This window comes from Dipteris shenzhenensis, chromosome 18, assembly GCF_047967505.1.
Source record: "Dipteris shenzhenensis isolate YYH24624 ecotype China chromosome 18, Dip_SZ_1.0, whole genome shotgun sequence".
NCBI classification, from domain to species: domain Eukaryota; kingdom Viridiplantae; phylum Streptophyta; class Polypodiopsida; order Gleicheniales; family Dipteridaceae; genus Dipteris; species Dipteris shenzhenensis.
The window spans coordinates 42,597,232-42,669,320 of NC_141613.1; the positions used below are offsets into that span (position 1 = coordinate 42,597,232).

The following is a 72,089-nucleotide window of genomic DNA, read 5'->3' on the forward strand; positions in this document are numbered from 1 at the left end:
TCAATGAACACAAAATCAATAAATCACAAATGACACATGCAACACATGCCATTAGATGGTGCAACTCATGCCGTCACGTAAGTGGTACACACAATGCCACACAGTCAAGTAGTTATAGTAGCCATATATCCATCCATGTAGCACACATGCATCACTACCAACGACGACACATATGCATCAACTATACGACAAAAATATTGAATCTCCCTCAACTAAATACTGAAGGATTATATTAATGGGATAATTCCAAATCTCATTAATTATGTACATGCGTGCCCACGCGCACGTGCACGTGTGCGTGCACGCGTGTGTAGGAAATATCTCGCATACAAGTGTAGCGAACATTTTGTAGCTTCTCTTTTTAGCAAGGAAATGTTTTTATAACAATGACAAGAGAGTAGGTTGAGCACCCCCATTGATTTTTTTTTTTGGGGTAAAGGAGAAAGCCTACTAGATGTTGAGCATCTACATCTTTTTTTGTAAATAGTAAATCTACCTTTTTAGGTGGAACAAAAATTCTTTTAATATCTAGTGTGCTTATGCCTACCAATGTTACTCTACACAACGGGTGCCAGTCTACAGGGTTGTTTTCTTCTGATGAATCTTTTATATGAGGATGAAATGTAACAAGAACATCATGTATATGTCTTTTTTCTAATAAAATATCACTTCTTTTTCCCCAAAAAATAAAATCTTTGAATCATTGATGTTTTAACATAATACAATCTAGTGAAATTGAGTGACTTTTAGGATGTTCTGAGATGTAATGAATATTTTTGCACTCTTGAGAAAGAAAGAAAGCATAAGGATGATTCGGCCATCACAACAATCTCTAAGCAAAAAGAACTTGAGTAGAAGAAAGGTAGCCATCATGAGAACTAAAAACACAAAGCTTCAAAGGTTCCTCCAAGCAAGTGCTTCCAGTATGTAAGTTGCACTACCACATATAAGCTTTTGATTGTAACATATGTTCACTAGATTAGCTTCATATGGCTTAGTGAAAAGTTTGGTCCAATAGAGTTCCAACATTATACTAATACTCACTAATAAAGAGACCAATTAAGAAGGTGGATAGAGATTGTGAATTATTTGCAACAAAATTGCTCCATGTTGATCTTTGGACCTAATAAGATTCCAAAGATTTGTAGCTACTACACTCTATAAGAGAAAGTATAGATGAGATTGGTTAACAACGCACATAGAGATTGTCAATCATTCATAGGCAACAAAATGGCTCCATATTGAACCTTGAGTCCTATGCTCATGTAAAATTTTGAGCATCTTCGAATCTATTCTTTAATAACATTTCTTTTCAAAAAAAGTCCATATTGTCAACAAATTACTTAGAATTCCACTAAGAAGGAAACTAGCACTACTCGTGCTTGAGTGATGCTATGTTTGAGATTTGGAAAATGGTCTTAGAATTCCACTAAGATGGAAACTAGCGCTACCTGTGCTTGAGTGATGCTTTTTTTGAGTTTTGGCAAATGGTGAGAGCAGTAGTCGTGTGTTGTATATGGAAATGCCACAACAATTTAATTTTCAATAAGAATGGAAAGGTTAGAATTTGGTACGCAGATCTTCATAGCTTCATAAGAACAATTATTCAAAGTCTTAAGGGGAAATGATTGCTTTAGGCAAGTTTACCAATTTCCGTTGTAACTATGTTTTTGCCTCATTCGATGAGACAACCTTTTCTCCTCCATGTAATACATATGTATCCTCTCTCACCAAAAAAAATAAATTACTTAGAATTACTAACTTGGGTAATGAAGAGTTTGATGCATAGTTTCTAAGAATCTAGTGATGAGAATTCAAAGAAGAGATGCAAAAGGTACACGCGAGGGGGAATGCTTAAGACAATAGGCCAAACCTATAAAAACTAAAGGGCGTGAGTGACTGGTTAGCTAGGAGCTAGGCTACACCAGACTGAGGTTAACACAATAAACTACCTTGACAAAATCAAAATGCGCATTAGCTCCTCTATGGAGATTACTACATAATCCCTCCTTTGCAAAGCTCCAATTGTGCCAAAAAAACGGAATGTCGTCTTTTGCAAGCTTCGATTGTGCAAAGACAAATGACTTTACACTCCTTTAAGGAAGTAACTCCAAGCTTATATGTATGATAATTAACTCTACCACTTCTCAAGAATAGAAAATGGATGCCCATGTTGAAGTGACTAATGCTTTTGTGACTAACTTCTATTAACATCTAGATTGAAAACAAAGGGAAGAGGTGGGCCTACCTATGGTCTTCTTCCAAGTCTAATTGGTTGTCTTGGCAAGGAAAGAGAAATGCAACACAAACTCAAAGGAGATGACAAAAGGACAAAGGGGAAACCCAATAGAATTGTATTACTGTTAGAAGTCATCAGAAATGTATGCTTTCAAGCAAGCAACTAGAAATGGTAGGTATGTTCCATCATTTCTTTTATCATCCTACAAGGTGTATAAGAGCTAACAAAAGACTGCAAGATAAGGTTAAGAAGCTACAAGAAGAGTTTTAAAGAGCAAAATAAATTTGCTTGCAATGATGCAAGCAATCAAATCATTGAGCTATTGATTGGAATTCCTTGTTTCCATATGCTGGAACCAACAAGAAAAATTCATGCTCCACTTTTAGTGCAGTTTTTCTTGGTTGGGTAGAGGCACACTCCAAATGCACGACAACAATAAAGCCCCAAAAATCAAAGAGCAAGTAAGAGAATGGTCCACAAAATAAGCATGTCTAGAAGATACTGTATTTCTCTACCATGAAACCACCAATCATGGCTAGCCAAGCTACCTGCCAATTCAAATTAAATTCCATCGGTTATGCAAAATAAATCACCTCCATAACAAGATTCTTTACTGCACCATTCTATTTGACGTCGTCTACTACATAGGTGTTTTGAGTAAACATTTAGGATTATCCCTATTTTAATGCATTGTACATCTCCATGAGGAGCATGCTTTAGCAACATTTAGAACATGCTTTCCAGTTTTCTGATGTAACATGCATTTTCTGCATGATTCCAAAGAAGGCCTCATGAAAGCCAATCCTACGCAAAAATACAAAAGGCAGGGGACCAGGAACAAAAAAATGCACACAACCCCCCTTTTAAGACCTACGAAGCTAAAACAACAAAGTCGAGAGGTCATGAAGAACGTACCTGTTGATATATGAAGATAAAACCTAAATTTGCACTCAATAAAACTTGCATGGTATTGCCATCAACTTCTTCATGCAGCTTCTTGTATGAGAAACTCCCTTCAAAGTTGCTGCATTGCTGGAAAGTTCTTGGAGCCTCAAGGTTCCTTACAATTCTTGGAGCAGCATAGCAAACATGAGATTACACATGCCCATTATTTGTACAAGTGGATGCCTTCCCACAAAAGCATTGCTGGAGCCTCCAGCTCAGACAGCCAAGGACAGCATCGCGAGCCTCATCTTCGAAACAGTAACAGATCCGTCATTGATGGTAATTTATTTTACAAACATGGTACTTATCTTTCCTCTTTTAAAGTGGACGGTTAATTCTTTGAGACTTTCACCCATGAAAGGTACACCTGCATGCTTTGATAGAGGTCATTCTATTGGCATTAGCAACACAGAAGAACTCGCCCTCTGGGGCAGCACCCTGGTGATCAAAGCCATAAAATATAAGTACTAGCTTCAAGCTTTCAGAAATAGAATATCGTCTGCACACTGCTGCTCTGGAACTACGATCAATGCATCCACAATTGAGATGCAAAAAAAAAACTCACTGCTGATCTGTCAAATCCGTCAAAGCTGGAAGCCTGCAGGAATTCCAAGTCTCCTGAACTTTTACAGATCATTTTACAGTCAATAACCTGTGACAAGAATTCCAGCTAATCATGATTACGACCAGAGGAAGACATGCATCCCCTAAAAGCACAATCTCATTCTCACCGGGTCATAAAATTTCAACAACTTTGCTGCCCTTACAGCAAGCCAAGGACAATGGCCGTAAAAACTGTAAAAATCACACTTAATAGGCACCCATATTCAGGTATAATAACCAAGACGAGAGGGAAAAGAAAACAGAAAAGACAAGGGAGGGAATCTAACACAAGCAAGGAATCCAGCTAATCATGATTACGACCAGAGGAAGACATGCATCCCCTAAAAGCACAATCTCATTCTCGCCGGGTCATAAAATTTCAACAACTTTGCTGCCCTTACAGCAAGCCAAGGACAATGGCCGTAAAAACTGTAAAAATCACACTTAATAGGCACCCATATTCAGGTATAATAACCAAGACAAGAGAGGGCAAAGAAAACAGAAAAGACAAGGGAGGGAATCTAACACAAGCAAGGAACAAGAAGGACAAGGCTTTGTGAAATCCCGTGCACAAATAGCGACCTCATACCACACCCATCTTTCATCGACAACAATTACTCAGCTTCTCTTCAGAATCTGCTATGTATCGAAGTACAGATCTTTAGTCCTCTCTTTGGTATCCACAAGCACTCCTAATCTTCTCTAGAAACTGGAACGTGACAAATTGTACACTTATAAACAAAGTTTCTACTTAATACAAAGAAGCTACACAAAAGAAATGTTTATGAGAATACATTGCAAAAAAGTGTTTTCCAGAAAGGCTCAGAAAACAAGATCCTGCCCATGAAACCTGGCAAAACCTTTGATAAGCATAGTCATATGTCGTTTTTTCTTTCTTTCTTATTTGTTTATTCAAAGATTGTGCTAATGTAGACAGTTCTTTCCAAACCAGATACAACACAAGCTATTCAATCCCAGCAAATTCTCAGCATTCCATACAAAGCAACCTATTTGTTGGAGACACCTTCCCAAGCACACATCAGTCTCATCCGAAACGGTCATTAAAAAGACATGCTACTGGCTATTCCAATCTCATCCCTCACCGTCGACTCAAGACATGGTACATTTGTCTTGACTTTCACGACAGCTAAAGGCTTACTTTAAATTCCTATGCATAGTCATTAGCCATGGCTAACTACCAAGGATATAAAATCACATCACAAATGGACTTGGCAAGATAACCCATCGTTCCTTCACACGGTTTATGCCGTAGGGGAACCCTCAATCACAAGTCTTAGAAGATGTTCCCACCATCAATATAGACTAACCTACATGATCATCATAGGTTTAGTAAGGAGCATCTTGTGATTGCAGTGTTCCCCAAGATGCATGTCCACATGCGCATCTCTCATAAAGTTGTCAACACACGCGCACATGTGAGTGCATCTCCCTCCCCCTCTCTCTCTCTCTCCCCCCCCCCCCTCTCTCTCTCTCTCTCTCTCTCTCTCTCTCCCCACCAACTTCTCCCTCTCATCACTCACTGTCGACTCAAGACGCGGTACATTTGTCTTGACTTTTACGACAGCTAAAGGCTTACTTTAAATTCCTATGCATAGTCATTAGCCATGGCTAACTACCAAGGATGTAAAATCACATCACAAATGGACTTGGCAAGATAACCCATCGTTCCTTCACACGGTTTGTGCCGCAGGGGAACCCTAAATCACAAGTCTTAGAAGATGTTCCCACCATCAGTATAGACTAACCTACATGATCATCATAGGTTTAGTAAGGAGCATCTTGTGATTACAGTGTTCCCCAAGATGCATGTCCACATGCGCATCTCTCATAAAGTTGTCAACGCACGTGCACATGTGAGTGCATCTCCCTCCCCCCCCCTCTCTCTCTCTCTCTCTCTCTCTCTCTTCACCAACTTCTCCCTCACTATCGACTCAAGGCGCGGTACATTTGTCTTGACTTTTACGACAGCTAAAGGTTTACTTTAAATTCCTATGCATAGTCATTAGCCATGGCTAACTACCAAGGATGTAAATTCACATTACAAATGGACTTGGCAAGATAACCCATCGTTCCTTCACACGGTTTGTGTAAATCACAAGTCTTAGAAGATGTTCCCACCATCAGTATAGACTAGCCTACATGATCATCATAGGTTTAGTAACGAGCATCTTGTGATTACAGTGTTCCCTAAGATGCATGTCCACGTGCGCATCTCTCATAAAGTTGTTAATGCACGCGCACATGTGAGTGCATCATGTTCTGGAGCTTCGACCCAAGATTCTCTGGGAGTGTCATGATGCTCCTAGTACTGGACATCCAGGTATACATCGGACTCTGTCTCTTGTGAAGCATACCTCTTATTGGCCTAAAATGCATGCATTTATTGAAAACTATGTGGTAGGTTGCCGGGTTTGTCAGGCTACTAAGGCAGAACGCCTTAGAAGCACGGGTTTATTACAGCCATTGCAAATTCCAGGTAATAAATGGGAAAGTATTTCCATGGATTTTATTACTAGTTTGCCTCGAACGCGTAAGGGTCATGACTCCATTTGGGTCATAGTCGACCATCTGACAAAAATGGCTCGATTCTTACCTACTAGAACAACTATTTCAGCTGTTCAACTGGCTCACGAGTTTGTGAACCACTTGTTTAAGCTGTATGGTTTGCCCTCTGACATAGTCAGTGACAGGGACTCGAAGTTTACAAGTAACTTTTGGACACTTGTTTTTGAGAAGTTAGAAACTACTCTAAGTATGAGTTCCTCAGATCATGCACAATCCAATGGCAGTACAGAGAAGGTCAACCAATTGGTTGAAGATATGCTTCGGGCATATGTTTCTAAGAGACAGTCTTCATGGGAAGATTATCTACCTATGATAGAATTTGCTTATAACAGTGCAAAGCATTCGAGTACTGGTTACAGTCCTTTTATGCTTATGTACGGGTTTCAACCTAAGTCACCAGTTATGGTTGGGTTAAAGGGAATCCAAAATGATGCGGCAAAGACCTTGCAAGACATGCAGGAAATGTTGCAATTTGCCAAGGAGTCTATTAGAAGTGCCCAAGATCGGGACATATTTTATGCTAATAGACATCGTTCACCTAGAGAGTTCTCCAAAGGAACAATGGTATATTTGCGAATTCCCAAGGAATCCAAGAGCCTAAGTACTAGTTTGATTCCGAAGTTATCCCCCAGATACTGTGGTCCGTTCAAGGTTATTAAAAGAATTTGGACCACTTGCATATAGACTAGAATTGCCTCCTGATGTTAAAGTACATCTAGTATTTCATGTCAATACACTGAAAGAAGTATTGGGTGCGGATGATCAACTTGTTTCTCCTCAAGAAATAATAGAAGTTACAGATTTGACTTTTATTCCACACGAACCTGAGTGTATTCTTGAATTTCGTGAAAGACAGATTCGTAATAGAACTATCACGGCATACAAGATCAAGTGGAAGAATCGTGTTGAGGAGGATGCAACATGGGAGACATTACAGAACCTCCAGAAGACATTCCCGGGTTTTTTAGCGAACTCAGGAGCCAGTTCTTAGAGGAGGGGAAGTATGGCATGTGCACAGATTGGTATCCGACGTGTACTGGGTACACAAGACTAGCTCAGGTAGCCTGGGGAGGCTTAGAGCTAGGCAGGCTTGATTCTCAGGTTGAGTGGCAAGGATACGAACCAGTTAGAGGCCTTCGCTATTTTTGGCACTAGGAGCCCGAGTCTATATAAGGGGCCCAGAGGTTCAGTTCTCAGGGAGCCGATGGGAGCAAGTTTCATTCCCAGATGCTAGGTCTGATCTTGGATTGAGTCGCAAGAGTACAAAGCAAGAGCGTACACATGGGTAGTAACGAGCGGAAAAAGAGGATTCCTCTTGACTAAACAGCTCAAACACTTAGACGTATGTGAGGATAGGGATGAAAAAGCTAGCAAACAAGATGGCCACATACGCACAAGGACTACAGGCTGAGATGCTGAAATGGGGAGGGGACAACAAAGAGGAAATACCCACCATGCTCAAGAAAAGATCTCTGGAGAAGGGTTTCCCTACCAAATGGCAGCTCAACACGATTGTCCCACTTCACAAAGGGAGGGACAGTAAGATGGCACAAAACTACATAATAATTATGGTAAGCAGCCTAATGGCCAGACTGTACAGCACCATCATTGAGCAGGAAATCAGCTGATGGGCAGAGACACAGGGAAGTAGAGCAGTAACCCAGGGAAGGTTCCACCCCAAGCACTCAACAGTGGATAGACCTAGATGAATCCAGGAACATTCCCAAACTCATCCTCTAAAAACACAACATAGTGCAGTTTCAATCTCATGATAGTCACTCATAAGATTGAAAACCATAAACTCCATCACGCTAGCAGGGACTAGCTACTATGACATCCCCACTGATATCATCAGCGCCCAACAGTGGGTGTAGACCATAGTATAAAAGTATGCTCTCACACATACAAAATCCACACACCCACATATACTTGAGCATCCATTTATACAAAGTGGATAACTTAGTCGCAATGAGAACAGCAACAGACAGAGGCAAAATAAGAAAAGGGCAGTCTACTGCTTTTCTGTAGACTCAAGAAAGCTTTTGACACACTACCCCGTAAAAAGCTATAAGAGAGAACAGAAATGCTCCAAGCCCCTCGAGCACTTAGAGAGGTAACATTTCGACTATAGGAGAGGGACGCCAGCCATGGTAGCGCAGCCATAACAGATGGATCATGCTCCAAAGAAAAGGTCATAATAAACACGATATAGTGGATCAAGCAAGAATGACCCCTCTCACCAACTCTCTTTGGTCTCATTCACAAACTAGAATACTGAATAGGAATGCATAGCACAGAGGGAGTTCAGATCACAGGGTATGCCCTACTATTGCTCATTTTCGTAGACAACGTAGTACTCTTTGTAAAAGAGTAAAAGACAAGAGGGACACACACACACACACCCGGACGCATTAGGCATCTTTTGTAGATCCTCTGGCATGACGATCGACACAGCCAAAACCAAACTGATGATAATTGGAACTCGAAATAAACAGATGCCCTTCACACTTGAAGGAGAGCCTTTGGAAGCAGTGAACTCATATAAATACCACGCATTGGATTTAACGACAACAATAAGTGGAATGCACGCATGAAAAGGAGAACAATGGGAAGTCTGAAAGCACTATACAGCTTCCAAAATAAGTGCAGGAAACCACACCTATGGAATTGGGAAATGAGAAAGTCAATGTACACCATGCTTCTGCAAACAGACCCACACGCGCGTGTGCAGGCCAACAAGGGCAGTCTTGTGAGTACCACGCCATCCATGGTACCAACGTTGTTGCATCACACGTGCATGTGTCAGGTCAACAAGGGCCTAGACACAACTCTTGTGAGTACCACCCCATCCGGGTACCAACATTATAGCATCTTAATGTCAGGCTGCCCTGTGTCGCCCTTGAGTACATCTCACAACACAGAGCCAAGGACGCTAATGACAAATCTTGGACATGTTCCAAAGACACCAAGACTCCCAATGGGACTCTAGTCAAAGCCCACACACAGTTCGGACTAGTATAGGAGATTCTCGTGGCACGCAGAGCCTCTTCCCATTCATGTCGTTCGTAGTTTTAATTTCATCATCAATAGTTTCCAAGAGGTGTGAGAGACACCCCCACCTCCCCTGTGAGGAGTGTACTCTCATGTTGAATTCAGTCTTTGGTCTCATAGGCTTTTTATTCCTTCATCAAACATTAACCGAGAGAGAGAGAATCATTATCTTCTAATTTTGATCTTGATTTTTAATATTTAAAATAATATTATCACACACACATACACGCATAGGTAGATAGATACATGCAAATCTGTGTGCAAGTTCGGGTATCACGTGCAGGTGTGTGCAACAAAATTTACACCATGTTATTGGCCAAAGCATCATGTTTGATTTTGAATACTATTTAGACATCACAGCAGTAAGATCAACATGATGAAGTCACCTTATGATGTTTCTTGAAGCAGAGGGCCCAAACCTTTGACAACCCATGATTGGTGAGCAACTTTATCCAATGTCAATCGCAAATTTGGATCTGCTTTTTGTAAGAGTCAAGCGCTTAAGTATACATCCAGTTCAACCTTGCACAATATCTGTGCTAGTATACATAAAAAGTTGACACACGATGCCTCAGAGAATAACTGTCTTAGATAGCCTGGACTTCATGCTAGAACAACGTTGTCGACAATGGTTCCATGAGGAGGTGCAAAGCACACAAATGAAAACAATGGAAATAAAGACACGTGATGACATGTTACTTCATAGTGCTTGTGCAGCAAGTAAAATTTGAGTAGAATTTGCTTATTTTCAAGGAATAAAAGGAAATTGCAATCCACCTTTACAGAGAAGACCTTCAAGAAGGTTTGCCAAATCAGGATTCACCCCCTCTGGAATCTGAAGAGGTTTGTGAACAATCTGCAATAATTTGTCACCACTTCTTAGCTAGCAGAGCATATCCAATTCTCCAAACCATGTCTAAACTGTGGCTTGTTGCAGTAACATAATAAATTTACTTCAATGATATGACATGACATTATAGAAATTCAACTGATGCTAGGAATACTTTCTGGAAACTATATACTTCTTTTTTAAAAATACATGGAACTGGCTCACAGGCCTGTATCCCTACCATAAGATTACCATAGCTACCAAATATTCGTAAGACCCAAACCTCAAGTATGCATGTTGTAGCCTTATCATTGATCATTGTGAACTTACACATATAAGCACTACGCTCCAGAAGGGGGAAAAACATTTGGATAAAGATCCAGACATGTTTTGTCATGATGTATGGACAAGTCAGAAAAATCTATGAAAGAAGCAAAAAGACCAGGTGGGAAACTGACATCCCACAAAATTATCAAGTGGTAGGAGAGCAACCAAGCCTCCAATGTCAGTCATGCAGAAGTGAATTCAAAGATAAGCAAGGCATAGGTAGTCGACCTGCAGCATGAAATGTGACCAAACAAGCAGTTTGCTGCAGTTAAGTGAAGTCAAACATGCAAGCAACTGTCCAAAAGCAGGATCATCCAGCAAGCAACCCTCATCCTACATTCAAGGTCCTCATTTTTCTGTGGAAAAGGAGGTTAGGCTCTGTGTTTTACATCACAGACTCAACAGGCTCCATTTTGACCACATTTACAATATGCTTTGAATGGCTCAAAGGCACAAACATCTCAGAAGATTCAATCCGCAAATCAGAAAAGGATGTTTACTGAATTCCTCATACTGACATGACCAGTATAATTAGGTGAGAGTGTCTTTTCCTTGACAAACCTTTTATATCATTCAATGCATAACGCATAACCTCAGTCCTCATAGTGAACACCTTGTGCTGAATATTCTCGTAATGAGCAGTTGGAAACCAACCAGTTCTGGACTCTACCTCAAACACAGCTGCTTTCTTTGAGGTGGAATAATATAAACACTTCTTGCAGATCTTCAATGTATGTACTGTATTACAACCAAAAATGTTGCTTGCTGCATCTGGAAGTGGAAGATCCCTACCATCCTTGAAAGAGCAACTAAAATTCAGCTTCAAGAGTGTGAATCATCACATTCCATAGTGGATCGCTACACAGTTTCGTATCGTGTAAGAAAGACATGGATTGCATGTGTTAAGGTAACAAAAGACACAAGGTTTCACAATTAATGGAAGCATTGACATCACAACCCCCTTAATAGATAAGGCCTTAAAACTTCTAGGTTAAATAAAGCTACTGCTCTAAACCATCAGTGTATGAATTGACCTTGTCATACATTTAATAGATAAGACCTTAAAATTTCTAGGTTAAATAAAGCTACTGCTCTAAACCATCAGTGTATGAATTCACCTTGTCATACATGTCCTGTAAAGTATCCCCAATGAATGGATAGCAGCCAAATAGCATACAGAAAAGTGTGACGCCCAGGGCCCAAACATCTGCAGCCTTGCCATGGTATGCCAAGCCTGATGCAAATATAGCCAGATTTGATAACCTCTTTTTGGCAATAGCAGTGTATAACATGAAAATGATAGGTCCAGGCAAATTAAATGGTTCACAAGTCCAATTACTTATAACCATAAGAAAAATCACCTAAACAGCATTCAGGAGCTGTGAATACAGGTGTTCCTGGCGACCTTTGTAGCTCATCATTGTTATCCTGTGCACAGTGAGGCAAAAGAAAGTGCGATAAAAGTTAATGTTAGATACTGTTACGGTATTTACCATACAAATCTCAAAAAGCAGAGCACCAAAAGGATACCTTAAAAGTCTGGCTAATGCTGAAGTCTCCAATTTTGATGCGACCTTCACCACTTACAAACAGATTATCTGGCTTGATGTCACCATGTATGACATTCTGCTGGCAAATGACATAGGTCTTACATGATCCTCTAGAAATCTCAACGGTATTCTCGCAAAGAATGAACATATCGACAGAATCTAAGGAACAAAACAACAATCAAATTGCAAAGCAAAGACGCTCAGACAGCTATCTCCAAACTGCAGTTCACCTGGTTGTGCAGGTACATTAGTCCTGTCACGACATCTCTGAAATATCGTCGGGCATTAGCTTCTCCAATACCCCCAGGTGGACCTGACCCTTCAAAGATACTCCTTCCTTCAACATACTCAAGAACTACATACAATGCAAATCATCAAACAAAAATCATTTCAAAGAGGGGAAAATATGCATACGAGGTGAAAAAAAAGAGCAGAGAGCTTAACCAAAGATGCACTCTTCAATATTGTAAATACGAACAAGATGACAGCATCACTATGAACATCCCCATCTCTTTCTGACAGTTCATAGATTGTTCCAAGCCAGATAGCTTTGACCAGCTCAGGAAAGGTATATCTCAATAAATAGCCAACATTCTTGCTAGCAACTCCTGGGACTATTCCTCAAAAGTAACAAATCCATCCTTTACAAGAAAGATGACCAACAGTTCCAGAGATTTGAATACAGCTTTTCGAAACCACCTTTCAAACTGCTCGCAGTACCAAAAATATTGATCTCCTGTAAAGTAGTTTTGTTTACTGCTTAAAAGAGTACGCTTCTAAGCTCTAACTAACACATTGGCAATGGCATTGTTCAGTGATGAGGCCCAATAGGGCCAAGTCTCAATGGTGACCACATAGCCTAACCATATCATGGGAAAAACCATGAAGTTGATTCAAATTTATGGCAACTGCCATGGCTAGTTTAAAAAAGAGTATAAAACACAATATTCATACATCTGGATGAATCCAGAAATACGCCCAAACTCATCCTCTGAAAACACAACCCATTGTGCAGCTTCAATCTCATGATAGTCACAAGGTTGAATACCGTAAACACCATCATGCATAGCAAGGACTAGCAACTATGACATCCCCACCAACGTCATCAGCACCCAACGGTGGGTATAGACCTTAGTACAAACATATGCTAGCAGTTCAATCTCGTGACAGTCACAAGGTTGAACTATTCATCTTACAATTGATTATTGGTGAGTAAAGTATAATATATTTGCACTGCTATCATTTCCAAATATAAAGCAATTGTATAAGGCATTCTGAAATTCAGCACTGATGTCTAAACATCTTGGTACATACCCATGTAAAAATGATCACTATCAGGATCATCAATGACCTCAAACAAGTTGACGATACGAGGATGATCCAGAGATTTCATAATCTCAACCTGCTCAATGTATCAACAACAAGCAGTCCCAAACTAAGGAGTTAGCAAATTGCTATTTTCTTGCCATTATGTTTCACAAGATATACCAAGACTGAATATCAACACTTGCACCATTAAAAAACTGAACCCAAAAGGAATAAAGAAAGCATGAAAAGAGGCAGTGAATATTAGTACTGTCCAGTATAGACCTCCCACAATCTTTGATTGCACATATACCTTTAAAGCCAGCAGCTCTATATAGCGTCCAATGTTAGATATTTTGCAAAACCAAAAATCAATCATATCTCAACATCTACAAAAAGTCCCCTGTTCTCTTGCTATTATTTGCATTTCGACTACTTTTTCACACCTTCTAAGATGCATGAATCTGTCAAGATCTCCTCATCTAATCTCCCCCCTTTATGCTCTTCTCTTGGTAAGACAAGTAACCCAAGATTTGGTACCCCTCAGCCGCGGGACCACGTCATCTACGTATAGTAGAATAGGGATCAAGGCACCAACTATGGGGAGCCTGCACCCCCCAGAGTCCAAATGAAGTCCTCGAGCTCGTCAATGCATAGGCCAAACTAGGTTTATTATAATGCACAACCTTGTTTGACCTCAATTGTGCTCATGATCTCCTCTTGTTGGAATGATCACCTCCCCATCTGTAAGCCCCCAAATGAGGAGAGCATGGGGGAGGTAGACCAAGGCATGATTAGGCTGCTACATGGGCAGCACAAAGAAGACCTTGTGCAGGAAAGATGGCGGGGGGATGTAGCCCTGGATCTGGCATGGCAAGACAGAGCTTCATGGTAGGCGTATGGCCTGCAACAGGGCCCTGTGAAGGGCACATTGACATCAGCAGGGTACGGCCCCACTGTACGGGGCTGTACGTGTCACGATCTGTGACTTATTCCTTTCTCTATATCTAGACTTATGGATGGTTTGATGAATGGACACTTGTGGAAGGGTATGCCCTTTCGACGGTACACTTCCTATGAGGCACAACCCTTCACAAGAGACACTCTATTGAAGAGACACTCCTATTGTAATGTACCCTCTCATCAAGGGTCACACCCTTCACAAGGGGTACACACCTCTTCATGCACATACACTTTGGAGTACACACCTTTTCATGTGTGACTCTTCACTCTCTGTATAAGAGAGGCCCAATTGTATGGATGACAGACAACAGCTACACTACAGACACCCCAGCAATACAATTATTCCTTGTTCTCTGCTATTTCAGTCTCCTTTCTGTTCCTTAGCACATTTCTAAATATAGTAAATCTAGGATTTCTTACAGTGGTATCAGAGCAAATTTCGCTCTTGCCTGTAGGAAATGCCCCCCACCTTGTAGCGCCGATCTGATACATCTCTTTCCGCTAGAAGGATATCCGTGCACATTGTGCATGGAAGAGATGGAGAGAATGAGCGTAAAAATTTTTAGCGCCAACCCTGCCTAAAGTCATCAATGGCCTCTCCTTCTCCCACACATCACGAGTTGATGTGAATGGACACGACAAAAATCGTGTCTTTTCATGTGCTTGGGCTGTCCCAAAACCAAGGGACGCACCTTTTCCACCATCGGACACACCTTTTGATGAAGAGTTTTGACTCCTCACCCAAGGGACACACCCCATCGTGGAAAAAAGGAGACACCTTTTCGTGCGGGGACACCCCTTTTGAAAACAGGGTCACACCCCTTCATGAAAAGGTACACCTATTCCAAGGGTCACACCCCTTAGAAAAGGCACACCTTTTGGCACCAAGCACCTTATAAAAGGGTACCTAGAGGGGCTAAAAAGGAAAAACCAGCCCATACCTTAGGCCTAACCCTAGACTACCCAAGGGTTAATTAAATCCACGTTTTAATTTTTGGCAACCACCCAACCTAGGCAGCCACACAAAAAAATGACGATTCACGTTTGACGCCCGTACGGAATTTCGTCACACAGGATTCGCCTACCTTCCACGCCATACGCAGCTCTCCATCAGCCGATTTGCTGCCCTGGATTCGTGACAGTCTTTCAGCGCCAAATCCCTGCCCATTGCTGCCGCGAATCAGCCCTGGAAGCACGCCACATGCAAGCAGGCTGCCCCTTTTGTCGCAATCGCCACCATACCTACCTGTGCCCAGCAGCTTTTCTGCCCCTCTATCGCGATTCCGAACAGCCTGAATCCTGCTGGCTCATCTCGCCACCTTAGCCTGTGAACAGCGCCCTTTTGCTGCCTTCCAATTCCGACCAGCCCGGCCCAGATCTGCTCCTCGCACCCCACAGGCACTTTTCCTCTAAATTCAACGCAGGAAAAGCGTGTTTGGTTCCACGCAACCTGCCCTTTTTGCACCACGCCTCTGCCAACGCCCCTATCTGCCTCGAAAGTCTCGCCAGGCACCTTTTTCTTGCTCACACTTCAACGTGAACCTGCAAAGATAGTCAATGGACCTCCGGACAAAGATTCTCAGGCCATTCTATGCAACTAATTGGCAGATCTAATCTATGCCAGGTGGATTCTTTCCATTCTATTTCTAAGGATTCTCTTTCATATTGTTATTTGACGCTTATTATCAAATTACAGCAAATGAAAGCCGCCTCCTTAAAGCATGGAAACCCCTGGTAATTCCCCAGTCCTTTCAAGGACACCTCAGGCATCATCTACCGCACAATATCGTGTTCAGATTGCACAACCAGCCCATTTCGGAGCTTTTGCATCGTGGGTCTTCTGTGTCACGTGCCCTTCCAGTGATTTGGACCACATCCTATACCTTCTGCGTGAGGCACCTCAGTTACATTACTTCCTCAGCACAGTTCAGGTTATGTTCCACGAGACAAGTAGATACCCAGAACCCGATATCCCTCACGAGTTTGCTGTCCATCTTTGGAGAGATTTTTACCCCCAGCTTCAGCATAGGTTCGTGCTTTTCTCACAGGGACCTCTCGCAACGCTCGCGTGCAGTCTCGCGAGCGTCGCGAGTCGCTCGCGAGCACGCGAGTCGCAACGCTCGCGTGCAGCCTCTCCGGAGATAAGCAACTCAAGTCCAAAAAAGACCCCTGAAGTCAACTTACAAGGCGAAGCACTACTTCAACTTCAAATTTCCCAGCTTCAGGATAGCATCTCCGACTTGGTCCAAAAAGTCCAACAACTCCAAGATTCTCGCAGTACCACACATACAGAGGATGAGTGATGCAACCAAACGACTATGTGGACTCATTCCCACCAAAGGTAGAAAACACTAAACTCCGTGCCCTCTACCGTTTACTCCAAGCTTCCAAAACTAAAAGACTTGACATTAAACTTCTGGATGCCTACACTGGTCAACGCAATCGCCGAACAGTTGACCAATGGCTCGCAAAACTGCGCATGTACTTTGATACTGTTGACCTCACGGAAGGCAAAAAGATTGCCTTGGCAGCCTCCCTCCTTAAGGATATAGCTTTTCTATGGTGGCAAAGACGCTTAAAGGACGGCAAAAGCGTGTTAACATGGGAACGTTTTGAACACGTGCTCCGTAAGCAGTTCATATCTGCCAATGTGGACTTCCAAGCACGTTCAAAACTCCGACAGTTGGAGCAAACAGGCTCCCTGTCTTCCTACATCTCTCAGTTCACCACATTGGTGCTGGAGATTGATGGATTAACTGAGGATGATCGCCTTCATGCTTTCATCTCAGGCCTAAATCCCTCGTTACGCATTGATGTCCTTAAAGCAAACATCACCACCACAACTGGCGCTATTGCTTACGCAGAGTGCATAACACATTTCCAAAACACAGGGAAGCAGAGTGTTAATCGAACACAGAACTCTGCTATGGCCAAAGGCGCTCGCCCTCAAGATAACCCCAAGTTTAGAAAAAACTCGGGTAATCAAGGTCAGTGATAGTCTCAAGATCCCCACAAGTCTCAGATATCGTATGCTGGATTCCCACAGAAGCACTCCTCCAAGGATCGCGCCTCTTCTTCTTCACAAAGTCATCACCGATAAAGGTGCGGCCACTGACAAGAAGAACAACTCCAGCACAAAAGGACTTTGTACCATCTGTACAGGCGACCATAGATGGTTTGATTGTCCCAAGCGACCAAAGCAAAATTCCAATATGGAACCTAGCACTTCCCAAACAGAAGATGCTACCCCAGCACAAGACAGGAAAGGCAAAGCTGTTCGAATGGCAAATACCATCCACCTGAGCCTTGCCAGCAACCCCGAACCTTCCCTAGTCACTCAAGTACTTTGTGTTCAAGGATCGATTCGTAGAACAACGGTCACTATCCTCATCGACACTGGCTGCTCTCATAACTTCCTAGCCAGTTCTATGGTCGACAAACTTCGGTTGACCACCAGTCCTAGTCTCATGGACTATCAGATTGAACTCGCAAATGGAACTACCTTCTTGTGCAACACCAGGATCAAAAACTTGTCTTTTCGCATCCAACATTATACGGACAAGTTGAACTTCAACATCATGCCTCTTTCTCGGTATGATGTCATACTTGGACAACAGTGGCTCTACGACTATGATCCATCAATCAATTTTCGCAGCCATACTATCCAGTTTGTCCACCATGGAAAACTTATTGAGCTAACTTGTTCTAGGGACTCTCCTTCAACCCCAGTTGCCTCTGCCTTACAAGTAAAGAAGTGGGTTCGTAAACGTCAAGTAAAGACTTCACTTTTGTTGGTTACGGCAGTAGAGGAGACACCAACAAAGGATCCTCCTGAATACCTCAACCAACCTTTTTTCCAGCCCTACCTGGATATTTTTCCACAGGAATTGCCAAAGCAGTTACCACCTCGACGACCAGTGGATCACCCAATCGAACTTATTCCCGGCAGTAATCCATCGTCGAAACCTCCTTATCGGGTTTCTTACACTCAAAATGAAGAAATCCAAAGACAGGTCACCAAACTACTCGACAAAGGTCACATTCGGCCCAGTCGCAGCCCTTTCGGATCTCCTGTACTACTTATGGAAAAAAAGAATAAGTCAATGCGCCTCTGCATCGACTACCGAGCCCTCAACAAGCTCACTATCAAAAACAAGTATCCATTGCCTCGCATCGATGACCTCTTCGATCAACTTCTACACGCAACACAATTCTCAAAGATTGATCTTCGTTCAGGTTATCATCAAATTCGCATACGAGAAGGCGATGAGTACAAGACAGCTTTTCGAACAAAGTATGGACACTATGAATGTTTGGTCATGCCTTTTGGGTTAAACAATGCCCCGGCCACATTCATGACACTAATAAACGACATCTTCAGGCCTTTCCTCGATAAGTTCGTCATCGTTTACCTCGATGACATCCTCGTTTTCAGCAGACCCCTACATGAGCATAAACAACATCTTCACCAAGTTTTTGAAGTTCTCCGCGCAACTTCTCTCTACATCAACATTGAGAAGAGTGAGTTCTTCAAGACCCAACTCGAACATTTAGGACATGTTATTTCAGCTCAAGGCATCTCTGTGGATCCCAAGAAGGTCGAGGTAATCCGAAACTAGCCTAGTCCTAAGAATGTTCATGAAGTCCCCTCTTTTCTTGGATTGGCAAACTTCTACCATACAAAGGTCTATCAGTTTTCCGAAATTACAGCTCCTATGTCCGAATTATTGAAAAGCACAACAGTTTTTCAGTGGCTTCCCGGAACAGAGTATAGTTTCCAACAACTCAAGCAAGCACTCACTACCACACCAGTTATGGCTATTGCTGACCCAAACCTTCCATTTGAGGTCATGACCGACGCTTCCGACATCACTACAGGAGCAGTCTTGATGCAAGAAGGCAGAGTTATTGCTTTTGACAGCCATAAACATTCTGATATCCAAACCCGATACCCGGTTTATGATAAGGAGTTTCTTGCTGTTGTACATGCTTATCGCTCTTGCAAACATTATCTCATGGGAGCCGACTCTGTGGTCAAGACAGACCATCACTCCCTAAAGTATATCTTTACTCAGCCAGTCATGAACGCTCGACAAGCACGCTGCCAAACTCTTCATACAACACATCTTCCGACACCATGGATTGCCCAAGAATATCATATCCGACAGAGATCCTAAGTTTACCAGTCACTTTTGGATTTCACTGTTCGAATCTTTGGGAACAACTCTACTGTTCAGTTCAGCCTATCACCCAGAATCAGATGGCCAGACTGAAAGAGTCAACCAAGTTCTGGAAGAAATGCTTCGACATTATATTCAGTCACGCCTAGCAGCTTGGGAAGAGTATCTACCACTCCTTGAGTTTGCTTATAATAACTCTTTCCATAGTATCAGCATGACTCCATTCCAAGCAGCTTATGGACACACTCCGATTGTACCAACGAATTTTGTACTTCAACATCGAGTGGCCCTAGCTAATCAACTAGTTCAAGAAATGCAAGACATTCTACTCCAAGTCAAGGGTCATATGCGAACAAGAGCGGTATCAACGGTCTGCCAACAAACATAGACGTCACCTGGAATTTGGCACTAGTAACATGGTGCTATTATTTGTAGCCCCACATCGCTATAAGACGGTTAAGTCTGTGTTTCCTAAGTTGCGACCACGATACTATGGACCTTTCCGGATCATCAAGAAAAATTCATCTTTAAGTTACAAATTGGAATTACCACCATCATGGGGTAAAATCCATCCGACATTTCATATTTCTTGGCTAAAGACGTACATTCCAGGCGATGAAGCAGTTTCTCCTGCAGACGTTTATGTTCCCCTTATTCTTGAGCGTATTCTGGACCATTGACAACGAGAGACTCGACATCGACTTATCTCAGAATTCCTTGTTCTTTGGCGAGATCTGGACGACTCCGACGCTACTTGGCAATCTGATGAAGACTTACAGCAGTACCCTGACATTTTATAGAGTATTTTCAGAATTTACCGTGATTTTTTCTGCATCAGTTCATTATCTCCACCAGGGTCTTATTTTGAGTGGGAGGGGATGTCACGATCTGTGACGTATTCCTTTTTCTATATCTAGACTTATGGATGGTTAAATGAATGGACACTTGTGGAAGGGTATGCCCTTTCGACGGGACACTTCCTATGAGGCACAACCCTTCACAAGAGACACTCTATTGAAGAGACACTCCTATTGTAATGTACCCTCTCATCAAGGGTCACACCCTTCACAAGGGGTACACACCTCTTCATGCACATACACTTTGGAGTACACACCTTTTCATGTGTGACTCTTCACTCTCTATATAAGAGAGGCCCAATTGTATGGATGACACACGACAGCTACACTACAGACACCCAAGCAATACAATCATTCCTTGTTCTCTGCTATTTCAGTCTCCTTTCTGTTCCTTAGCACATTTCTAAATATAGTAAATCTAGGATTTCTTACAGTACGGAGGCCTACCGGAGAAAGGACAGGGCTGTTGGTGTCCTGGCTGATGGCAGGATCTGGAGAGGCCAAAGGCGCCTGCATGGCAGGGTCTTTGGGCCTTGTATAGAGCCTGCAACAGGTCGGGAACAGGGCCAGCAGGTGGGCAGAGTGCCTGGGCCCATGGCGGGCTGCCACGTGGCCAGGCGGGTCTGAAGAACAGCCCCCAACCAGGTCGGTTTACAAACTGGGGGCGGGGCAGACTGGTCGGCCCAAACAGACCAGCCAGTCGGTCCATTTAGGGCTGGCTGGTCGGTTGGTTCAAGGGGGCCTTGAGCCCTATGAAAGGAGAGGCCCTGGGCCTCATTTCACATCCAACAGTTCAGCAAGAAAGGGAGCAGACAGGAGCAGCCAGAGCCACTCCCTTGGGCCTCACACTAGGGGTGAAGGAGAGTGGAAGGTGTGCTGCAGACTGAGTTCCCTAGAGGCTGGACCTTGGCTGTCTTCTAGGGCAGCAAGGTGTTGTGATCATCATACCTTCTGGAGCAGCCATTCACAAGCAGGTTGGAGCACTGGAACAGCTATCTTGGGGCCTACATTCAGGAGGACCAAGGGGACCTGTGTGCTGCAGACAAAGCTTGGCAGGGGCTGCCCACCTAGGCTGATTCACAGGTATTAAGGTGGAGAAGAACACACTAGACAGAAAGTATACAGACGCTCGAGGTGGAGCACGCGGGCTCGAGTCTAGAGATAGCCAGCAGATAGGAGAAGTACCTTGTGGTAAGATCAGAGGACCACACCATTGGTGGGACTCTGGATCTCTCTCTTTTGTATTGTGTCCATAGTTTTGGACGGAAATATATTATTTTGGTGGTTTCTCTATCTGGCTGGTTCATTGTCTATTGATGAGTCTGTCTATTTTATGCACATAAGTTAAGAAGTTTGTGATTCCACATCCCACACGCACACTGTGTGAGCTCCTGGGCATTACTATCAGTCTTCCACTATGCGTACCCTCTGTTGGGTCATTTCTAACACCTCTGTCCACCCAATCAAAGCCCTAACTTTGCTTGATACCCGCTCATATAATGTCCAAACTGCCCAAATGATGTTCTAACTATACCCTAAATCCCTCACAATTTGTCTCTTGGTTAACATGAGTGTCAAGTCTTGCTGCAAAAATCTTGGACATAGCATGTCCAATCATGATCGTCCTATAGTTTTCCAAGCTCATAGCTCCCCTGCCTTGTGGATTGGGATAATAGTATTAAGGGTCTAAGCGCGGGGGAAATCGGCGCAAATCGCTATGCCAAGAGCGGGGCTAGTGTACTAATACCATCTGCAACTACTCAGTACATAGTATACCTTCATACGACTAGAAAATATCCAATCTTAGAAATTTTTATAGAACAAGCCAAAGAACAAAGGAAGCAGGAAGCTTGTAAGCAACTTTAGATCACGAGTAAATGAGAAAAATAAAAAAGAGGAAAAAGAACTTAGTAAGCAAAGCTACGCTTATGTTCTCATCAGTACCCAAGCATAAGCTACCATCTGGGTTTCATAGTCCCTCATGATCTTTGGCTCGACCATTGTGTAGCTTGAGGGTTGCGTGTTTGATTTCACCAGTGGTGAAGAGTGAGCAAGGAGTAGGGCAGAGTAGATGCAGGAGGTCTGGTGTAGGCTAAAGAGGAATGTCATAAAGTGTGTATGAGTAGGTGTACCAAATGATCAATCCGTGAGGGGGGACGCAGACCTCCGCTTGGAATGAAATACTAAACAGGATGTTTAGAAGTTCTTCCTCATTCTAATAGAAGAAGAAGTCTCTCTTCTTCTGGTGGACCAACGACGATAATCTCATGTGGTCTCTATCGTAGTGAGAAGGTAATGCTTGGTCTCGAGTCTAAGCTGACGACATAAGGCCTTACACTCGTCATCGTACCAAATATTACAAGAAATCGATCCAATGGGAGAAACGAAACGTTTGTATTAAAGACTGCACGAGACGTCTTAAAATCTATGCAGCTCTACATATAGCTATCAACCGTGTGTCTTTCTACTCGTGACCAACTTGCCAAGTCCATGATTCTGTAGGATCATAGCATTTTTTGTCAGCTACTCAAAGATGCTCTATAGATTTGCTTGTGATAGAGTGTACATCATGTATTTTCCCCTAATATGATGACATATTAATACATCTGACATTTGGGATATGGTGCTTGTACTTCATTTCTCTTCATTCGTATAATTTACATATTCTGTCTTCATTCTCCCATCTACCTATTCTCACCTAAGCCATGAGAGATGCATCCCAATAAGTATATTAGCCTTCCTTGCTGATAGTAGTCCCTATGTAGAATAAGGACAAGATAATGTTTCTATTGGCATAAAGCTTCCCCTTGATGGTTGTATCCATGTCTTTGCTAATAAAACCCAGAAGGGAGTCTAAGATTTACGCCCTATCTCACCCAAATGAATCTCTTTGACACCATTTCCTATCCCTCGACAAGACCTGGAGCCCATCCCTGACTACGAAGAACTATTTGCAACAACATTTTCTCATCTACCATCCAAAGGTGTGATTTCTTGCACATTTGAATGACAAACCATCTCCAAGTCCATTGAGAGGAGGGGGGGGGGGAGGCAGACAGAGAAAGAGGTGGAAACGATTCCAAGAAGACAAATATGACTCATCCGAAGTCAATCTAATGATCGAACACATAACTCATATCATAGGACAAACCAACAAGTCTCCTCGCATGAGAAGCACAAATGTTGGCCATGATGTGACTACACAGTGGAGAGAGAGAGAGAGAGAGAGAGAGAGAGAGAGAGAGAGAAATTATTGAAGTCTTCCAAAGACCTAAGGATGTTGGAATGGTCACCTCCCCATTTGTAAGCCCCCATATGAGGAGAGCATGGGGGAGGTACACCTGGTGATATTGGGGCTGTCACATGGGCAGCACATGAGCTGCCATGTGGGCAGCTGTCAAAGCAAAGGACAGGCGTACGGCCTGCAACAGGGACCTGTGAAGGGCGTGCTGACATCAGCAGGGTACGGCACCACTGTGCAGGGCTGTACAGAGGCTTCTTTGATGGAGAACAGGGCTGTTGGAAGCCTGACAGAGGGCGGAACCTGCAGTGGCCAAAAGGCGCCTGCATGGCAGGGCCATTGGGCCTTGTATGGAGCCTGCAGCAAGGCTGGAACAAGCCAGCAGAAGGGCAGAGGCCTGCGCCTATGGCAGGCTGCCACGTGGCCAGGCAGGTCTGTGGAACAGCCCCCAAACCAAGTCCGTTTACAGACTGGGAGGGGGCAGACTGGTCGGCCCAAACAGACCTAGGGGTCAGCCCTACCAGGTCGATCCATTTCAGGGCCCCTTGGGCCTATAAAAGGAGAGGAATTTGGCCTCATTCATTATCAATTGAAGCAGCAGTTGGTGAGCAGACAGCAGCAGTCACAGGCCCACCCTTGGACCTACACACAGGAGGAGAAGGAGGCTGACATAGGGCTGCAGACTGAGCTCAAGGTGCTGCCCACCTAGGCTCGCTTCCGGACAGCAAGGTGGAAGGGATCTAGACAGAGAGTCTACATATGCTCGAGGTGGAGGATGCGGGCTCAAAGATCTAGAAGTGCCAGGCTTGTAGTAGAAGGACCTTTTGGTATTGTATTCTGTCCTACTTTGTGGACAGACGGAAATATAAAGTGTTGCTTCTATATTTGTCTCTGAGCATTGTCTATTTACTGGCTTGCACATCTATGCACATTAGTTAACAAGTTTGTGATTCCACACCCCACATCACACTGTGTGAGCTCCTGGGCATTACTATCCGTCTTCCGCTGTACGTACCCTCTGTTGGGTCATTTTCTAACAAAGGATCTATGGGCTGAGAAAACCAAAATACAATGAGTTCAACAGGTGGAGCTTCCAGGCCATCCACACCCAAGACCACGAACATAAACATAACCACCAGTACAAAGTGCCTAATCCCATAAAGAGGGTGGGAATCACAATGTGGCATTGTTGTGTTGGTCCTCCATATGCTATCTGAGGAACCAAGTCCAAGTAATAAGAGGATGGTTAAGAGGATCTTGTAGAGAGAGGCTCTGATGGTGTACAAGGCTGAGACGACACAAAACCAGCTGACGTCGATCAATGTGCATGTTCTGCTGTGGTCTCCTAGCCATACTCTGCGTCAGACATGTGCCATTGTCACACCTGACCCTTGGTCGGGTGAACATGGAGGGAAGATCCTAGCCTGATCTATGCATATCGATATGCTAGCGGGTCAGTCTTGTCTCTCGCTCCAAGCCTCAACTAAACCATCTCCTTGGGGCTTTTTGGTGTGTGCTATCCGATTTAAAAAAAACTCAGTGATCACACCCTCATCTCGTCTATGTGCATTGAGTAGTTGGTCTCTATAGCCATACATGAAAGTCACCAAACATCTCTAATATGGATGAGACAAGCGGAAGAGGAGTCTGAATCCATCTCTGAAAAGACAATGGTGACCAACTCCAATCTCATTGTACACAGGGCATCTGAAAGCAAAGTGCTCCTCTAACTCAATCTCATGTAGATCACATAGAGTGCAATGCGGCTAGACATGAGTCCCTCCACACTCAATGCAATCCATGAGACAAAACACAGAATTGCCCAATCAAAATCCTCAAAGAGTGAGAGAGGTGGATTCGTGTGTAGCTTGGCAGATCGATGAAGCTCTCCTTTGATATCCATAAGCCATGATCTTTGTAGAAGATGAGCTTCACAGGCAGCTCGCTATGAGCTAACCAATTCCTGAAATTGTGTACTCTGTATGATATCTTCCTGGATAACCTATACTAAAAGGGGGGCTGGAAGTCAAGTAAACTGCTCTAAGATAAAAAGAATATCAATGGGTCCCTTGAAAAACCTGGATAAAGCTATTTACATATCCGCTATCCATGGTAGCGGTAGCAAATACCGCCACGATCCTGAATGTTCCAACTGCAAGCGTCCGATGAGGCGAGCTCTCGACACTATGTCAAAAGTCTTGGAAAATTACAATGCAGCAATAAACCCTCTGTCTCCGTGCTCTGGCCTCCTCAATGGCACCTCAGAGTGTGAGGATATGATTGATCTAGAATCACATGATCAGCACGAAATCCTGTCTTTCCATTAGCTCTCACTCCTTAAAGCTCTGCAAATGGACTAACCTATGTATCGGGCGCTGAGGCATAGGTCTTGGACATGATTCATCCAATCATAATGGTCCTATAGTTTTTTGGGCTCATGACCGATGTAAACCGCTTCATTTAAACGCCTTTGTTGGAAACATAGGGCTATGTGTGGCTCAAACCCCCCTCGTGGAGCATGTGGTTAATGGAAATTAGAGGGGGTTAAAAAGGCCCTTATAGCGCGGGTTGACAAATGTACATATATGAAGGAAGAAATCCCATAAAGCAATGAAGGTATATGAAGACCTTGAATATAATAAGAGATAAAATCCTCCAAATCTATCCCTTCTCGGGACCTTTTGGAGAGCTCTGGAGGCATGCATGGCTACAAGGCGAGGTTTGGGGACCCCCATACCCGGTGCTCCCTATGGCTGCCACGTGGCAACATCTGTAGCATTTCTAACATGGTACCGGTGCGAACTATGGCGGTGACGCATGGCAATTGCACGGGACTGTGTGTAATTGACGACTATTGCGACTATATGACTGGACTTGTAACTGAAAGCTCTAGCATGGCAATTGAACAATAACTTCGCACACGTGCGAGTGGCGACCCACGTTGTGCTTGATCTGCAAGTGGTGGGCGGCTATGGGCGGCTGTCGCTCTGTGGCCAGACATGTATTCACAACAGACTATTGCAAAAATCCGAAGTCGGCTGGCATGGGAATTGATGGCCTGCGTATACTGCAAATTGAATTGAATGTGACTTTGAATGGATCGACTATTTGTGATTGGTTGACCCTGCCCTATGTAGGTGGTCATTGCTATTTGCCTGATCTTGCCCTATGTGGGTTGTTCGATTCCAATTGGCCGATCTTGCCCTGTGTGGGTGGGTGATCAGTGTGTTTGGTTGGCCACCTCACACTCGTGGAATTTGAACCATGGGGAGATGTCGGAAATATAGGGCTATGTGTGGCTGAAACCCCCCTCGTAGAGAATGTGGCTAATGGAAGTGGCATCAACGAAGTCTCGGCTCACAAGCATGTGGCATCAACAGCATAGCAACGACCTCCTACTCTTCCCCTCTCTATATAAGAAGCCTACCATGTATTGTTGATCATATACATTTGCAATAGATTGAGTGTTGCGTACTTATGTCTCTTTCCTGGTGCTTCGACCCTCCTTGATCATCTTGTTCTTCATGCATCTAGACTAGGAGTGCTCGATCCTTCACTTTAACACGGCCAACGCGTGGAACACGTAGCAAGTACAAAAGTGTGCAAAAAGGCCATCAGTATAGACCATTGTAAATGACAAGGTCATGTATCATGCCCAAGAAAGCGTGCCCATAAGAGATGATCGGGGCTCGCATGTTTGCACATACGCAAAATATCCCTATTTCATCTAGATCAATATTCGGCAACAGATAGAATCATCTCGAAACTCAAGAATTGATACATGACAGGTACCCATTCTCACACTGAACTTCAACAAGGAGGACTTCCCCACGGCTTGAGAAATCCATGATGTCCGGATGTAAGATTGCATACGGTGAATTCTCAGACACCTTTCTAACAAAGTGAGTTCTCGATGGGATGGAAATAGCATACTCGCGATGAATACATGATGAGAGATGCATCAAATCTGAATCCAAAGAAATATGGAATGAGTGTCACGCCTCTCTACAAAGATCATGTCGATGAGAGATGATGTATATAGAATCACTAGTCATAATCTATTACCGAGTATATTGTTACCTTGGGTCGTATAAATAATCATAACATGTGAATTTAATGTTGTGTTCAGCTGCTTTTCCATTTAAAAGAAACATGCGTGTTTCTTAATTCGCCAATCATTAGCTTGATTGGTTGACATGCAATTCCATCTTTGAGAGTATGGAAACTCATTCACACAACATGTTTAAGTATGGATTTATATATATTTTAGGCATGTTAAGTATCTATCCCTTCCCAAAGGCAAAGGGCACACTCACCATAACGATGGCTATCAATCCAGAGCACAGCTAAGCAACACAAACTTTAAATCTGAAATGACATGTACAATCCAAACAGAAGCACTTGACCAAGAAAACAACTTCATTTATTATGCCACGAAATTTATTGGAAGTCATGAAACCTTCTTTTCTACCAGAATATCATCTAACTAAGACCACAAAAAGAATACTCAGATTGACATTTACAAAATAGCATAGTATTAAAGGGAAAAAATTTTAAAGAAGACCTCTCGCAAGACATCTGCCATAGCCGTCCGAGATGGTGCAACTCGAACTTTGCGAAGGCGAGACTTGCGGAAAATCTGTGCAAAAAAATTTTAGACATTTATCAATCAAACAATTCTTTAGATAATGTCCACTCAGCTTTAGTACCTAACATCCTCCTTGGCCTCATGTACAGCACCTAAAAAGTTTCTTATAAATTCAAAGCCGGAAGTCAAAACAAATACAACCAGTGCTCAAAATATATCCATGTACAAAGTCACATTATAACAAAGTAAACAACAAGCCATTAACAAAAAAGTTCTCAGACACTACTAGAAACGTTACCTAATCACTTGATTCTCCAAAGACAAATGCCATATCGTTGTCACATACAACAAAATTTATACAGATATAAGTACATGGTAATTATATATTTAACATTGATTGGACTGCAAAGCTGACTAACCAACCAGCAGGAATACTCACCATGTAATAGGGTGAGTTCAACTCTCATAAATTAGACTACCTTGGGCTCCAAACATAAGTAAAACCTCCCAATAACAATGTGGAAACAGCATCTTCCCTTTCCTAAGCTTCATCAACCAAGAATGAAGACAATCTGGGAATGGCCATCCTCATAAAACTTGGCCATACATTCCCTCGTCTCTTGGTATGTTCATAAATCAGCTTGGCATAAGTCTTTAAAAATTGGAGTACTGCTCTCCTGAATGCAATCCTTATACAGAACCTCTATGTTAGCTAAAGCAATGTTCTCCTTCAACAAAGCCACCTATTCTAGGCAAGAAAGCAGGCCAGCTTCAGGAAAGTACATGCTTTCTAGTTGCCTAGCTCTCGGTTCATGTTGAGATTTTGTACTCAGACTGTTGCTCCCTCATGCGCGACCTTGTACAATAGATTTCTATTGCAATAGAGACCTATTGGGGGCCAGCCCTTATGTCTGGCCCCTAGTGCTGTGTTTTCTCTCTCTCACTCCTTCCTCACTCTCCCTATTGCAATTTGTTTCCCAGCCCCATCGTTGAGTTTTCAGCTTGCTGTTCAGAGTTCCCATCTTCTAGACAAAGCCCTTCTACAAGTGTGATGCACTCTAGGGTGCTGCAAATTGACTTCCCTTGCTGCAACTTGGTTTCCAGCCAGTACTGGCCATGTTTTCTAATGGTGCAAATTCACACTAGAGCTGTGTCTTGATTGTGGGAGCCAAGTTAAGGTTTCAGTGGTATCAAAGCACAAGCTTTCCACTTTCCTTGGTGGCAGCCATCCAAGAACAAGTCAAATTGAGGGACATCAGTGATTTGGGAGAGCCAGATGATTTTCAGCCTGAACGAGAGCTTTCAACGACAGAATCTGAACCAGGAGCCCCTATTTGATTGCAATTCACTCAGCCTGCTCCAGCTAGACAGCTTGCCATCAAATTTGAGCACAAAGCAACTTGCAATTTGATCTGCACGCTGTCCCAAGACTTTGGCACAATCTTGGGTGGTGGATTCAGCCTACAACAGTCAATCAAAAGAGCCCCAGATCTTCACGAATTGGCTCAGATTTGCTTGCTGTTCCAAAACAGTAAGTTGGTTGGTTGATTTTCTGCAAGAAGTACTGATTTCAGTTCGAGGTTTTGAAGCAGACTTGATTGCGAATCACGTCGGTCAATTTCTCTCAACAACCACTATTATTGTGGCTCGACCAAGCTTTGAATCAGTCTGGGTCTGATTTTTCCCTTCACAGTTCAACCACTCGACGGCCCAGTCAAAAGGGTCAAAAAGGATCAGATGATGACCTTGATGAAGATTTTGTGAGAACTAGAATTCAAGAGTTGGACTCATGAGCCACCTTGTACGACAGATTTCTATTGGAATAAAGACCTATAGGGGAGGCCAGGCCTTATTTCTGGCCCCTAGCGTTGTGTTTTCTCTCACTCACTCCTCCCACACTCCCTCTCTATGGCAATTTGTTTCCGAGCCCCATTGTTGAGTTTTCATTTTGCTGTTTGGAGTTCCCAACTTCCAAACAAAGCCCTTCCACAAGTGTGATTCACTCTACGGTGCTGCGAATTGACTTCCCTTGCTGCGATTTGGTTTCCAGCCAGTTCTGGCCTCGTTTTCTAAGGTACGAATTCTCTAGAGTGTGGTGTCTTGATTGTGAGAGCTGAGTTAAGGTTTGGTTAAGGTTTCAAATTGTTAGCATGTCATTTCAAGAAATCGAATTTCATTTATAAAGCTTCCAATTAGGTAACTATCAACATATTCTGGAACACAGCTCAAGATACATCCAATATCCTATTCGACTCATCTTTCTGGCCCTGCAAATATTTTCCCATTATTTTTACATTAGAATGGGGCCTAATGCTGAAACAGGTATAGATATTCGACACGAATAAGACCCTAAACCTGAAAGCTCACCTTAATAGCATACAATTTGCCATCCACCTTACTACGATGTAGCACCTACACACCAACTTAATTAGTCAACAGCTATGCAATAACAAAATTCTAGATCAAAAAGACCAAGGAACCAGCGAAAGTACAGCAACAGTCAGTGAATTCAAAAAAACTTACCACTTTGCCATAACTTCCAGTGCCAATAAGGCATTCTCTCACATATTCATTCACCATTTTGTTTCCATCAAAATCCTGTACAGAACAGCCACCCAACTAATCAGGAACACATCCGAAATGTCAACTTCATGGCCAAAATTTCCTTCCAGCAATCAGCAAAGCCACAGGGGATGTGTGAAGCCTGGACATTGCAAAATAAAATTGAACGGCAAATTTACACAAGGAAGCAATAAATCCATTTCTCGAGTGGCGGGTTCTAAACGACCCTGTATTGGACACAGCGCACATGATTCGAGCAAGCAACATTTTAAAAGGGGCCAAAAAGTCGTCTTCAAGTTGAATGAGCACCCTAGGCTTGTGTTAAGGAAAAAAAATGTAGAGTTAGAGCCCTTCAAGACAAGTAAATTGTTAGAGGTTTAGCCCCAGTTCCGAGCGTTGGAAGCTCCTGCTACACTAGGGGCTTCTAAGGAGCTCACCCCTCACAAGGAGATAAATGTCTTGAGCTACAAAAGGAGGCTTACACAAGACACAAATAGCTGAGGTATATAAGAGCTTAAAACCTGTCTATATCATGTACAATCACATGTGCGATTTTTCATAACATTACAACCTCACAGCCGAAGCGATCTGTGCAGACGTGCAGAAGGCAATTAAAAGCCATGGTCTTTCTATTAACGTGACGATAAAGGGAGTGACACCGGCAAAGTGGAACCAAGGGCTAACAGCAAATTTCTATGAGAGCGGAATGATCTCAACAGATTGGTGTCAGGAAGTTACCTCGCTTCGGACAGCCCGATATGTCAATTTCACGGGTGTTTTGCATTTATGGTACCTGTCTGCTTCATCAGAAAAGTCTGTTGTTTTCAATTCCTTGAAGGCTTGCTTGACTTGTACATTGACCGTGTTGTGCCCGTTACTTGCATCAGAGGTATCCTCAACAACAAATGAAGGCCTGTAAAGGTGTATGGGAGCAATAGACTTATGCTTTAAGTCTTTCCGCCGTGCGTTATCGCCGTCTTCTATCTTGAAACTGAGCAAATGCTCTTGTGAAAGACGTTTAATAAATGTCGGAGCGACAGACTTCGGTTCAGTTTCAGAATGTTTGCGACGGAAGAATTCAAAGCAGCTACAGCAGTCCATCGTAGGTTGAGATTGTCTGCCACTGAGTTGGGAGATGCAAAGGCTGGAAGGTTCACCGAAAAGAGAATAATATGGTATTGCAGAACACTAAAGGATCCAAGATGCAAATTCCGATCCAAAAAATCTGTTCCAGGTGAACCAGGATCGAGTAGATCAAACTACGCAGTGTGCTTCAGGACGGGGCTTGGAAAGCCCGGGAAGAATTGTTATTTGAGGGGATGCCATTCACAGAAGTACCAACCGGAAAGGACGCAGGTGGAGATGACGAAATTACGCGAGCAGGACATTTGATTGATAGAAGGATGAGGAAGAGAAATGCGATGGAGGAGAAGAGATTTGTTTGAGAAGAAGGTGATGGCGATAAGAGCAAAGATGGAGCAGAATGGTTCAAATGGAAAGGGACGAAACCCTAATCACAGCTTTTCCGCCATAGCCAAAATCTTCAAGTGTTCATTCAGAAGCTTTAAACTATATACAATACAATTAATTAATTTCACTTTCACCTTTCACCATTTTTTCTCTCTCCATTTTTTTGTCCCAATGCTTACCTTTTAGCTACATTTCCACCAGCAGCCTTATGAAATCCGAAACCCCGAGTTTTGTGATTTGCTCACAATATTGCTTTCTATTTAACACTCCTTTGCACCCGATGCCCCTCCATGTGTAGCTCCCTCCCCCACACTTTGGCGCCTAGCAAATGTATTTTTCCTCGCTCGAATCGAGCACGGTTGCACATCACCGCTGCCCTCCCAAGTTGTGACCACTTTGAGGGCACGAGATTTTGGTGTCGGGTGCATGTCTGTCCACCCACTCAATGGCAAGTACATTTTTGGCAAAGAGGAACTAGGCAATGGCTAGCCAATAAAGGCAACGGCGACTTGAAGATGGTTGGCCAGATGGGAGAATAGGGCAATGGACAACGAGCTGGGCTAGGCAATGAAGCTCCCCTGCCCAGAATAATGGAGAACAAGGAGAGTATTGAATGCTCCCCGCACCATACTCCTTCATCCGCAATGGTGTGTAAGGTTCCTACACCCACAAGCCCCCATTCTTTCCTCTAATTCATCCTTTGTTTACAAAGGGTCCGTCCGCTAGCAAGTGTGTAACCAGCCTAAGAAATCCCGATTGGGAATCGAGGTTGCAATGTACGTATTTTATTAGCATTGCCTCCTTAGAGGGAGTGCCATGGTGAAGGATTGAAATTCTTTTGTGAATTTCCATTTGTAATTATAAAAGAAATTAACCAAGCTGTGTGTTTGAAATTGTCATTTATGGAGATCATCCCACCTTTAAATAGTCCAAATCCCTTTAAAAAGTAGTTTGCTTTCTCTTTTGTAACCAAAAGCATTTGCTTTATCACTATACTACGAGACACACTTGTGCGCTTCTTGGAAAAAATTTAAGATCCAATCATTGTTAAGCTTTTGGATTGTCCTTTTTTGAACAGGGCAATGGACAATGAGCTGGGTTGGGCAATGAAGCTCCCTTGCCCATAATAATGGAGAACAAGGAGAGTATTGAATGCTCCTTGCACCATACTCCTTCATCCACAGTGGTGTGTAAGGCTCCTACACCCACAAGCCCCCATTCTTTCCTCTAATTCATCCTTTGTTTACAAAGGGTCTTTCCGCTAGCAAGTGTGTAACTAGCCTAAGAAATCTCAATTGGGAATTGAGGTTGCAATGTACGTATTTTATTAGCATTGCCTCCTTAGAGGGAGTGCCATAGTGAAGGATTCTTTTGTGAATTTCCATTTGTAATTATAAAAGAAATTAACCAAGTTGTGTGTTTGAAATTGTCATTAATGGAGATCATCCCACCTTTAAATAGCCCAAATCCCTTTTAAAAGTCCTTTGCTTTCTCTTTTGCAACCAAAAGCATTTGCTTTATCACTATATTACGAGGCATTGCGTATGTGCACTTGTGCGCTTTTTGGAAAAAATTTAAGATCCAATCACTGTCAAGCTTTTGGATTGTCCTTAATATTAAGGGCTTAAAAATAGGTTTTATTCAAGCATTGCCAGCATGGCCCTCATGTGCTCTTTGACGCACTTGTGAAAGTCAATGGGTCGCACACATTCACACCCAGTAGGGTTCACAAATTCTTTAAAAAAACCCTTTAGTTTCACCTATGTGGCTGCTCCCCAACCTTCCACATGAGGGACTCGACGTGGGTCCCCAAGTCACCCTCAAAAGAAGGCTTGCTAGGTCCCTTCCCTATCTCATCACCAATCTTGGCACTAGAATATCCCCAGGGATTCGTTGGTACTAGAATATCCTAGTAATTTGTTGCATTTCTTAGCTACTTTCTCATTTAAAAATCATATGTATCTCACTTTGTACATAAGGTTGTTCGAGCTGTAAGGTGAAGGGTATACAAGGTGAGGATAGTACCAAAAATATTTATGCACTAGATGGTTATTCTACCTTTTTGGATAGAGTTTAATGTTTTATATAAGTGGGGCAACAAAGAAGCACAAAAGATGTGGTAGACACATCCCTAAACCTTATGCCAAAGTCCAAGAGACCTTTATTTTTCAATGGAGAAATTCAATTAGTAATTGTCTTTATCTCTAAACGTGGTGGAGAAGTGCATTAAGTACTTTTCCTGAGTATTGACTTGCAATATTGATTAATTGACTTACGTGGTGAAGTATAGTAAGTACTCTTCCTCAGTATTGACTTGCAATATCGTCACTATTCACAAAAAGCTTTGCACATGGGATCGAGGAATGCTTACCCTCTTATCCCATGTATTTTGAAATTTATCTTTATCTTTGGCTACCTAATAACTATCGAGCTTGTTCTTTGCCTTAGTGAGGGCAACGGGGATGCACTTCTCGGTTCTTATTGGAATTCACCCGATTCTCCTTGAAAGATAGCATCTTGACTCTTGTGGCCTTCCCTGTTTGCCTCTGTTTGTTCTTCGACATCATATCTGATCTCAAACTACTCCTTTTCCCCACTTTCCTCTTTAGTCTAAAACGAGATCTTGCTTCCTTTGGTCTTGACATTCATTGCGAGTTGATTCACAGTGTTTGTTCACATAGATTAATCACTGCAAACCACTTTGTCAAAAAGATAGAGATAGCCCAATTAAGCTAAGATCACAAAGATACCTTCAAATCCTCATCCAAAGGGGCATTCTTTGTCAATTTATTAGGTCTTTCCAATAGGCTGCATGAATATATTGTGTTGATCCTTTATCTAGTTATGGGGTCTTTCCACTAGGCTACATGAAGGTTTTCATAAGAGGGAAGGAGACCAATTTTATTAATTAAAAATTTTGGGGCTACAAGGGCCATGAAAAATTCATTTTAAGTATGTTTCTTACATTGTCAATTTTATGTTAAACAACATATACTTTGTGAAGCTATTTAATCTATTATATAATGTATAATATAATGTTATATTTTTGCATGAAACCTATCATTGTGTATATGGAAGGGCTACCAAAAGACAAGTTTTTGGCGAGACTATTTCGTACTTATATTATAAGACTATCATTCAACATCAAATTCACATTTTCAATTTCAAATTATTGGTTTTGTGTATATAAAAGTGCTGCCAAAAGATAACAACTTTTTTAAACTTTCTTTAAAGTCTATTTTGTACTTATATTAAAAGACTATCTCTCAACATTAAATTCGCTTTACGAATTTCATATAATTTGTTTATAGTGCATTCAATACGATGAATATTTTTCAATCAAATACTATATCATACATGTCAACCATCTTTTCCCTATGATTGATGAGACCAATAATAGCCACAAACCTCAAAACTCGCAAAAATGATCTCAAACGTATTGTTGCAATGAAAAAACTTGCACAAAAAAATAGATTACAAACAATGTGATATAACTATTTCTTAAACAAATTCATATTGAGGTAGAACCTAGCAAACTCAAATGTGACAAATTTTCAATGCACAAGGAACGGCCCTTCCTTGCATTTATTTGTGAACCATGTAATGTGTACTATATATTAGGGTACTAGGTAATAGGGTGTGTCGCATCTTGGTGTGAAATCCAAACTTTGAAAATTGGAAAGTCACATCATAGGGAGGTTGATGAAGGGTACTACAATTTGCTTTTTGATGAGTTTCTTATTTTTAAATGACTCTAAAAAGAATCTCAAGCTTTCATAGTAGTCGCCCTACAGCCATCAATGTACTCCATTGATCAACCAACTAGGGGCCAACTAGCAACAAAACTTATAGTACACACTAACCTAGGTAAATAAGCACATAAGCATAAGAAAAGACACAAACTTTTGAAGGGACACTAAACATAGAAATAAATTATAATAGATTAGCAAAATTGCCACATGAAACAACTTGGAAACAATACTACTAACCTAAAGCAAATCTAAAGGGACTAGACCATTTTGCCCTGGATACATGAATTTTGTATCAAATAACTCATTGAACCCTTGCAACACCTATATCACTTCTCACTATAACCATTATTGCACCTATTAGCTCCATAATGGCAAACTCGCTAGAAACAAGAATGTTAGAAGATGAAGCATCAAAGCCGCTTCTCAATTGGGTGATTTTTTGCCCATTGAAATGCAACCCATACTTGTGGATGATTGCAAGTTTTATTGACTTGTGAGGAGTATCAATAACTTGTGGAAGCACATGAATTCACAAAGAGTAATGATCCCACCTAACCCATTTGTTCATAGGTTTTTTTATATAAGGCCGTTAGGTTTTTTAATATAATGTACTTTTGAGATTAATCAAATGTAGTTTTTTTATATAATGTAGCTTTGAGATTGATCAAAAGCAAAATTCTCTTGCCAAAATTGCAAATGTTAGCTTTTCACTCTTCTTCCTAAGAGCTAAATGATGCATGATCAACTAGTCTTCTGGGTTTATTGCATCATTTGAAGGGTCACTTATACTGTAGGGAACATAAGCACTTGTGCTAGAACCTCAAATCAACTCCCTCAGATGGGGTGTACACATGTATTTATTTGGAAATTAAAATAACCCCTTTGTATATGCTACACCCTTAGTCAAAAAGCCCCCTTTTCGTTGTTCTCAATTCTTCACCAAGTAAGGGCCCTTTCCCACATGAAGTTAGGTTATGTTAATGAGCTTAACATAACCAATTCTGTTAAGGTAAAGATAAGCTTAACAAGGGAATCACATTCCCATTGGTACCTACTATGTTATGCACTAAGTGATCTTGACTAAACTTTTAAGGGGTTTTTTCGTACAAAATGGTTTATTTCGAGGTCACAATGGATTCTTCTTTTCAAGACCTTTCAAAAGAGTACCCATGTTGTATATTTCCTAGTTAATTTTGACCATGAAAATTTCTAAATAAGAATCATCCTTAAAGTGGCATTCTCAATGCTCACCCTTAACTTAACCATTAAATTTCTATATTCGAACTCCTTTCTCTTCACATAAGTCCTTAAAGTATCTCTTTTGGGGGGGTAATTTACAAGCATTTTTAACAACCCATAAAGAGATTTAAGATAACTAGACCCTGTTTGTGCAAAATTGGAATGCACACTTATATTAACACTCAATCAACAACCTTGACTAACTGGTAATGGGAATAGGCCCTAAAACTATTTGCAATTCGTCTAGTGTTGCTAATTGTTTTGGAATTGCAATACTTTGAATGAGGTTTTCATAACCTTCTCCAAGTCTATCGAGGAGGACTTGAAGTACTTCAATTTTCATTTTCTCTACTACTATGACAAGTTGTGTGTTGATATCTTTGCCTCTTAGTATATATTCATGTCCAGATTCATTAATATGTCTAGTTTTGAGTTATATTAATAAGAAGAGTGCCAAAATCTCAAATTACCTTTGGAAATATTTCCTTGGAATTTGAACCTGGTGGTGAAATCAAGACTAAATCTTGATCGAATTATCTTGATCGAATTTGAGCCAAAAAATATTCCAAAATACAGTTAAAAGTATCGCAATAAATTCTTGAATTGACAATAATAATGACCTTAAAATTTATCAAAACATGGAAAATATCCTAAAATGTTGCTTTTTATGTGCTTGAAGTTTGGGTCAAAATGGTGCTCAAAACAAAATCCAAATGACCAAGTTACAAACTTCTAGATATGGGAAATTTTCGGCATAGGCAAATAAAGTGACCTCCTTGTAACCCTCTGTGGCTGCAACATACTCAGCCTCTGTGGTAAACAAAGCAACGCACTTCTGTGCACGAGACATCCACGACACTGTACCACCTGCAAAGGTGAACACATAACCAGAAGTGGATCTCCTACTATCCACATGCCCTGCATAGTTTGAATCTGTGTACCCAAGTACATGCATGTCTCCTTTACCAAAGCAGATGCACATCTCCTTGGTACCCTTTATGTGCCTCATGATGCACTTAACTGCCTCCCAATGCCTCTTTCCTAGATTAGCCATATACCGGCTAATAACTCCCACTGCAAATGCAATGTCTAGTCTAGTAGCTATCATAGCATACATAAGACTCCCAACTGCTGATGCATAAGGAACCTTGGCCATCATGGCCCTCTCCTCATCTAATTTGGGACTATCTGTATGACTCAGTTTCACATATGGAGGCAATGGAGTACTCACTGCCTTCCCCCCCTCCATATTGAAACGCTGTAATACTTTTGTAACATACTCTTTTTGTGAAAGCCAAAGGAGTTTCCTACTCCGATCACGCGTGATGCACATACCAAGAATATGACCTGCAAGTCCCAAATCCTTCATATCAAAGGCCTCATGCAACTTGGCCTTTAATGCATCTAGCTCATAAGTATTCTTGCTAGCCAATAGCATATCATCCACATATAGTGCCAAGATTATCAGGCTATTATCCTTAGCCCTTTTAGTGTAAAGGCAGTGATCAATTTCACTCCTTCTGAAACCCTGGGACCGAATGAAAGCATCAAACTTCTGATACCATTCTCTAGGCGCTTGCTTAAGACCATAGAGACTCTTCTTCAGCTTGCAAACTAAATGCTCTTTGCCCTTTTCTTCAAAGCCTCCATATCCTCTGATGCCACTAGTCCAAGCATGCATCTAAGTGTGGTCATCTTCATGATCGGAGAGAATATCTCATCAAAGTCTACACCCTTCTCTTGCTTGAACCCTTTAGCGACCAAACGGGCCTTGTACCTAGGCACATCATCACCTGTGACCTTCATTTTGTAGACCCATTTACATGGCAATGCTTTCTTTCCATGTGGCAAAGAAACCAAGTCCCAAGTCTTATTCTTCATAAGTGAACTCATCTCTGATTGCATAGCATACTCCCACTTGCGTTGATCCTCGTGCATCATAGCCTCTCTGTAGCAAGAAGGCTCCTCGCAATCAGTAAGCATCACATAGTCTACCCCTGGAACAAACCTATCAGGCGGTCTAGACACTCTAGATGATCTTCTCAATGGCATTTCAGCTTGCTGTCCCACCTGCATATCAACCACATTTGGCTCATCATTTCCACCAATAGATGATCCATCATCTACCCTTGATTGTATACCTGTTGGAGTACTTGGTGGTACCATTTCTTGCACATTTGGTGCATGGACAGCTTGCTGTCTATCAATATATGCAGGTGGATTCACATCCTGGAAAGTGATTCTCCTCATTTCCACATCCCTCATGGGTGCCTTATGCATCTTCTTCTCATTGAAGACCACATCATGGCTGCGTATGATCTTCTTTGCTTCTGGATCCCAGAGACGATAGCCCATCTCTCCACTTTCACCATAACCCAGAAAGATGCATTTCCTAGACTTAGGATCTAGCTTCTTTCGAAGCTCTTTTGGCACATGTGCATATGCCTCACACCCAAATATACGCAAATGAGAGTAAGAGGGCTTCTTGCCGCTCCATGCCTCTTTAGGAATACCACCATCCAAACTCTTACTAGGTGATCTATTGATCACATGCACTGCAGTCTTCATTGCCTCAGCCCAAAAACCACCAGAAAGACTTGCATTGGAAAGCATGCATTGCAACCTTTCTTGAATGGTACGGTTCATCTTTTCTGCAACTAGATTTTGCTCTGGAGTACAAGGGGATGTGAGCTCCCTCTTAATCCCATGTGTATCACAGAAATGCTAAAAGTCATGAGAGAGATACTCTCCACCATTGTCAGTCCGTAGGCATTTAAGCGTTCTACCTGACTGATTCTCAACCAAGGCCAGCCATTTCTGAAATACCTAGAATACATCACTCTTCCGAGCTATAGCATAAGCCCACACTTTCCTAGTTGCATCATCAATAAATGTCACATAGTATTCAGCCTCGCCTAATGACCGTGTAGGCATGGGACCACATACATCTGAATGTACCAAATCAAGCATTTCAAACTCTTTCTTTCCTCTTCTTTTATGGGCTGATTTAGTCTGCTTTCCATAGAGACAATGCTCACAAATTTCAAAATCAGAGAAACTCAAATGCGGTACATAACCCAAACGGCATAAGAGTTTCATTCCATTCTCGCTCATGTGCCCCAACCTGCAATGCCACAAAGAAGTGCTTGGCTGCTCGGTTATTGCAACAACATGATCAAATACCCCTGATACATGTAAGGGATACAAAGTCCCACACTTGGCACCCCTGGCCAAAAGCATAGAGCCCTTCTGAATTTTCCAACTCTGAAAGCCAAAAGTGGTGTGAAAACCAGCATCATCTAGCTGACCCACTGAAATAAGACTCTTGGTCAGCTTAAGCACATGTCTCACATGTTTCAAAACAAATGCAGACCCATTTTGCAAAAGAAAACTTTATGTCACGTGCTCCCACTATGTCACATGCATAGTCATTTCCAAGATGCACACAACCTGTCTTTCCACTGTCATAAGTGGAGAACCATTCCCTATGGGGAGTAACATGGAATGAAGCACCAGAATCCAAAATCCAATCCTGGGAATATGCATCATCTGAAGTGGTAAGCAACTCTGCAGATAAACTAGACATGAAGAGAACGTCATTGTCACTATCATGTGTGACTGCATTGATCTCCTCGATCTTCACTTTTCCTTTGTCCTCCCTTGGACTGTCTTCCTTTTGATTTGCACCCCAATTTGCATTCTTTTTCTTATCCTTTTGCTCTCTTTTCAGCTTGTAGCAATCCTTTTTCATATGGCCCTTCTTGCCACAATGGTAACACTCAATGTTCCGTGCCCTGGATTTGCTACGTGACTTCCCTCTTTCTTGGGACTTCCCCCTAAACTGTGATCTGCCCCTTTGTACATTTAAGGCTGCATCCTGCTTGTTGCCATCCATAGACTTCCGTCTAATCTCCTCGGCCAACAAGCTAACCACAACATCATCAAATTTCAATCCTCCACCAGGTGCAGAGTTACTCATAAATGTACGGAAGGTATCCCATGAGGATGGCAATGAACATAAGAGAAATATTGCCTTAGTCTCCACATCAAAATTCATCTTCTGAGCCTGAAGCTGGCTGAAAATAATATTGAATTCATTCAAGTGAGAAGCAATGGAGACCCCTTCCTTCATCTGCAACTCAAACAACCTCTTCATGAGGTAAACTTTATTAGAGGCAGTTTCCTTCTCATAAGTGGCACATAGTTTCTTCAACAAAGCTTCCGTAGTCTGCTCATTTACTACTGTGAAATAAACTGACTCTGCAAGATGAAGTCTAATAGTAGACTTTGCTAATGCATCCAACTCATTCCAATCATCCTCAGACATATTTGCAGGCTTAGCTTCAATCCCTGCCAAGGGTTTAATCTGCTTCTTTTGAATAAGCACATCCCTTATTTGTTCTTTTCACAAAGAAAAGCTTGTCCCATCAAACTTTTTAATGCTGAAAAACTCCTTTTCAGACATGGAAGAGGATGCCATGATGCAAATGAAATGAAATCCCAAATGCTAGTACCTGCAAGAGAGAATCACACCAAATACCAGGTGCACCCAAATGTGTATGCCACAATAGACTAAAATATCACCAAAACTCAAAGCTCAAAGCATCAAAAGATGCATCTGACTCATGTGCATATACTATGCATCCATATGAGCAAATCTGGCCCAAAAGAAAATGCCAATAAGTGCCAAATGACTCAAGCATAAACACCGTCCACTGGCATATGCATCAATAATATCTCATCTAAGAGAGCATAGCACTATCAGTGCATCACCTGCAATGTGTCAAACCTGTCCCTCAGCATAAAATAGCATCCATGTGCAAAGCTTCCATAAAAAATAGCATCCCACAAGGCAATTTGGGCCTATCAGCGCATCCAACAAGGACCGCAATGCATCCAAATGGCCTATAAATCATCCACTGCAACCTAATGCATACCACGAATGAGCGCACACTGCTCAAACTACAACCAGAGTGATTTGCATAAGGTATGCTCAAGAAATCATAGTCCCACGGTAATGGCCGCTACGGAAAATAGAACCTGAGATGCCTCAAAACATGGGCGCCATTGCATAATCGGAATCAATAAGAAAATCTGCAAATATCTCTCTTCTGCCAGAACTCCAAAATCCCAACCGATGAGTAAGAAATGGGAGTCAACACTTATCCATTGCCATGTGGCATAAATCTAAGGTTTCAAAACCTTAGAATAAAAAATGCATAACAGAGAGACGAAATCGAATACACAGAGATCTATAACTCTGAAAATCCTCCACTGAATCGTGCAAGAACTGATAGGTAAGGGTTTTTGGGCATCCATAATGCAATGGGACAGACGGTTTTGGAAACCGTGGTCTCAATCACTGGGTCCAACACACGGACTGAAAAACGTTTTTGGAAACAGAGTTGTTTGTAAACTCCACCGGAGTGCGAATGATGAGCAACATAGAAGTTTTAGGACCTCCAGAGTCCACCGGAACTGATAGATCTGCAAATGGTTACTCCAAACTTGAGTTCCAACACCCAGGCAAAAAACGTAGGAACTAACACAGTGAGTAAGAAATCCAATGAAATGATCCTAGATTCAAGAATGAAGGTGTTTCCAAGCTCCTGAAGTGAAGTGGACACCAAAAGCAAGCAATAGTTGCCTCTACAAGTCAATACAGAGTGTCTGTCATCGAACGGAACACGGAAAAGCTCAAAAAACGACTTTTTTCTTTGAAAACTCTTAACAAGCTCTCAAAACCACTTCGCAAAACCAAAGTGACTTTTCCAAAGGTTCCTCCAACGTCTCTACATACTCGGATGCAAGTAAAGTCACCCACAAAGCTTCCCACAGAGCTTCTCCTTCCTCCCACAAAGCTGCTGAGCTTCAAGCATTCACGCACGCTCAGCTAGATCACCGGGGGTCTGATACCAGTTGAGAGTGCTCTCAACGGAAGCAAGAACGAAAGAGGGAGAGAGAGAAACAGAGAGCCACACAAGCTTTGGTGGGTGCAGAACTACCCTAATCTTCTTTTTCATTCATTTATATATGTGTTTGAGTATTGTACATAACCTGGTAAAGGCATAGTGACCTTTAACCCCCACACGTGTGACTGCATATGTTACATTTGGACATGATGTTGCAATTGCTCTCATCAATAAGAGATCAGGTCTCTTGTCAAGGATATTGAAAGGGTTCTCATGAAGGGCTTCTCAATTTAAGCTATAAACAGACACCTTTGAAGTGCTTAGGGTGGCCCAAATTCTAGTGTATGCAATTACCTCATTGTTGCATTAGGCTATATAATTGTAGCAAGATTAGGTGTCTATTGTTTGAAGTGGTTGGATACACAAGCTGATTCATCCATCATCTATGTGGATTTTGGCAACTATGCAAAGCTTTGTATAGAGGAGGCAACAATCTACCCTTTTGCTTCTTTTGTATAGTTTTGTGAGTGATATGGGCCTTTCTCATGCTTGTGCACCTTGGCTAGTTTGGTGGAGTAGGTTGACTTATGCCCAAAACCAACTTTAAGGTTCAAAGTCAAAGCAACGCAATTGGTGTGGATGCTAGACTTTCTGCTTTAACAAAGCTCTAATCCTTATCACTATAATGAGCTCTCCATTTGATTGTTGATTCTACCTTCAACTTGAATGGCCACTTTGACCTTCTTTTTGTATTTGACAAGGACCAAGTATAGAATCCAATGGAAAGATATTCACCATATACCCATGGCTGTTTAGCTTGGTAGCCTCACAAAGGATTACTGAGCATCTCTTGGCAAGGTTCTAGACCCACCTTTGGGGGATAAGTAGAGCTAAGAAAGTTTCATACTTTCTTTGGCTTACCATTCATAGGTCCATTCCACTGGGCTCATGGTTAAGCAGCAACATATTGGTAGACCTTCTCTTTGTATGAGATGTCACCTTGCAGAGGAATCCTGCAAGCATTGCCACATTGCCAAGCTAGTTTGGACTGATGTTTTTGGATTGGTCTCTTATATCACATCCTAGATTTTATTGTAACGTGGGGAGTAGCTATATGGGGTATAGGGTTTGGTGCATTTGATTTATATGAGTCTTAGGATGGTGAGTGTGCTTTGTTCATGTAGTGTCACCTAAGACATGGTCCTATATAACTTAGCATCATGGATCCATAGGATTTGTTTTTTATTCCTATTCGAGCTCAAGATTCCTTGCCTTCTCCACAGGTTGGTTTGGAAAAGGAGGTAGCATCCAGTAGTACATTGTGGCAGATTTGGCATTCAAGATGTACACATCTTTTTGGCAGCCTGCCATCTACTTTGGTTGATATACTGTCTTCAATTTGGGTGGACCTTATATTCACCATTAGGAGTTAGGGGTGGGCAAGATGTACTGGGTCCTCTACAACGGTTTATAGAGAGATTGATCTCATTCATGAGGACATGGGATTTTCCCTTTTTTTTCATTTGTTGACACAATTTTGGATCTATCGACGATTACCCCCTTGGCCTTTTGTCATAATGTAGAGGTCATGGATAGAGTTCTTACTCTCTAACTTCTTTATAATTTATTTTCTTCGATAACGCCACTCTTGTCATCTCTCATCACTCTTGAGTGTCCCCAACCCTCTTAGCCTTGTTCCTTACTATTGCCATTCATTGGGGTGGCTAGTTGATTTATTTCTCTTTCCCATCTCAATGAGCCCTTGGTCCTCTTGGTTGCTGTCGTTTTGTGCTGTCGGCTTGCCTCATCTTTGTACTTGGACGTTGCTCTTGGTCATCTTGGTCTATGTCACTCTTTGAGCAGGCTGACTTGCTTCCTCTCTAGATTTGGATGTAGTTGAGATGGTCTGTTGGGGTATTTTGTTTCGTGTTTTGGGGTAGTAGATCCCTCTACTGGCACTATTCTTTGTTATTCCCCTTGATTCCCTTGCCCATCAACACTCTTTGAGAAGGACGTGAAGTGTCTTCTTCCCCCTTTTTCAATGGGCCCCCAGCCTTTGCCCGGGGGACACCATCATTTGCCACTACTAAAGCTATAGTCTTCATGGGGGACTCCAACACGATACCAAAGGTTTGACCAATGGAGGGAAGGATGGCTCTGTACTCCTGTGGGAGATGTGTGAATCAAAGCATCATTAAAAAACGAGGGACATGATGGGTTTTAGATCCATGTCCTCCACCATGAAACCATGGTACCAAGGAAAGAGATATAGCAAGTGGGGGCGAAGGAGAATGGGACTCTACTCCACAAGTGCCAGGGTGGTGCCGAGGGATCTCAACTGGTGGAGGAAGACACAAGTACCATATATGGTGACGTCCTGGATGTGGTCCCCTTCTAGTGCCAAGTTTGCCTAAATCTAGTCATGCACTTGTCTCCTCATGGGTGTGAAACCACCTATTCTTCCCAATATCGCCTTGTCTTGGAGTCTCTGCACTGCCTACTTCACCTGTTTCTTATCGTGTTCAGGAATTGCACTCCAATGCCTTCTAAACTAGAGAAATGCATCCAAGAGAGTTGATGCAAATGCAACTCCATAATGAAAATGATCTTCGATAAGAACATCCCACCTAAGTGGTGCACAATGCTCCCCTCTAAAGACAATGTCTCTAGTCTCCAAAAGGAATATGTACTTTCACGCTTCTACTTCACATCCTCATAGTAATCAAGCAACAACAATTGGCTAGAACAATAATACCCTAGGGACTTTCACATAAGCTTGTAGTAGCTATTGGGCTTTGTGCTAAAATTTATCTAGCAGGCCTTCTCTTCTCAACCAACTATAGCATAGGATAACTAAGAGTACATAAGAAGTAAGAAGTATTATATCCCCATAAGGACTAGCCAATTTTTGTGTGGATACTACAATGTCTACTGTAGACATAAGAGGCATCCTACAAATTATCCAGTCTTCTTATGTCTAATGTAGATAAAAGAGGCATCCTATAGATTAACAAATTTCCTTCTAATCAAACATTATAGTTCTTGAACACAATCTAGTATGATACCAAATCCATTTCTAGCCAATTGTTAGGAAGCTTTCCCACCATCAATTGCTTGATGATGCACTCAAATAACTTACCTCTAAATTTACTTAGTTAAATATTTGTCTTCCAAATTACAAGAGATGGTCAAAGTAGCACTCTTTTGAGTATGACTAGATGACTTTGAACCCTCAAGCATTATGGGCACAGAGGTTAGGCTGATGCATATGCATTTCAATAATGATGGTCTATCATGCTAAAATGTTGTGCCATACAAAAAAGTGTCAATCAATTTCTTCATATATATTGCGGTTAAGATATCAATCCTTGACATGAGATTTAAAATAAATAAATAAAAGAGTGAATAAATAAATAAGTAAATATATATACACATACACTCTCTAAATCCCTTGCAATAAAATCAAAACTTTTGACCTATGCATATTTTGGCCTTTTTGGCACCATAAATGAGCTCAAAAGGCCCCAAAACCTTAGAAATGACTTTAAGCATGGGTACCTTAGAAATGACTCTAAGCATGGGTCCCTTCGGTGTTTTTTCAAAACCTCTTTTGGAGAAGAAGTGCATATGTTTTAAGCCAAAGCAGCCCACGCTGGTGCCGGCTGTGACATATGCACTTCTTCTCTAGAGGGGGTTTTGAAAAATCATTTAAAAGTACCCATGTTTATAGTCGTTTTTAGGGTTTTTGGGCCTTTTGAGCTCATTTCGAGTGATTCTGTACCTGCAATGGACTGTCAAACCAAAACGTATAGTAGAGATTTCTTTTAGTGGGATAGTTTTTGCAGATTGTTGTGCGAGTGATTTTGTACCTAGGATGCTTCTTTCATTATTGAATCTTTGCTTGTCCATGCTCTAGCAATGCATGGGATTATTTTTTGTCTTTTATTGGTTATCATGAAACAAATTTAGATAGACATTTTTCATTGCCCCAACTGCTCGATTTATACTTTGGCTTGTTCCCAGTCGCTCGTGAGATGGACATCCTCAATTAGAGGAGGAAGGCACCTATCCCATAGATGGTGACCTCCTGGATGTGGTCCCCTTCAAGTGCAAAGCTTGCCTAAATCTAGTCACGTGCTTCTCTCCTCGTGGGTGTGAAGCCAACTATTTTGCCCACTATTGCCTTGTCTTGGAGTGACTGCATTGCCTACTTCACATATTTCTTATCGTCCGGAGAGAGGAGAAACTTAACGGTTGAGGGATTTAAGCATGCAACCATAGAGCCCCTCTAGCTAGACCAAAGGTCACCACCAACGTTCTCTTACCCCAAGACAAGCAAAAAATTGTGCCCAAAGCTAGATTGGTCACATGAAGAGTTCCCTTAAGTTGCCAAGAGCCAAGCAGCTAACACTCAAAGGGAGTATATTCATCATACAAATACCCAAAAAACCATTGCTTGCTATTGCTTTCAGGCAACAAAGCAAGAGATTCCCAATATCAAATGTATAAGCCCAATGCAAGGATGACAGCCTCAAGGCTATGTCTACTTAAATTACTGCGCCAAGTTCACTTCTACCCATTGTATGTGACTGAATGTACCTAAAATAAAATTCCCAAAGCCAGGTCTTACAAGAGATATCTCATAGCTAATTGTGTAGAAATTGCAGTCCAATGCCTTCTAAACCAGAAATGGCAATGAACTTGATGCAATAGGTCCAGCAAGTTTTGTAGAAATCCTCCAATAATGGAGGCAGAATTAGATGGGACTTTTGGCTAGTTCAAATGCCCTAAAAAAGATGATGAATTGTAGTAGAAATACTCCAAAAATGGTGGTACAAAATAGGTTGAATATCCCTCTCTTAATGTTGTTGCAATATTGGAGGATAGTCTCTAGAGTTGGCAATGCCATTCCTCATATAATTGGTGACTAAAGCTTCAGTTCGAATTGTTTTCTTTGTGGTCTCTTTGCTCACAAAGATAAGAGTGGGCAAGCCTTGAATCTACACTCCATTGGCAAGCTCATGTTCTAGACTTTGACAAATTTTACCATATCACCATACTATATAGCTAGCTACTCAAACTCCCCTGAAATGAAAAGTGCAAGATCCGCACCAGGTTCCAAAAAAATCAACAACCATGGGGTACTTTCTGTTGGCATCCCAAATCTTGTCAAGTTCATTTGCTATGGCCATTTTCTCTCAAAGAAGTATAGCCACGTAATTATTTAACGTCATATGTTGTGAGGCAGCAACTGAAGCTTGGACAAAAATACAAGAACGTGAAACGGATACAGTAGAGATGGAGGCAGAGCAAGCAACAACTGCCATGAGGCAAGCTGCTCGAGATCGCATCCTCGTTCATGTCCACACCTAAGAAAAATTAGAAGGTTGGGTCATCATGCAAGGTGTTTGAGATGAACAACTCAGGCTCAATTCTTGAGCAGAGGCAATCGAGCCGTCACTCTAGCACTATGTTGAAATTGAGTGAAGCATTGGATGACCTTCAATGAACTAAAGGAAGTTGCCGTTCTTGCATCTAATAAGGGAATCCATGCTCTAGGAACCTCTTACCTCAACAAGAGTACAAGATGCTCAATTAAAGAAATTCTGATCAAGAAGGTGAAAGGCAACAGAGGGGAAATGGAAATACCATCCCAAGTGGGTGCCTAAATGATTGCCATAGCAAGCTTAGGGCTTCTATGATGGCAACGATTACATATGGATGCATAAAGCTCTGTCTACAACAACTCTAACCCCTTGATACCAAGTAGCCTTTGTTGTCATTCACGAGTAGGTATGCAGTAGTGCCACAAGAACTTGCCTCTAAAAAGGGGGCAAACCTGTAAGAACCTACTGTTGGAACCTCAGAGAAACATGGTTAAGATAAAACCACGAGATACTCCTTTCTATCCCCAATTGATTATGTTACAAGGAATAGCTTCACAAGTGACTGTAGCTATAACACAAGAACCTACTACTGCGGTAAAAGTAAAATATGAGACTCAATGATTCCCAAGTGTTCCCCACTAAGGATAGCCTCCTCAACGTCGGCAATGAACATGGTGGCCACACAAGAATCTATTCCTAAAAAGGGGACAGACCCACAGGAACCTACCATTGCTTCTATGAAATGGGCATTAGATGTGAGCACTGACATTCTCACAGGTACCACAAAGACTCGACTAATCTCTTTAGTCTATGCAGAACTTCAAGTTTCCCTACTTTGATTCATCCTCCCCTCTACCTCGTCGCCATTCACACTCTTCCTTGCTCTCATTGCTCTCTCCCTTCTCCTTCTACCTTTGTATCTCTCTCCCTCCCCCTTCTGCCTTCTGTGTCTCTCTCCCTCCCCCTTCTCCCTCGCTCAGCCTCTCTTGCCCCTCTCTCTCTCCATTCTCAACACACCCTCTCTCATTATGTCTCTCTCCCTCCCTTCCTCTCTTAACATCCTTTGCTCAACCTCTTTTTCCCAAATCTCTCTCTCTACTCAACACGCCCTCTCCTCATTGTCTCTCTCTCCCTCCCTCTCCCCACTACTTAACCTTGCTTGCCCTTTCTCTCCTTACCTTCACTCATGATGTGCCCTCGCCCCTTTCTCTTGCAAAACATGTACATGCCTAAGGGGCCATTGCAAAAGAACACAAAATTAGCCAAAGATGCGATCCATTCACAATGGTCGGGAAGCAAGAGAGCTACTTCTTTCAAACAAATTCAAGATGAACCTTGAGGACAAAGAGTGCACCTGCATGCTCAGAGCATCGAGATAGTTGTCAAAAAAGATTAGGAGGATTTAGACAAGAAGGGGTGGAGACTAAATTTTGGGAAGGGAAAGGCGACAAAACTTGGGAATAATGCAACGGAGCGTAGAGAGGAAGGGTTACTCACAGTCGAGGAAGGGGGAAGGATGATGAAGGTTGAGGAAAGAAGAGGGAGAGGGGTTGAGGGCTCAAGTGACTCAAGAGGGGGAGGGGGAGGGAGAGGAAAGAAGAGGGAGATGAAGAAGAGTGAGAGGAAGGGAGAGGAAAGAAGAGGGACAGATCGAGGGCCGGGGTAGATTTTTTCATGGGCACGCATAATTTTTTGAGGATGTATGGGTGCTTGGCATGAATTAAAAATTCGGGGGCTTATGTTAATGATAAAGGTTGTTTAATCTTATGTTAATAGTTAGTACCTTCAAAGGGACAGGAACTAATTAATCAATTATTGGATTTTCCAACATTTGCAAGAGCTCTTCACACCTTTTTCTCTAATGTTGTAATTCTTTTCTTTACCTCTTTTAATTTAAGTTTTTTCTTCCCCGAAAAAAGGAAAGCATGGTGAGTGAAGCAACAACACCTACAATGTGTTTTCCCACAAGGATGGGGAGACCAAAATCTCATTCTCTTGTTGTGATAAAGCCAAGACGTGGAAAAACTTAAATGTTAAGCTCAACTTGTGAAAGCCACAACATGGAAGATGAAAGGAAAGTGGAGTCTGGCCACCTTCAAATGTGAGACTTCCCTCTCCTGCTCTCTAGACTTCCTTAGTTACCTCTTCCACCTTCTTTTAGAAGCCCCCTACATCCACATCACCAAATTTCCCACCCCCTTTTGGATGCTCATTCCCTTCCTTTCCTTTATCTTTGACCACCCTTTGCTTTGTCTTTGCATGGGTCATTAGTTGTTAGCAACTTTGATTTGAAGCACCATGAATCAGACCGTCACCTCCTACCCCTACATTCCCCGATCTTTCCCAACCATCCTCATCACCTCACTCACCACCCTTGCCTTGTCAGCAGCGCTCACTTGGGGAGCCAATCTGGAGAGTGTAGCTGGACGGTATTCTTCCATCATTATGTGGACGTTCGATCATTGTGCTACTCTCGGAGCTATCAATGTCATAGCTCTATGTGCATGGCTTTTGCTACATCGGGTAACTCAACATTTGCAAGCGGTGGCAACATCGTCAGGATCATCAGCACCTATTCCACTAGCATTGTGGCACATGGTTCATATACTGGTAAAATGTCCAATCTTCATAGACGATCCTGTATGAGATAGTTTAAGGGGATTTTGTCTTGAAAATGTTAGAAGCATGAATGCACTTCAAGTATCATCACGATTTTTGCGGAACGCTCCATCTCCTCCAAGTGCTCATGGATCCGACAAGACTCATCGAGGCCAATGCAAGTGCCCATGGTTTAGACGAGTCTCAAAGAACCACATACTTCCTACTCGACAACCTGGAAGATAAACTAGCATTGCTACCCACAGGACTTGCTCCCAATTATGAGTAGCTCCACTTCTTAGCATTGAAGAACGTGTTGGGAATGTTGATCATTACAGCACAGTCCTCAGGCTACCTCCTTGGCATCCTTGAGAGGATGAGAAACTGTGTGGGCATCAGCCCTTTGGAAGCTCTTACAACTTTCGTTAGCATTGCAATGCTTCTCCTCGGAGCATGTCATTGGGCCGGCTGTGCTTACCTCCAACAACCCCTGCTCATCCACTTCAACACTTCTCAATTTTGCCATTGGCAAAGTACACGAGAACACGTATATGTGGAACACTCCTGCATCAATGATGAAGTAGCCCCCTTGCCAGTTGGAGCCTTGTTAGCGCTACTATTTTCAAGGCTAGCTCTATATTATGCAGCTCAGTTTATGATGCCTCGACATCGCTGCGTCCTTTTTTCCATCTTGGCTCTCGTCTTCGGACTTGCACTAATGATCCACTCACTAGAGAAAGGCTTGCATACCATTGTAAAAAGTCCTCCCAAGGATATTAACTAAATTCTAGCAATTCTTTTTGGTCACCGTTGCTATTTGCGAGTAGCATGATTTTGTTGTGATAGCTAGTGCTATTAAATGGCATGATCATACCTTCAACCAACCAACCAAATCCTTGTATGAGTGGATCATCATACCTCACATAGCCGATTGATCCATTGGTTTTAAAAATCTCGACGCATCATCCCCAAATGTATCCACTACAAGGTAGAGCTTAGTTTTTGTTTGCAAAAAAGGAGCGTACTTTCGCGAGATGATGGCAAATTCATGGCATATGTTGATCAGATCAACTCATTGACTATAAATTTCACAAAATTGTTGATTCATGAGACACACAAGTTGTAACATTTTGTTGGATCAGTATTAAAAAAAAGGGTAGCTATAATAAAAAATTGTAGGAGAAGCTACAAAGGGGTTGAAGGATATCATGTAGTGCATCTAGCTATGACATCACAACATGTGCAAGCTTGAAATGACCATATTATTTATTGTGTGGGATGGCAAAGCATGACACAAGCAAACATTTCAACCTCTCATTCTATAGTGAGTATGAAGGAGGAGATGAAAGTCCCATGTGAAGGTAGCCTCAATTGAGTTGCACATGGGAGAGAGAGAGAGAGGGGGAGAGAGAGAGAGAGAGAGAGAGAGAGAGAGAGAGAGAGAGAGAGAGAGAGATGGCAAGAAGGCTAGAGAAAGAGGTGGGATTTATTGTTTTCAACTCCAAAGTCTTTAAAAAGGGCTTCTTTTTGTGTGCGCAAGGTTGCCCCAATTTCCACCAATTGAATAATCTATTTGGAAATGGAATTCATATGTGAAACCAAACATGATCACCTACGTGCACACACCTGAAAATGGAAAAATCAAAGTATCGAACACATCCTTAAAAAGAAAAGCATGCAAAATCTTAATTTAAGCATATCTTGAGAATGGAATAACAATATTAGCATAGAATGATTTAGTTATTATTGTTTATATAATAAATAAATAAAATAGGAAAATAAATACACATATGTTTTACGTTAAATAGGAAAATAAATATACACATATATTTTATGTAGTATGTACTAGCTTGAGATATGACAAATATTATATCATGTGTAATATATATTAGCTTGAGATATGACAAATCTTATATCTTACATGAAATGACGCACAAAATGATAACCACCACAAGAGACTATGCGAGATGGAGATGGGAAAGAAAAGCTTCCATATTAAACCAACCCCAACTTGAGCAACATAGAAAACATAGCAGAATTGACACAGTAATTTACCGAAAGATGATCTTATTATGAAGTAAATAATGCAAACCATAAGCTGCACCCCTACCGAGTTTGTTGGCATATGATAGACCTTATAGGAGTAGTCACTGTATTCTACACACTATACAATTCCATTAAGCTAACAACAAATATGCAGAGCAAGTCCACGGTGAAGGAAATAGAACTCTACTGACTTCCCACACATATAGGAGCCAAGGTGAACTGCCATATTGGAAACTTTGTCATTGCCTTGCCATGTAGCACCAACTTACACCCATCTGCTGGTTAACCGCTCAGCCACTTTTGATCAACCAATCACAACCTCAATACACCGATCACATCCAGTTCTCCACACCAACTAGCCAATCACACTGTCGAAGGGCCTCAACAACCAATGAGCCTCTCAAATCATTCAACCTCTCAACAACTTTGCAAACATCCCCCCCCCTCCATGAGGGAATAACCCAACATGCATAATTTAAAACATCTATATTAATTATATTAATAATAATAATTATGAAATAAATTAATAGTATGTAGTGTATATTATTTCTTTATTTAATATAAATTATCATGGAATCAATATATTTTTCCTTTGTGCACATCTTATGAAAGTGCAAAGAGGTGTCAAAGTGCCCCAAAGAGTACTAAGGGTTCTAGGTGGAGTGACCATGAGCTTATTGTTCTTTGAAGAGTCAAACATGAGACATGACGATTAGTTTTGATACCATTAGGAGTTTTCATCAAGACTTCATGTGAGAGAGAGAGAGAGAGAGAGAGAGAGAGAGAGAGAGATTTTTATTTCACAGAGTGATGCTAATGAGCCAAATCTAATTCATTCGAATTGAATACACACACATGATGACATGTGAGAGAGAGAGAGAGAGAGAGAGAGAGAGAGAGAGAGAGAAGCAAGCCAATGGCCCACTAAGTGAGCAAGGTATCATATGAAGGATCAAGCTCACAGACACATTGACATGAAACCACCAAGACCCACAGATAGGTTTTAGAGCAGCTCCTCGCGAGTTGCTGGAGATGGAGGGAGCTGCTGAGTGTAGCATTCCAGCTTCAGCATAGATTTATGTTCCCATGTGTAGCAACTGGGGCCAAATTGTACCCTGAAGTGGGTTCCTTGAACCTGCAAATCTGAGGATCTTTCCTCCTAGTAGTCTGATGCTGGGTTGGAGTCCCATAAATTCAAGTTCTCTGGGCTGGCATTTGACTAACTGAGAGAGCCCAGTTGAGCCAGCTCTCAAGCTCATGAGGCTAGAAAAAAATCATGCCAGGGCGATGGGCTGGCGCGTAGAGGCCCTCTTTTCTCCCGCTTCCCAAATCAACTGTCCCCCATGATGCATGGGAGTTGGCATCATGGGGTCACGGAAAGAATGCGGACCCCGAGAGGCACGTGGAGGGGGGCAGACGTGTTGGGACACGTCAGAGAACGGGCGTGTACCCCAAATTTTAAGAATCTCAGAAGCGGACACGTAAGGGGGCACCCGTGTACGGCGTTGGCCACAAGCAAAACGTGCGGATTAAGAGACGTCCTTTGATCTTTGGGCACTTTGGTTTGGTGGCTGCCCTCAGATGCCGCCATAGCCACAGCTTCAAGGACTCCATAGCCATTTTGAGCGATCTTGGAGAGCTGGGAATCCCATCGTGAAGAAAGAAGCTGCAGCAAGGCAAGTGCAGAAAAAGCCCTTTTGACGCGCAGTTCCTTGTAGAAGCCGCCATGGCTGAGGTGAGCTCTCTCTCTCTCCCCTGTGCCCTCTTAATTCATTCAGCTCTTTGATTAGCTTCTTGCAGAGTGGATCGGTATCGATCGTACTTTTAATCCTCCTCTGCCTGCATGTTATGGCCGGTGCGAGTCCTCAGCTTCTTAGCTTTTGCCACCAGATCTACCTTGGCTCCTTAGCTCGATCTGGAATTTATTCAGCTTTTAAATTTAGTATTTGGGTTCTCATAACATACCCTGTGCACAGCTAGACCAGCAAGATTGTGATTCTTTCTAGTACGGGTAGCCTTGGCTCCTCCATTTTGAGGGCGATTGTGTGGATGCGTAAGGGTTGAAAAGCTCTCGGAACGATCACTTCATGCCTGAAATGGAAGCTAGCAGAGATAGTACCCACGGTCTGCATCCTTCTGACGAGTTCAAGGATGACAATGAACTTGAATTGAGCTTGGGCCTGTCGTGTGGAGGATCGCGAAGTACGTGGAAAAAGTCTGAAGGGTCCAATGCCACAACAGCAGGGCATTCTACCGAGCCTGTGGGAGATGCGGAAGTAGGCTTCGGAAAGCTGAAGTACAGCAAAGAGAGTGTTCTAGACGCATCCTTAAAGAGATTTTTAAAGGGACGTTTTGATGAGCAAGACTTATCAGGCAGGCTTCTCGATGGATGCTCCCAACAGCAGGATGCATGGAACATTAGCGGCACCAAGGACCACGAGAACGTGACAGGAAGTACTACTACCGGCATGAGCAACATCAATTATGTAGTTCCGCATTCTACCCATGCGTATAAAGCGAAGTCTAATCAGCTAGACTTGGCTTCAGACTCGGACGGTGAAGGTGTTTCCAAGGAGGCCCGGTTTCCTACTGGTTTAGCAGCTTCGTGGGGGCAGTTTGCTAACCAATCTATGCCGCCGGATTTAATAGATGCTCTGAAAACTGACAACGAATTGGAACAGCACAGGTTGTTTCAAGAAGCAAGTAAGAAGAGAAAGCTCTTGATTGAGGAGCAAAAACAACAAAAAAAAGACAAAAAAGAGGACGACAGGGTTGGACATCATGGTGAGACATTAACTTAATTGAAAAAAAGCTAAATTCATTATGCTTCGGTAGACCTGATCTAAAATTTCTCACTGTGTGTAGGGTTCCGCAGGTCTGGCAGCAATTCCTGGGTGCGGGGATTGGATGCAGAGAGGGCGTTTTTGGGTCAGCCAGGGGGTGAAGCGGGTGAACAAGAGATTCGGCAAGGTTTGCAAGGGGAAAGAGATGGGGATGTCATGGAAAAGGGTTTCCAGACTGAACGACAGAGGAACACCGAAAAATCAGGTGATGATACAAGGGGCGTTGAATTAAATTTGATGCCCCAACATAAGCCACAAGGTGGAATCCATGATGATGCATGGATTCTTAGGTTAATGCAAATGCATGCAACTGTGAATCAATCGCTTGGTAGAGGGGCAGATAGCAGTCGGGATATGGCCATCATCAAGGCTACACCTGGTGTACTAGGCGATCAGCAAGAAGGGACGACAGGTTCTCCATCAAGAAGGGGAAAAGTCTCTAGTCAAAGCAGCTCTGCAGGAACGGACCATTATAAGAATGGAGAGGAACAAGATTGTGGGGTTGATGGTGAAGCCTCGAGTGCCCCTCCTGCCTCGACAGTAAGTGATACTGCTTTGACATCGACAAGTTCCTCCTTCCTTCCAAATGCTTCTCTCCCCTTCCCTGTGACATCGTTCTCCCTTGTACCCATGCCTTATCCGCATCCTGTCCCTCTCCCTAATGCCCCTGGTGCACCATTTCCAGCAGGTTTCAGCTTTCCCTACCTGATGCCGTATATGCCAGCAACTTCAGAAGACCGGGAAAAGGGTTCTGCTCGGCCTGTCTCATATCAAGGTAAAAATTTATATCATGACATCGCCGTGTTGCTAATTTGCAACATAATGGGCTTGTCCTTCAACATTTGAGGGATCACAATCTCCGTGCATTTTAATTTCTGATTTGAGTTAATTGCTCCACTTTATTTGACAGGGACCAAGGTGCATGAGAAAGGGAGTGGCTGGAATGCACTTTCAGGACAAGTGGACACGTCTGCAGCTGGAAACCATCTCTTGTACAGAGCAGCTTCGCTTCAACCTCCAGCTGCAGCATTTTCTCAACCCCATCAAGCACCTAACATGCAACTGCTCTCATCCCTTCCCATTCCAGCCGTCCCGCACATGCGTGCAATGTTAGATCCTCGGGAATTGTGCTCCTTCAAAGAGCAAGGGGGTATCAATGCTTTTCCTGGGTTTGCAGGATCAGTGCAGGCAGATCGGAGTGTGCTTCGGGCTCCAAGGTCACCTTCAAATGTTGTAGAAGGGGAAGGAGAAAGATGGGAAGAACCTCAACTTGGAGGGAGGGCAGAGAAAGTTGCACACCAAGTGCTTAGGACTGAGGATACAAACACTACAGAAGCAAATAATGTTGGCCAAGGCGCCCTTGGACAGATGCTTGGGGGTGAATTCCATCGAGGAAGTACAGACAATCTTCCTGAAGAGTTAGCAGATTTGAGACCAGGCATTCCTCCGGGGTTGAAATTTGGGGGCACAGGTTCATCTCCAAACTTACCCTGGGTTTCAACTACAGGTTTGGGGCCTAATGGGAGAACAGTGTGTGGTGTCTTGTACAGGTTGAGTAGGAGCCAATTGAAGATAGTTTGTGCCTGCCATGGGAAACACATGTCCCCCAGAGAATTTATAGAGCATGCAGGTGGAGTGGATATCTCTGACCCAAAGAAGAACATTGTGATGAACCCCTTTTCTCTGGCGAATCAAGCAACTTCAACTTAAATGATACAGTGATTTGAGAGCTGACGACTTGACCAATTTTGGTTTATTCTTAGTCCGGACTTCTCAATCCAGTGTCGCTGAAAACAGAAAGCTTATTTTGAGCTTTGAGCACTGGTTGAATCATTTACCACACTATTTCTTCTCTCTCAGAGGATTGCAGGTTAAGAATGAAGAAGACTGACTCTCATTTGTTCCTACTTCCATTTTGATCAACTTTCCTATTTGTACTCTTGACATCCCACCTCATTGCTGTCCCAATGATACTGAGCCTGATGCAAAACGACGAATGTTTCTTTGTGCCCGCAGCAGCAACAAATGTTTTCGTTGAATTGCACTTGCATATATTTGCATTGGCAAGACCAAATATGTCTCATGGGAGAGTGCAATAAAGTACCTTGTATTCCTCTATTAGAAGTCAGTCAAGCATATCAAGACCTTTTCAAAGGCAGCATTATCACTTGCGTGGCCTGCGTCTGTATGTGCAGGCCCTTGAGTTCACCTCCATCTCCAACCTTGGAACTTTCCAAAGGTCATTTAGAGGCCCAAAATTGATCAGAGAGATGAGGGGAGCTGAATAGGTGATTGCAGTGGTCAAAGTGGATCAGCTAGATTGTCTTAGCATTTTTTGCTTAGAAATGCTCATTTGGGAGAGACTTATATGGAATCGTATAGTTTTTACAAGTGGCTTGAATGAAAAGAATGTGGACTACTTTTTGATTACCCTTCTCCTTTAATGCCAGCCTTTGTCATGGCTGAGTCTGCTCTTCACCTCTGCAGCGCTGAACGAAACCCAATACAAAGACCTTTGTATAAATGAATGCTCAACTATGTGTGGAGGTGTGGATATGTATGTGTGAGAGCATATGTTTATACTATGGTCTACACCCACCGTTGGGTTCCGATGACATTGGTGGGGATGTCATAGTAGCAAGTCCTTGCTATGGATGATGGAGGTTACGGTTTTCAATCTTGTGAGTCACGGGATTGAAAGTGCACTATGAATTTTTTAAAAAGAGGATGAGTTTGGACATGTTCTCGGATTCCTCTCTCTCACTCTATATAGAAGTGTGTCTCTTTACAATGTATTATTTTATTCGCAAAGCAGACACTGTTAGGAATTTGGTGGATTCCTTGGCTTTTGCATTTTTTAAAGTAATGTTTTTTAAAACAGGGTCATGAATGTATTTTGGTATACTTGGGCTGCTATTCAAAAAATTCCCACCTAGTGCTTAGACCATGGAATATGGCCTTTGAATTGAGCCTTTAGTTCCCCTAGAATTTTCCTTGGACCTTGCTAGGGATTGTCTTAATAGTCTCTCTAAGCCCTTGTGAAACATTGTTTGAGCCTAGGTTGCACAGCACAATCTAGTGATGGGGGTTGTAGGTCCATCTTGTAGTTAGCCGCCTCAATATTTCGCCTAACATCATGTGCTTGACTCCAACTCCTACTCCCTTTGTGAAACAAAAGGATTTGATCAACGATGGTCTCTTCAAAGTGAAAAGGTCCCTTGCCAAAGGTGTGGTGATAGAGGAAGGTTAGAATGGAACGCCTACTAGATATGACATTACAGGCAAGGGATGCCCAAACATATAGAACAAGACATTCTTGAGAGTTGTAGCAAGACTAATGTCCTTAAGATCAAGATTAGAGAAGGAACAAATAGAGCTGAGGAGCCAAAATGGGCTATAAAGACACGAGGAGGTTCTAGTACAAAAGTCCTTTGCAGCTTTAGGTATGAGAGAGTGTCTTAGATTGAAATTCTACAAGTTTAGGGGAGCCAATGAATGCCTTGGATAAGCATGCTTTGAAAGAACACCAGTCGATATGACAGCTAGCAACAACAAGTCTTGCCTCGCAACTTGAACGAAGAAATAAAATGGAGGCTTTTAAGAGGCTTTGTTGTAAGTTGGTGCAAATCCTTGAAAATGCAATAAAAATGGGTACCACAAACCATGGGCGTGGTTTCTTTCCTAGGTAATACTATTGTGTATTACAAGAGAATTATTGCAAATTATCCACTATAAAGGTTCCCTAAAAACAAAGCTAAATTTTATATATATTTAAAAAGTGGTTTTAAATTTGAGGCTAATTACAAAAGCTAGCCAAAGTTAACATGATTGATTCATATGAAAAAATTTGGGATTCAATCTTTGATATTCATGCATTCAACAATCTTTGATATTCATCCATTCGACAAATTTTATAAGATGATTTTATATTTTGTGTAAATGCCTTTAGTTTGTCAATTAAAAAATTGCATCATTACTTGCAACTATTTTTAAAGATTTGCTCACAACTTCCCTTGCTAATATTTTAGAATTGTGTGTTTTGAAGCACCAAGCCATTAGAGCTTAAGTGCTCTCAATACTAGCATGCACAAAGATTAAGAGCTCTCATGAGTGAGCTTGGCTCTTTATGGGAACTTGAATAGCTCACAACCACCACTAGGAGCAACTTTGATGTGAGAAGTAGAGCGTTGAGGCATCATAACAAGACTCAAGCAAGCAACTAACTTGGGGAGTTCCACTAAGAAATATGGAAGGTAGCATGTGTGTTCAATAGGGTGGGTTTTGCAAGTTACATAAATACATACATAGGTGTTTTTTAATCCAAAAAGTAAAAATTTCCATACAAAAGGGGTACTTTTATCATCTCAAGATCTAGTGTATATACCTTATAAAAATCCATAGGTAGGGGTTTTTAAAAATACCCCTTGAATGCACATGTGCTATATAGGCTTTTTACATAGTGAATGCTTTGAGATAGCCAAGGACTGAGACTACCAATAAGTAGAGCACCTTGCAAGCAATGTAAGGGTACTTGAGTAGCACACAATCAAAGCTCCCACTCTGAAGGGTTCAATGTTCTGTTCACTTTTGTGTTCATGTGCTTGATCTCCTTGTGTTTGAGCTCACAAGTTTTGAATATATCGATGAAAGACACGTGTTGATACCTGGTAGATCCACCCCATCTCTATTAGCTTGAGCAAACGTGTCATTGGAGGAATGTTCGCATTCTCCATTGCGGGCATTAGAACTGAACACGACGCTCGCATGTAGGGCAGATAGCGAACTTTTCACTTTGCCCTTTGGTACATGCATGGTGCGGTAGCAGGACGTGCAAATGATGAGGACTCCTTAGGTGAATTGCCCTCTTTTTCATGAAGACATGCCTTGCAGGGAGTCCAGCCATGCCAATGGTTTTTCAAACACCTGTGAGACACTTCTCACCCCACATAGTGAAATATAGATCCATAAAAGATGATGCTTATTTAGAGATGATGCTATTCCATCACATGGTGTATCAAAGACTGCCGCATGCTCTGCAATCTCCCATCCTCCTCCCTTCTTCTTCTTCTCCTCACTCTTCCTCCTCCTCCTCCTCCCTCCTCCTCCTCCCTTACTCATCCTCCTCTCTCTTCCTCGTCCTCCTCCCTCCTCCTCTTTGTGAATCTCTCAAACCATCTCTCCTCCACTGCCTCTTTTCTATCAACCACTTCTTCACAATCCCTCCACCACTTCGTGTATCTCCACTCCGCCACCACTTTTCCGTCCACCTCTTCTCACTATCCCTCCACCACCTCTTCTAGCTCCACCTTCATTACCACTTTCTATCCACACCTCTCCTCCACCTCTCTCCACCATCCCTCCACCACCTGTGCCACCTGCACCTCCACCACCACTTTTCTGCCGCATCTTCTTCATCATCCCTCTACCACATCTTCTACCTCCATCTTCATACGTCACTTTTCCTCCACCTCTTTTCAATCACCCCTCCACCATCCCACCACCACTTCTTCCACATCTACCTCTACCAACCACTCAAGATATCTCCTTTCCCCCTTCCTCCTCCCCATTTTCTATCTTCTCCAATTTCCATCTTCTCCCCCCCTCACCCCTAATGTTTGTCTCTCTCTCCCATTTTTTTGTTCCCTCCCTCTCCCTTTCAACCCCTTTCTTTCCCCATCCTTCCCTCCCCTCCCGACCTCTCTTGTTGCCTTTCCCCCCCTTCCATTCTCCCCCCTCATCCTTTCCATTCTCTCCTCCTTCTTTCCATTCCCCCTTTTTGTTTTTCCCCTTTCATTTCCTCTTCCCCCCCCCTTTTCGTTCCCTCTTTCTCTCCCTTTTGTCTCTCATTTCCCCCCATTTCTTCTCCTCTTTCCCCCATTCCATCTCTCTTTCCTCCATGTTCCATCAACCCCCCTTTTGCTTCCCTTTTCTGACTCTTTCTATCTCCCTCTCCCCCCCTCTCTCTCTACCCTCTCCTTTTGTTCTCTCCTCTTCCCCCCTTTTCGTTTGCTTTCACCAACCCTTTTATTCCCTTTCCTTCCCGCTTCCATTCCCTCTTCCCCTTCCCTTTCCTCCTTCCTTTTTCTGTCACCCCTCCCTCGGATTACTACTCCCCCACATAAAAATTCGATTGACCTGTCTTCCTCTTACATTCCATCTAAACTCCCCCTTTTGTCCCTTGTTTTTGTGAATCACCCTCCCACCTTTATTATTACCCCATTTTTGGCCATTCTGCATGGCTTTGCCCCACATCCTATTGAGGCTAATTTCACCCCCGCTCACCTCTCACAACTACTCCCTCTTTGCTTATGTAATATGCCCTGCTCGCTATCTTAGCCCCCATTGTGGGTAGATTTACCCCGTTGTCAATGAATTAAACCTCCCCTCACAAAAAACCACCCCTCATTTTTTCCTTGCTTCTCCCTTTAGTTACTCAAACAAACTCCCCCTCACAACTCCCCTACCACGCGCTCTTGTAACCCCACTCTTCCCCCTCACATATCCAAATGAACCCCCCCAAATCCCCCACACCACTCTCTCGTAGGCCTTCCCTATCCTTGAATAACACCCCCTAACACTAGGAGTTTTTGCCTCTTGGTAGTTTTTTCCCACTCTACCCCCCGTACTTGGCCTACCTCACCTCTAAGCTCAACCAACCCGCTTACGTCTCGGCTCTCAAACCCCTCCCCCTTGCCTCACTGTCCTGCGTTGGGGGTAATAAACTTCACGCACCTCTTCACTTCCTACTGCTTTCAAATTGAGTGATAGAGATATCCATCACTGGGAAAGGGACATTAAAAGAAGCTTTTATACCAAGAGACCACACCATACTATCCTCCCTTAGATGAGAATGAAGATGGTAACATCCCAAGTGATGTTATACTCAAGCATAGGGAGAAGGAAAGGATCAGCAGAGGCCATAATCTCAGCAAGCCGATCTGCACCAAAGAGAAGAGCGATACGTTGTTGAAGGAAGATCTTGTGGCTCAACATGACATGAACTGATATATATCAAGGAGTTTGAAGGGGCTGATTGGGTCAGACGGGTAGGTTCCGAGGAAACATTGCACCTCCTTCATAGACACCTTTACACTTAGTTCAAAACACTCTCCAAATTGTCGTAAGACACAAAGACCCATAACTTTCAGCAAAGATATGATATAAAATATTCAAACACATATCCAGATGCGCCTTAAAATGGGCTTCGCTCTGATATAAGATTCATAAGAAATAGAGAAGCGGTCGGAAAGATATGGGCAGTTTACTGGACGGGGGTAAAAACTGTCTGAAAAAGAAACAGTCAGACATAGAGAGTCACATATTTTTTATCTAAAATCTAATATAATAACTAAAGACATACGATGATGCTCCTTGAAGAGAGCTTTGGGCTGATATAAGTTTCGTCCAAATCGGACGACAGAGCAAAAAGTTATGAGCAAAATACTGACAGGGGGTCAAACTGTCATGAAAAACACCTACTCCTTCTATGGTGCCGACTTGGGAGAATACTATCTCCATGCTTAGACTTCATCAACGATCCAAGTCCCATAGAGGTCAACTAGGAGGGAAGGAATAGCACCGTTTGTGGCTTGGGAAATAGATAAACCATGTATACATAATGAGCGGCCGAATAGACAACACTTTCGAGCACTTTGGAAGAGAAAGCAATGGAAAAAGGGAAGAGACAATCAAGAGAGAGAACCTGAAGTGACCTTCATTACCAATAGAGTGAGACTCCAGTCCAATGCAACTTAAAATACTACAAACACAAGGGAGAAGAAGAGGTTTCATATGTACAAGAGGGAGCGGAAGCTCCAAGACTACTCATAGAGAGAGAATAAACTAGAGAGAGATGGAGTCAAGAGTCTACATAAGAGAATATCTACAAGAGGGAGAGAAGGCTCATGGAAGAGACTTGAGGAGTCTAGAGCTATAGCAACATGAGGCCTAATGGTGGAAGAGATGATGAACAAGGGAGAGGAGGGCTCCTTTTATAGAGATTTTATCACCCTCCTTCACCCATTTACAATTGCTGCCTGTAGATTCCTTTCCCCATCAATCACATAAGCCCGTATGTCACCATCCATGTCCTTTTTGGCTACTCTTGCCATGTGTCCCATCAAAAGATGCTCAAGACTTTTAAAATATTGAGAAAGTCAAGAGTCTCCCCACATGGAGCCCATAGGGAACCTCTCTTTTCCATATGTCCACATCCTCCTTATTCCACATAGGAATTCTAGAAGGATTATTCTTGACTCCACACTCCTCCACATGCCTTCCACACGCTTGGCATGTGGCCTCTCTTATATTATTGGAACACATGGACATGAATGAGCTCACCTCTTTATATGACTCACTCTTCCTATTTTCTAAAAGCCCCATAATATCCCATACACAAATAACTCTCACCCCATACCAAGGTATTTATCATTCATACACATGGTATTTACAATGATCCATTCCACTCATCCTTTCAATCCCATACAATATCTTAGAAAATAGAAATAAGTGAGAGCCACTAGGCTATCACTTGATACTCAAACTCTTATCAAACATAGAAGAAAACAATACTAATGCCAAATAAAAAATATCAAATTTTGGTGTCACATCTTTTCCCCCCCAGCAGATCCTCTCTAGTGACAGAGAGGGTCTGTTGACCCTCAAGGTGGTCGAGCATAGAAGAATTTAAGGCGATATGCATTGGTGCGTCCCGGTATCACCATGCCGTCAACATTCTCAAGCTGATAAGCTCCATTGGTGACATTCATATACATCCTTATGGAGGCGTTGCCAAAAGTAACCAATCTCTGCTTCTGTTGTGGACTTAATCCTCAAGGAAACATGCCTTCTTTCACATATTGTTGAACATCTTACAGTTCTGGCTATCTAGTGTCTACCAAAGAAACCACCCCCGGTCTTGTACTACAATAACTTGAGTAGCTAACTCATCTGCCCTTCGATTTTCTTTTCTTTTGATATGAACAAACTTGCAAAAATCAAATTGACTACATAGTGCCATAGCCTTTTGATTAAGCTTCTTCAAATGAGGACTTCTTGTCTTGTAATGCCCTTGCATTTGCTTTATAATAAGCTGAGAATCTCCTCTTACTTCCAATTCTTTAATGTGACTTTGAAGACAACCCTCCAAACCAAGAATCAAAGCATTATACTTAGCTGCATTGTTAGTTGTGATACCTGGAAGCTCTTGTCCTCTTGCCCACACCTCTTGAACTTCAGAATTCATCAAGACTATTCCCCCAGCTCCTTGTTGGCATGAAGGACTAAAAGTGTTGAGAGTTGTGGTGCCATGAGCACATGTAGAGCAAAGGTATGAGCAAAGGGCAAGCTGCCACATGGCATGGAGGAGATATCCCACATGTGAGCAAGCAAATGGATGTAAGTACCCTCACCTATAAAAGGGAGGTTCATTTGAAGTAATATCAACCAAGCACTTTGCTGCACTATCTCAAGATTCTTTTTATGAGTCCAAGCTAATCTATCTTGGAACCTAATTGACTTGAGATACATGTCATGAGCACTCTCTTCATCATGTTTCCACATAGGTTTCATCCACCTTAGAGCGCTCCATAGATCCTGAGGCACACATGTTTTGTCATGGTATCAGAGCATAGGTTTAGCTCTCCTAGTTTAGCTCATTAGTAGTTCACTAGGATTGCTTCCATTCCTAGATTAGTTGTAGGCATGTCTTAGGAGCTCATGTTTTTCTCCTAGGTTAGTTTTAGTTTTAGAAGGAATGTTCTTATGAAACTTCCGTCTTCCCATTTTGAAAGAGAGCAATTCCTTCATAATCTTCTGTGAGAGAGAAAGAGAGTTCTTTGTGTGCTTTTCATTGAGAGAGAGATTTTGCTCTCATATCCTCTTCTAAGAGAGCGGTATTCAGTCTGAGAGAAAGATATGGACTCTACAACTCAAGCTAGCCCTGCATAGACAAAGCCTCACCAACGAGCAGCAACGACCTTTGAAGTGCAGCCTATCCAAGGGAACAAACTCTAATCGGCTTCACCAAGCCTTCAAATGACCTCCTAGCCCACGTGATTGCAGAAACGTCCACCAACAAGACGACACGAGCTAGCCAGCGTCTCCAAAGCCACATCCGAAGGGAAGAACCGGCTCTACAACGAGCTCCTACACACTCTTCAACAAGCAGTGCTCTTGAGCAAACATGGGTTCCAGCAACAATACTCACGACCGAGCCCCTTTGTAGCAAAAGAGAAGACGTCTTCGATCCAACGCCTTCGTACTACAAGCTACCAACCGCTCCATATCTACGTAAGATAGAAGCGACTCCTCCATATGCTCTAAGCGGTCCTGCTCCTTGAAGCTCCTTCATGCTTAATGTCTCCTGCTAAATACCACACCCTCTCGTTAGCTCTACACTGAGTGCCACGGACGTCAACAAACGACAGTAGCCTTAGAAGCGGCTGACTCTAAGCATAGATGTGTTGCAGCGGCTCCTGCAATGCTCAACACAGCCCACACAGCTCCAAGAAGTGCCAACGGCTCTCTAGCGCATGCACATAGCTCCAAGAGCAACCGCGATAGCTAGCAGCCAGCCTACGATCCCGCATGTGAGCTCCTCACTCAGCTTAGCAGCGCCCAAAGCTTCCATGCAAGTCACCTCCAGTGCAGGTTCTCTACAACCAGCCTTCCCAGACGAATCCGTCGCTTCGACGCCATCTACCGTTGCTAGCTGCCAACGCCAATGACATAGTACAAGCAGGCTTCTCCATCGACGAAGAGACGTCGCCATCGACAACGTAGCCTGAAGCGCAGTCGACGAAAATCGCCATAAGAAATTCCAAAGTCTTCTTTCCATTGATTGACACGTGTCAAGATAGGATTTAATTGTGGTTACCTTAATGATCACCATGGTTAGGTTTAGTTGCGTGGACCATGGTTAAGTTAATCTAGACTTGGGTTAACTAACTTGGGTTAGAAGGTTGCCACATGGCACAGGGCCACCTAAGCACATAGCCCCTGCCAAGCACAGTCCTGCAAGCAGCATGTGAATAGCCAAGCCACATCATCAAAGGCCCCTCCTCTTCACAAAAGCTTCAACAAGCCATGACTTCCAATCCAGGAAGAATTTGTACATGCTCCAAAAAGGAACAGTGATCGTCTTTCCGAGCGCTACGCGCCTGTCAGATCAGAATCATTGTATGCAATTAGACACTGCCAACATTGAAAGAAATCAATTGGTAAGACCTTTGCAACAAATGATAAAGCAAAGCATGAATGCACACATCATTGTCATAAGCATGCCAAAAGCACAAGTGCATGTGATGACCATAGCAGAAAGCATGGCATCCACACATAAAGCATTAAGGCACATGGAAGAACAAAGCAACATGCATGAAGCTACACCAAACAAAGAAGCAAACGAGTCGTCATCAAGCCATGAGCCAAAAGGTGACATCAATGGAATGTATTGAAAACAAAAACCTTGCCAACCTTGCCTATATGTTTGTAATCAAACCTAACCACCTGAGAGTAGCTATGAAAGCACCCAGGGGAAACACTCTATTCAAAATTTTTGGACTTTCTCTCTTGGTTTGGACTTTTTTTTGGAGCATATCCTCTCCACTCAACTTCACTTAGTGAACTAAAAAATTGGGTTTTTTGAGCACTTAATGGGTCACTTATATACAAATATGGCCTTATTAAGCTAGTAAAAAGTCAAGTGGTAACCTCTAATTTTAAAAAAAATGGCTCGCTGAAGCTATAATTCCCAAACTCATGCATGGTGCCCCCATCCAATAACTATAATAATAATAATAGTAGTCTCCTAACTCAAGTTCAATTTTAACACTATGAAGTGAAAATATGACACCATATGAAAAGAGTTTGTTGAATTCAACATATAAGTGGTGTATAGATACACCATTTTTTTGAAAAAAAAGAGTTTGTTGAATTCAATACATAAGTGGTGTATAGATACACCCTTTTTTAAAAAACAAACCATACAATAAATTTTCTTATTGGTGGTGTATAGATACACCATTTGTATGGAAAAAAGCATACAAAACATTATCTTATGCATCTGAATCTCATTCAGAGTCATCAGATTCATGTAATGTATTTGAGCTTGATGGGTCAAGTCTTGCCAAATGATGTTTAATATGGACACGACTTGGATCAGGGATTGTGATACATTTTTCAACATTGTATCCATGCTTCTTTTTAAAACTTCGTGTCCTCGATTTCCAGCAATGAATAATGCTACTGACTTCCACCTCTGTTAATCCCTCATTATTTGGAACCCATTCACATTTCTTTTGCAAGCATCCCTCATAGAGTTGTTTTATTGTATATCTTCTCGGGAGATTTTTTAATGGCTTTGGTTCATACCATAAAGCTGTAAATGTTATAGGAGTTCCCTTGTCATCCCTTTCTATCTTTGTAACCTTTGCAACCCAAATTGGGCCACCTTGGTCATCCAACTCTGAACCCGGATCAGATGCCCAAACTGCAACAAATAGACCCTCTTCAATCTCATTACATGGTATAAACTCTGGTAAGGGTTTGTCTCCCTTCCTGCCACAATATTTTCGAGGTAAAAGGCATTCCTCTGCTTCCTCCATATCTACTAACATATTTATATCCAAAGGAAAACTTGGTGACCTAGCTTGTTCCGGCCAAAAGGATTCAGAGTATTCAATGCTCATTAAGTTTTCTTGTCTTTCTAAAATTGGATAAGTGCTTTAGTTGATTTAATTGTCTCCAAATTCTTAGTTGATTGCTCAGGATATTTCTGCATCATACTTTGAAGATGTTTAATGAAGGCTTTCAAGCCTTTCATTTCATCTATGTCAAGTGATTTGTTTTTTGCAAGAACAAATCTAGTTTCCTCCAATGGAATTATTCGTTGTAATAAAGCATATGACTCACTCCATAAATGATCTCCATCTACTGAGTAGTGCTTCCATTGCATCACTGGAATATTGTTATGCATGTGAAACCGAAAGTAGTGTGGATTTGTGTGTCCTATTAGGGCATCATCTCCTGTTTGTAAATGTGGCTCTATAAATGGTCTCCAATCTACCATCCTCTCTAAGATAGCCACTTCTGATTCTTCCTTGCGAGAACCTCCAATTTTTTTTCCAATTCGAAATAGCATATCCTCCATTGTCAAAACATCCATTGCCTTCAACTCACCAGAGATAACACTGAAGATTTGATCTATGTCTTCATGTGTATGGCCGACAAGAAGAAAGCCAACTTCCACTTCTTCAAATATTTTCAAACCAACCAACATAGAGCATAAAGCAAATATATATTTATTCTTGTTCTCTCTCGAACAATTATCAGCTCTTGTATTCGCAATGTGTTAGGCAAACATCCGCGAGCATCTCTGACCTTTCTTATTGCTTTCATGATTGATGTAACAACCTGGTTACTATCATGGTCATGCAGACTATCAATCCATACATCACAAAAGATTCGGTATCCATGTACTAATACTCCACACAAGTGTGTTTTTAGTCCACGTTTGCCCTCTAATGCCGGTGGGATACGTCTATATCGTGGCAAAGTGGTATTCTGGTCCATGCCATCAATGGTGATGCACATGGACTTATCGACATGTGAAATAGCTTCCTATCTCCAAGAAGCATACAACTTTCGAGCATCCTGCACATGACGTAAATGGATTGATCGCCATTTAATATATCTTCCTCACTGCTGCTCACATTTACTATGTTCAATGGCATTTTTTAATTCATCACATGTCTTACATTTTGACATCCTTTGCTTTGATGGTGTCTTGACATGGCAAAAATCTCTACGCCAAATTTTGTACAAGGTTGATCGTGAAATCATGCTCTCGTCTCTGTCTTGTAAAGTTTTATTGACAGTCTCTAGGAAGACCTTCTTTGTCATTCCTAAAGGAAGATGTTGTTGGCATTCGACACGTCCATCTAGCATTGTTTGTTGAAGATGAGGCTGTGGTAATGCATGGTCTTCGAGAACTTGCTTTAATGTTGCGGTTGCATTCATGGTGCTTCCATGGCATTCAAGCTTGTAGGTATTTCCATGAATTGTATGAATAACTTTTTCTTTCACCTCTGCCCAGATGGTCCAATATGTGCCATGTGATAGTCCAGTTAACCATTGATATCCTCGATTGCAAATGGGTCTCCCATTAACCATGGGTTTCAATCTAGGTTTACAGTGTCCTGTGCTCAAATCTTGATTAGTGCCTTGATGAAGAAAGCATGAAAACTCTTGAAGAAGATAGTTATGTCTATTAGGCGCTGTCTTACTCCAAATACCAAGGCGTATGGCTGCACAATCATCTTTCCCAACTTTTCTAATGCAAAGTCTCTTGCAACAAACTCGCATAAGCATCCTTTCCATATTCTCCTCGGATAGCATCACATGTCTCTTTGGTTTTGGAATTGATGCCATGATTCTTCGCCTCTTCACACTCACATACTTTCTTTTTGTAAATAGTGTCTTGCATTTTCTAGTTGTAAGACCATCAAACCTCGAATCCATTTCCCTTAAATCTTCATCTTTATAATCAAATGCTGTGTAGGCTTGAGAATTATTTGATACCTTATAATATCTTGGAAATGGCAATCTGGTCGACATGTTCATTGATGTCAATTTGTTGCCAACGCCTCTTGAATCTTGTGGTTGAACTGTTTCTCCTTCGTAACTCAAGATTCTCCCATCTATATTCTCTGGCATGCTAGCAACAATATTCTCAGATTCTCTGCCCCTTTTGCCTTGTATTCTAGTGGTAACATCATGATCATTGTCACTAATATCATCAATTCCTGTTATTGCATCACTTATCCCATTGATCTTTGCGTGTATTTTTCTTTGTGGTCCCATCTTATTATTCTCAACACATCTTCTGTCTTTTATATCAATAAGCATGTTTGAGTCACTTGCAACACAAGACAAGTCTTCTATACCAGTGAGCCTGTTCGAGTCACTTGCAACACAGGATAAATCTTCTATACCAGTGAGCCTGTTCGAGTCACTTGCAACACATGACAAGTCTTCTATACCAGTGAGCCTGTTCGAGTCACTTGCAACACAAGACAAGTCTTCTATACCAGTGAGTATATTTGAGTCACTTGCAACACAAGAAACCTTTTCTACATCAACATCTGTTACTATAATGTCCTCGATACCTGTGAGCATGCCACTATGATACTCTTGATTACTACTATAGCTTCTTATCAATTTGGATCCCATTTGTGTTATAGTCTTTTTCTTCTGATAATATTCTGTTGTGTCTTCCATGACATTGAAGGAAACTATCTTGGGCAAACTTGATTTCAAGAAAGCTAACCCCCATTTACAAGTACTATGAACTTGTAGTTGAGACGTAGTATTATGGACGTCTAATTGTGAAGTACTATCCATTGCATTTTGAATGACACCTGCACTAGTCAACTTAATTATCTCCACTATACAGAGAAAACTCTGAGCATAGCCCTTAAAGTTGCCAATTGCTAAAATTTCTCCGGAGTGAGATAACATCTGTACTTTTTCCCCCTGGATATAAGTTTTCTTGATATCTTGAAAGTATGTCTTTGGAACAATTTCGTCTTGGTCCCAGAGTGTTCTGTGTGCTTGCATATCAAATATGGCACATTGTAAGATATCTCCCAATGTTTCAAAGTCTCCATGTGGATATTTTAAATGTACTTCAGGATTTACAACGTTGGTGATTATCACTACACATCTTCTCTCACCACAACGTTGAAAATGACACACATTCATAGGATCAAGACTATGAATTCGTCCAAAAGCCACCACTTCATTCTTCTTATATAAAACCACATCCATACCCTCTGTTAGGGTGAATACCTGTTTTATGTATAAAAGTAAATTAGCAACTCAAAATGAACATTTAATAAATAATCATTGAGCTTATTATTACTTAATAACTTTTATATCAAAACTAGCAGAGAAGGCATTAACCTAAACCCTACATCCTAAACTTTAAATAATTAATACCAAAACATCTTAACCACCGT

The 72,089-nt window shown here is 42.2% G+C and overlaps 2 protein-coding genes across 4 annotated transcripts; one reads left to right on the forward strand and one right to left on the reverse strand.

The window, feature by feature from the left end:
• Positions 1-2,601: 2,601 nt before the first annotated feature.
• On the reverse strand, positions 2,602-32,367 carry LOC147891254 (serine/threonine-protein kinase GRIK1-like). Of its 3 annotated transcripts, none has more exons than XM_087389634.1 (14): positions 31,565-32,367; positions 30,788-30,862; positions 30,632-30,676; positions 28,241-28,315; positions 13,445-13,532; positions 12,361-12,485; positions 12,111-12,206; positions 11,942-12,008; positions 11,699-11,814; positions 10,202-10,280; positions 9,811-9,900; positions 3,750-3,836; positions 3,155-3,622; positions 2,602-2,787 (listed from the first exon to the last, which is right to left on the reverse strand). In XM_087389634.1, exons 1-11 carry the CDS (start codon positions 31,925-31,927, stop codon positions 9,812-9,814), a joined length of 1,218 nt encoding a protein of 405 aa, XP_087245760.1. In that variant the 5' UTR covers positions 31,928-32,367; the 3' UTR covers positions 2,602-2,787; positions 3,155-3,622; positions 3,750-3,836; position 9,811. The 3 variants fall into 3 exon arrangements, with proteins under 3 accessions (XP_087245760.1, XP_087245758.1, XP_087245759.1); XM_087389632.1 differs by having other exon boundaries at positions 12,111-12,209; XM_087389633.1 differs by lacking the exon at positions 2,602-2,787 and adding an exon at positions 2,841-3,006 and having other exon boundaries at positions 12,111-12,209.
• A 22,440-nt stretch (positions 32,368-54,807) lies between these two features.
• Positions 54,808-58,589, forward strand: LOC147891255 (uncharacterized). The gene is made up of 4 exons (XM_087389660.1): positions 54,808-54,965; positions 55,207-56,014; positions 56,096-56,848; positions 56,984-58,589. Exons 2-4 carry the CDS (start codon positions 55,318-55,320, stop codon positions 57,781-57,783), a joined length of 2,250 nt encoding a protein of 749 aa, XP_087245786.1. The 5' UTR covers positions 54,808-54,965; positions 55,207-55,317; the 3' UTR covers positions 57,784-58,589.
• The last annotated feature ends 13,500 nt before the right edge of the window (positions 58,590-72,089 follow it).

Excerpts from the sequence above, each read along its gene's own strand:
- LOC147891254 (XM_087389632.1), bottom strand. The coding sequence starts at position 31,927 with ATGGACTGCTGTAGCTGCTTTGAATTCTTCCGTCGCAAACATTCTGAA. Across the intron at positions 12,009-12,110 it reads GCATTAGCCAGACTTTTAAG|GATAACAATGATGAGCTACA; the intron begins GTATCCTTTTGG and ends CACTGTGCACAG. Across the intron at positions 11,815-11,941 it reads AGCTCCTGAATGCTGTTTAG|GCTTGGCATACCATGGCAAG; the intron begins GTGATTTTTCTT and ends TATTTGCATCAG.
- LOC147891255 (XM_087389660.1), top strand. The coding sequence starts at position 55,318 with ATGCCTGAAATGGAAGCTAGCAGAGATAGTACCCACGGTCTGCATCCT. Across the intron at positions 56,015-56,095 it reads CGACAGGGTTGGACATCATG|GGTTCCGCAGGTCTGGCAGC; the intron begins GTGAGACATTAA and ends CACTGTGTGTAG. Across the intron at positions 56,849-56,983 it reads TCGGCCTGTCTCATATCAAG|GGACCAAGGTGCATGAGAAA; the intron begins GTAAAAATTTAT and ends TTTATTTGACAG.